Source organism: Triticum aestivum, chromosome 2B (assembly GCF_018294505.1).
Source record: "Triticum aestivum cultivar Chinese Spring chromosome 2B, IWGSC CS RefSeq v2.1, whole genome shotgun sequence".
NCBI classification, from domain to species: domain Eukaryota; kingdom Viridiplantae; phylum Streptophyta; class Magnoliopsida; order Poales; family Poaceae; genus Triticum; species Triticum aestivum.
The window spans coordinates 117,951,654-118,023,742 of NC_057798.1; the positions used below are offsets into that span (position 1 = coordinate 117,951,654).

The window sequence follows — 72,089 nt, forward strand, 5'->3', positions numbered from 1 at the left end:
ATACGGTGTCCACTGCTTTTCTATCCTACGTGGAAAGTGATATTCTCTTTTCATTTGATAGTTAAGTGCTTGTTTTTCTTTTTAATTTCCTATCAACACCAATATTTTGATTATCTGACTAGGTATAGAATAGTTGCATTACTTTTTCCCATAAGTGATCATGTCTTCGCTTTCACATCGCTAGAAAGTTTAAGCCTTCACAACAAATTGCCTTAAAAGAAACATAGTAGTACAATACCCACCAGTGCCAAACATTGAGATAAGATGCGCTGAAGATTCGCTCACCGTTCGTCCTGTTTGGTGGTCTGCCGCCGTCTCTCCAGTCCTCTCCTCCTCATAATTTAACGCAAGTACTACTACTCTGCTCACGACCGTACTGAACTGATTGGCTTGCTGCTATAGCTGGCTAGCTCTGTTGGAATAGACGTATAGGAGACGTATAGGGATAGGGGTTTGTTTAAATTCTGTACTTCATCTCTATCTCTTCTTCTCTCTCGATCTCTTTGTAATGACTGTCCTGGTCGATCTCTCGATCTCCTGTGTAACATGTATGCTAAGGCTAACGCCCAATATATACATACGGCCCAAGACAAAGGGTTCTACGCTTCCCACAAGGTTTTACATGGTAACAGAGCCTCTTCCTCATTAGATCGAAAGAGATTGCATCTAGCTACCTCCGCGAGCGATATCATGTCCACCACCGCCGCTGCCATAACCCCAAGCACCATGGGTGCACTCTCCACCACCTCATCTTCCACCTTTGCCTCATGGTCCACCTCCACCAACGCCACCTCCCTCGGATCGCCACCACAAGAGAAGCTTATGAGGGGCAACTTCCTGCTTTGGAAGGCCATCGTGCTCCCGTAGATCAGAGGCGCACAGATGGAGCACCACCTCGATGAGAAGAGCCCGCCACCGCCGGCCACTCTCACCATCACCAAGGACGGCAAAGAAGAACAAGTCGTCAACTTTGCGAGATCCCTTTGGTATGCACAGCAGCAACAACTTCAAGGATACTTGATGGGTTCGTTTTCCCGTGAGATTCTTGCCCAGGTCGCCACGCTCCAGACGCCGGCCGAGGTGTGGCGCACCATCCACGCCATGTTCGTTGCTCAAAGTCAAGCCCAAGCGATCAACACTCGCATCGAGCTTATACCAACCTAAAAAAAGGTAACATGTCCATGGCTGACTACCTTGGTAAGATCGAAAGTCTCACCGACGTGGTTGCAAGCTCTGCTGCGACACTCTCTGATTCAGAGATCGTCTCCAAAATTCTCGCCGGCCTGGACATGGAGTACAACCCGGTGGTCTCTGCGCTTGTCGCCAGGGTGGAGCCCATCACCGTCCAGGAGCTCTATAGCCAGCTACTCAGTTTTGATGCCCGCCTCACCCTCCTCCATGGCGCCGACCTTCGGCAATCCTCCGTCAACTCTGCCTCCCGTGGCCGCGGCCGTGGGCACGGTCACTAGGGGCAACGTGGCGGTGGGCGTGGACGCGGCGCTCCTCAGGGCGATGGTGCCCGCTCTAGTGGGGGGGGGGGGTCTGGCTCCAACGGCAGGGGCGGCTACAACACCAGCGGCAATGGCGGCTTCAATAACAACAACGGCCGCCGCCCTCCTTCCCGTGGTCGCCCTTGCTGCCAGCTTTGCCAAAAGCCTGGCCACGAGGTGATTGACTGCTGGCATCGGTTCGACGAGGACTTTGTACTCGACTCCCTCCATGTTGCTGTTGCAATACGTGAACAAGGCGGTGACAGCGTCTGGTACATTGACTCTGGCGCTACGGACCACGTGACCAACGAGCTCGAGCAACTAGCCCTTCGTGAGCACTACCATGGCAACGATCAGATTCACACCACCAGCGGTGGAGGTATGGAATTTTGTCACATCGGTCAAGGCTCTATTAATTCCCCTACACTTAAACCGTGATCTTGTTCTTAGAGATGTGCTTCACGTTCCACAAGCTGACAAGAACCTTGCATCCATGTCTCATTTAGCCACCGATAATAATATCTTCTTTGAAACTCACCCTCGTTATTTTTTCATCAATGATCGGGCAACGAGGGAACTTCTTCATCACGGTAGATGCGTTGGAGGGCTCTACCCCATTCCATCCGGAGCACTAGGTCGCAAGCATCTTCATGTTTACTCCGTCATCAAGCCCTCTTTGGCATGGTGGCATCAACGATTAGGGCATCCATCTTTGAACATTGTCAAACAAATAGTCAATAAAGACAATCTTTCTTTGTCTCATAGTCGAATTTGTGAGTCTGTCTGTGAAGCTTGTCAATGTGCCAAGAGCCATCAGCTTCCCTATCCCAAGTCAACTAGTGTGTCACATGCTCGGTTAGAAATTATTTTCAGTGATGTATGGGGCCATGCCCGAGATTCTTTTGGTAGGAAAAAAATATTATGTCAGTTTTATCGATGATTATAGCAAGTTTACTTGGATATATTTGCTTCGCTATAAATCTGAGGTTTTCTCTACTTTCCAAGAATTTCAGAAACTTGTTGAGCGCCAATTTGATAGAAAAATCCTTGTAGTCTAAAGTGACTGGGGAGGGGAGTATGAGAAACTCAACTCTTTTTTCCGTAGCATCGGGATAGTTCATCATGTATCTTGTCCTCATGCTCATCAACAGAATGGCTCTGCTGAGCGCAAACATCGCCACATTGTTGAAGTTTGCCTTTCTCTCTTAGCTCATTCTTCCATGCCTCTCAAGTACTGGGATGAAGCATTTATCACCGCCACTTACCTCATCAATAGGCTTCCTAGCAAAGTTATTGGCAACACTACTCTGTTAGAGGGTCTCTATCATCAAAAACCTGATTACAACTATCTTAAAATATTTGGGTGTGCTTGTTATCCAAATTTGCATCCATACAATCATCATAAACTTGAGTTTAGATCCACTCAATGTGTCTTTCTTGGCTATAGTAATCTTCATAAAGGTTATAAATGCCTTGAAATTTCTACTGGATGCATCTATATTTCTCGCTATGTTGTTTTTGATGAGACACTCTTTCCTTTTGCCAAACTACACCCCAATGCGGGAGCCTTGCTTCGTGCAGAAATTGCACTCCTTTTCGACTCTGCCACACTACCTGATCACGGGGGTGAACTAAATGAACTTGATCATGTACAAAAATCCCAAGGAAATTCTGATTCTGTTGATATTTGTGCTAATTCACGCTGTCATTTTATGTGTGAGGAAACAAACAAGGTGGGCACGGAACCTGCTGCTGATCCGGCTAACAGTGCATGATCCCGGGCAGATTCGCCCGCCCAGCCTGCTGTCTCTGGCAACGCGCGATCCCACGAGGATCCCCCCGTGTGCCCGGACTCACGTGGCCTGGTGGCCGACCGCACCGACCGGGTGGCGCCCACCGCGCCTGCAGCATCGCCTCGCATCGGTCCCGCCGCGCCTTCACCTACCACGTCTCCATGCGTCGAGCCGCCTGCCAGCCCATGTGCGGAGGGGGACGAATCGCCTGTCGCCACGACTGCGCGGGCCTTCACAGCACTCGACCGTGGGTGCGGGCCTGACCCCACAGCGGCTGGTCGCGGGTGCGCGCCCGGTCCCTCGACTGATTCGCTGCATGGATCCGCCTCGGTTCAGGAGCCGGCTGGGCTGTCACGTGCATTGGATCGGGAGCCGGCTGGATCCTCTCTGGTAGCGATTGCTCCTGTGCTCCCTACATCTTCTCTTCGGCAAACATGGTCTCGGTCAGGTATTGTCAAGGAAAAACAGTATAATGATGGTACGATAAGGTATGACAAAATCAAACGTGCCTTTCTTACCACTACTGGTGAACCAATTCACTTGCATGACGCTCTTGCTAATAAGGATTGGAAGGAAGCTATGGATAATGAATATAATGCACTTATGAAAAATAAGACTTGGCACTTGGTTCCACCAAAGTATGGAGACAATGTTATTGATTGCAAATGGGTGTATAATATAAAAAGGAAGTCTGATGGAAGCATAGACAGATATAAGGCCAGATTAGTTGCTAAAGGATTTAAACAAAGGTTTGGAATTGATTATGAAGATACCTTTAGTCCTGTTGTTAAGTCAACTACTATTCGTCTTGTCTTGTCTATTGTTGTTTCTAGATGGAGTCTAAGACAGCTAGATGTTCAAAACGCGTTTCTTCATGGTATTCTTGAGGAAGAAGTGTTCATGCGGCAACCACCAGGTTATGAGAATCCCATCACACCACAACATGTCTGTAAGTTGGATAAAGCTTTGTATGGTTTGAAGCAGGCCTCAAGAGCCTGGTATTCCAGATTGAGTATGCAGTTGCAATGCCTTGGGTTCATACCATCCAAGGCAGATACCTCACTGTTCTTCTTTAATAAAAGCAATGTCACTATCTTTGTGCTTGTTTATGTTGATGATATAATTGTTGCTAGTTCCAGTTCAGATGCCACTACTTGCTTGCTTAAGGATCTCAAGTTGGAATTTGCTCTCAAGGACTTGGGTGATCTTCATCATTTTCTTGGTATAGAGGTAAAGCAAGTTAAAGATGGCATACTTCTCTCATAGGAAAAGTATACAACAGATATTCTCAGGAGAGTAGGATTGGAGAATTGTAAGCCAGTCAATACACCGATTTCTACCTTAGAAAAACTTTCAGTGGAAAGTGGAGAAGTTCTTGGACTAGAGGATGCAACAAATTATAGGAGTGTTGTAGGTGCTTTGCAATATTTAACACTCACTCGTCCTGATATATCTTATTCAGTAAACAAGGTATGCCAGTATTTACATGCACCTAGAACTACTCATTGGACTGCAGTCAAAAGAATTCTAAGGTATCTCAAGTTCTCAGAAGGTCTTGGACTTGAAATTACCAAGTCTTCTTCTATGCTTGTTACTGCATACTCTGATGCTGACTGGGCAGGATGTGCTAATGATAGAAGGTCTACAGGTGATTTTGCTGTGTTTTTGGGAACTAATCTTGTGTCATGGAGCGCAAGAAAACAGGCCACTGTTTCTAGGTCAAGCACAGAGGCTGGATATAAGGCATTGGCTAAAGCTACAGCTGAAATGATGTGGATATAGACATTACTCTATGAGCTTGGAATTAAGGCTCCACAGGCTGCAAGATTATGGTGTGACAATATTGGTGCAACTTATCTCTCAGCAAATCCTGTTTTTCATGCACGGACAAAACACATTGAAGTTGATTTTCATTTTGTCAGAGAGAGAGTAGCCCGAAAGCTTCTTGAGATTGGTTTATTCCCGCAGGAGATCAACTCGCGGATGGGTTTACGAAGCCTCTTACCGTGAGAAGGTTGAATGAATTTAAGTACAATCTTAACCTTAGCAAAGCTCCTTGAGGTTCAGATTGAGGGGGGGTGTTGGAATAGACGTATAGGAGATGTATAGGGATAGGAGTTTGTTTAAATTCTGTACTTCATCTCTATCTCTTCTTCTCTCCCGATCTTTTTATAACGACCGTCCTGGTCGATCTCTCGATCTCCTCTGTAACTTGTATGCCAAGGCTAACGCCTAATATATACATGCGGCCCAAGACAAAAGGTTCTACGCTTCCCACAAGGTTTTACAAGCTCATCACAAGCAAATAAGCAGATCTAGCTAGAATAATCTACTCAAGATGTTTAGAGCAATGGCGCACGATGTTGGCGCAGCCCGAGGAGGAAGAAGCACACACAGGTCTGAAGGTAGAAGAAGAGCACACAGGGAGGTTTGCGGCACCGCACACACTTGTGCCTTTTTTCTGTTTCTTCTCGACGGAAATGAACTGAGTACATGGGTTTAAGTACCAGACCCACACAACACACACGCACACACTAACCCACTACGTTACATGCAAACGCGACGGCCAAGCCAGCTGCTTGATCCGATTATTCTTGCATGTACAGGCTTGAGTCAGATCCAAGTTTTCAACAGACTTGAGCTTGCCCACAACGGCACACTTAACGCATGTCTCAACTGAATGCGTCCGCTTCTAACTCCACGCTGATCTGCCGCCGGACTCAGCCGCTCTTACTCCACGGAGCTATACGCACATGTTGCTAACAACCATATCCATGCAAACTACACGACGTGCATGCTACTGATCAGCTGATGCTAACTCAACTAACTATCTAGGCAATATCAGCTTGCATGCGTACTCGTCTCCACACTTTTACGAGCACGCTCACTGCCGCAGCCTCAAGCCTTCAACTTAACTACATGCATGAACGAACTAATGCGACGAAATAAATATTGATGGATACCTAGACAACAAGGTAAACTCTTTCAATCACCCCCTTAACCTTGTTGTCGTTTATTCGAACACCTCCATGTCGATCTTCAAAGCAGCCCCGGCTCGTCGTCAGCCGTCGCGGCATCAAGAAGCGCCCGCTGCTTCCTTGGCTCGGTGCAGTCCTTGGAGTAATGCCCGTACTCTTGACAGTTGTAGCAACGCACCTTGCATAAGTCAAAGTTGCCCTTCTTCTTGCCGGCGCCGCTGCGGTGGTGAGCAAGCCACTCCTCCTCCGTGAGGAGCAGGCGACTCCCACCACTCTGGTCGTAGTTGCTGGCGCCCTCGTCCAAGTCGCTCCGGTCCTCCGCCGTTTTGAGCCTTCCCACAAGCTCTTCCATGGACATGGTTTTAAGATCAAGAAGCTGTTCAATGGCAATGGCTATCTGGGTATACTTGGACGGCACGATGCGGAGAAGCTTCTTCACGACCTTCACCTCGTCGAGGTTCTCGCCGAGCGTGCGCAGCTTGTTGGCGATCCCGTTCATGCGCATGGCGAGCTCATCGAGGGTCTCGCTGCTCCTCATGCGGACGGCATCAAACTCCTTGAGGAGAGTCTGCGCCTTGGCCTCACGGACGCGGGCATCTCCGACCCGCATGATCTTGATGGCATCCCATGCCTCCTTTGTCGTCGCCTTCACGGCAAGCGTGGAGTGCATCTCCTCTGGCACGGCTCGCAGAATTGCCGCAAACGCCGCCCCGTCCTGGCTGAATGTCCCGCCTCCCTCGATGGCGTCCCACACGCGTTGGGCCTCCATGTTCACCTTCATGATCAGCGACCACTCGAAGTAGTTCGTCGCCGTCAGCGACAGGTAGACGACGGTGCTGCTGGCCTGGTGGACGACCTCCTGCTGCACCACCACCTCACGGCAGCCACGCCGCGTCAGGCTCCGGCCTCGGCACACCACCGGCGAGGCCGAGACACGGCGAGGCCGAGACACGGCGGCGACCCGGCGACGGAGTGCGCGAACCTTCAGTCACCATGGCTCTGAATACCAAATGTTGGCGCAGCCCGGGGAGGAAGAAGCACACACAGGTCTGAAGGTAGAAGAAGAGCACACAGGGAGGTTTGCGGCACCGCACACACTTGTGCCTTTTTTCTGTTTCTTCTCGACGGAAATGAACTGAGTACATGGGTTTAAGTACCAGATCCACACAACACACACGCACCCACTAACCCACTACGTTGCATGCAAACGCGACGGCCAAGCCAGCTGCTTGATCCGATTATTCTTGCATGTACAGGCTTGAGTCAGATCCAAGTTTTCAACAGACTTGAGCTTGTCCACAACAGCACACTTGACGCACGTCTCAACTGAATGCGTCCGCTTCTAGCTCCACGCTGATCTACCGCCGGACTCGGCCGCTCTGACTCCACGGAGCTGTACGCGCATGTTGCTAACAACCATATCCATGCAAACTACACGACGTGCATGCTACTGATCAGCCGATGCTAACTCAACTAACTATCTAGGCAATATCAGCTTGCATGCGTACTCGTCTCCACACTTCTACGAGCTCACTGCCGCAGCCTCAAGCCTTCAACTTAACTACATGCATGAACGAACTAATGCGACGAAATAAACATTATGGATACCTAGACAACAAGGTAAACTCTATCACACGAGACACGACCTTCCTCTGAGGTACTAGCATTTGCAAATAAACTGCATACTGAATCTTTGCTTCTCTTGGAAGAACACCGGAGCTTTCGTGCCTCCCAAACTGATGTGGTTGGGAATGTAGGGGTAAGATGGGCGCTGCCGCGGTGGCCATCTCGTCGGGCGTCGGCCTCGCTCGCTTCTCCAGGGCCCCGAGTTCCCAGAGGTGCATGCCATGCCATGGAATCTTTGTTTCCTCTTCTTGGTTCTAGTTTGGGTTATGTCGTGGCGTCGCCAATGGCTAGCTAGAGGCCGCACTTAACTGTGTTTGCTGCGGGGAGAACGATGCAGGCTGGCCGGGAAGGTGGCCGTCATCACCGGCGCCGCCAGCGGCATGGGCAAGGCGACCGCCGCGGAGTTCGTCAGGAACGGCGCCAAGGTCATCCTCACCGACATCCAGGACGACCTCGGCCGCGCAGTCGCCGCCGAGCTTGGCCCCGACGCCTCCTACGCGGCTACGCCCGCTGCGACGTGACCGACGAGGCGCAGATCGCCGCGGCCGTCGACCTCGCGGTGGCGCGCCACGGCCGGCTCTATGTCCTGCCTGCACAACCACGCCGGGATCGCCGGGAGGATGACCATGGATTCCGTGGCGTCCCTCGACCTCGCCGACTTCGACCGCACCATGGCGGCCAACGCCCGGTCCGCCGTCGCCGGGATCAAGCACGCGGCACGCGTGATGGTGCCGCGCCGGAGCGGGTGCATCATCTGCACGGCGGGTGCTCGGCGGCGTGAACCCCGCGTACTGCATCTCCAAGGCCGCCGTGATCGGCGCCGTCCGGGCGTTGGCCGGGGAGCTGGGGAGGCAGGGCGTGCGCGTGAACGCCATCTCGCCGCATGGCATCGCGACGCCGTTTGGGCTGCGTGGGCTGGCGGAGCTGCTCCCGGAGGCGAGCGAGGAGGAGCTGAGGCGGATGGTGGAGTCGGGCATGAACGAGATGGGCGGGGCGGTTCTGGAGGTGGAGGACATCGCGCGGGCGGCCGTGTACCTGGCGTCCGAGGAGGCCAGGTATGTCAACGGGCACAACCTCGTCGTCGACGGCGGGTTTACTGTGGGGAAGCCCGATCCGGTGAGGAGTGAGTGACAGGCATGGCCGTAAGATCTTGTGCGTTGTCCCGCCTGCGCCTAGTACACAATGTGCTTTATTTTTACTACTATGGGAGTGTCTAAGGCTTATCGAGATTTGATATGGTTATACTTCCTACGTTCTCAAATATTTGTCTTTCTAAGCGTTTCAAATGGACACAACATATAATGTACGTATGTTGACATATTTTAAAGTGTAGATTCATTCATTTTGTTTCGTATGTAATCACTTGTTAAAATCTTTAAAAGACAAATATTTGGAAATGGAGGGAGTATGTCACATGTAAGAAGATGTCATCGTACATCGTTAGATTGTGATCATGTCCTTCACATCTATCTATCCACACCTTTATGCGTTGTTTTCTGTTTGCACTGACATCTTTTTTCTTTTGCGTTGACATCTTGTATTTTTTTAACACAGTACAACGTACATACAGACATGCAAACTTACCTTATGAATGCATCCGCATACACTCTATCCTTTTGAGCATATTCGAGATACTGAGCTGGCGTTGTTGTTGCTGTTGCTGTTTTTTCCTTTTTAGGGGTTGTTTTTTTTGTTGATTTTAGGGGTTGTTGTTTAATTGTCTCACAATTGATTGGGCTGGGTCAGCCTGCTTTGTTATTTTGATTGTTTCTAAGAAAAATCACACGCTTTTTTATGTGTGTTCTGGGCCAGTTTGCGGCTGGTTTTGCCCTCCTCTAAGTCCAGAAGGTGTTCTCGATGATGAGTCATGCGGGAAGCGCTGGTGCCACTCTGCCATGGCGTACTCGGCTGCCTCGACGATGAGGAGGCAACGCTCCCGCCTACGGTGTTCGCGGAGGCCCTCATCGGTTATTGGCCGCGGCGGAGGCGCGAGGTCCTGCGCCTGTTGGCACGTCCGCAAGTCGTCGAAGTTCATCTACGAACGTGGCCTCCAAAGGCGCCACGCCGTCGCGTCGTACGCGCGAGCGGCCTCATGGGCGGTCTCGAACATCCCGAGACCGAGACGCACGCCACCAAGCGGATCTCGGCGTAAAGCATGCTGGAGGGGAGGGCACGGACGCCGCGGTAGCCGGAGATGCTCCGGGCGCGCGGCGGCATGTCGACTGTGGGGGAAAAGGCGCGGCGGCGTCAAGAGAAGGACGCGGCGGCAGTGGCGGGGCGCTGGATGCGAGGAAGAAGGGGGTGGCAGGCAGTGGCGGAGCCGGGGGGCGAGCAGGGGCCTGGATCGATAGTTTCGTAAGAGGCTACGAGTTGCCCCCCCTTAACGCAAAAGGAATATAGGTACTTGGCCCATAAAAAAGCCCATCAGTGGCCAGAGACTCTAGTGCTTGGCCCCTGGCCTTACCCTAAATCAAGCCAACCCCAGCGTAATTAACTTCTGACCTGTGGCGATTACCGTTGCCGGCGGCCGCTGCCCTCGTGCCCTCACTACTGTGCTTTTTTTTTTTTACCAATCCCGGTTCAGGGGGAATGACATGCTTTGAAATTACAAGATATTCTACACTGATAGTAATGTTCCAATACAAATGTAACTATATTTTAATCAATTTAGCTAATACGCATCTAGATGTGCCTAAGTCTTGTACATCCAGGTCCATTGATATTGATTATTTCTTATGCAAAGATTTGTGTTTTTTTGTCTTTGTATGTTTGATCGAATCACTTACATGTGCAATAACTAAGACATATATAGATATGCCCTAGATAGACCCTATTTTAATTGTATTGAAGCGACACATTATTACAATATTATGGTACTTATTTTTTCACGGTGCACACTTTTTTTAATCAACTTGGCTTGGCCCCCTCTATACTCAAATTCTGGCTCCGCCCCTGGTGGCAGGGACGAAGAAAGACGCTGGAGTGGCGGTTGGCGGGCTCGGGCGTGTGCGTTTTATAGAGCGCACGCGGCCGCTTTTTCACGCGCGCGATTTTTTCCCGGCGCACCGGAGTCTACCGCGCTTGCTGGAGCGCGTGAAACCGCTCCTCGCGCGATATATATCGCCGCTGTTGGAGATGCTCTAAGGCTTTATTTCCCAGGTTTTTTCCTACTCAACAACCAAATGTGAGCCCAAAGTGTTGGTGGATTTTACTTGCCGGTATTATCAGCACTGCATTCGGTTGATGCTGCCGCATCTTTACTGTTACTGTACGTCTAAGAACGAGTTGGAAATATGCACCTAGTTTGACCATGGTCTTTATGTCAAACAACGGCCGGCTCGTCGCCAAAATCTAAATGATGGTCATCTCCTTCTACTACTACTCCCTCCGTCAAAAAATACTTGTCCGCAGAATGGATGTATCTAGATGTATTTCAATTCTAGATACATCCTTTATATTCATTTTTACGACAAGTTTTTTCGGACGAAGGGAGTAGTATATAACATCTGGATTTGCACGGCACTAAAGCCACCTATATAAGGATCAACATTTGTCATCGTAGAAACGACATGGTTGCATGGCAAACTCCTGAGACGCACCAGTCTAAAACACTGAAACGAGGAGCATTCATATCCGTTACAGGAACAAAGCAAAAAATGTACTTGAGCGGTTGAGCCTAGACCTACTACTGGTTTGAAAAATTTAAAGTCTCAAATCATCATACGGGGAAGAAGATTCCAATGATTGATGGCCATAACCATCAGCCATGCATGTTACAAAAAAAAGAGGGCGTCGAGAATTTCAGCGCAGCTTTGAGAGCACGATCAGAGCTTCGTGGAGACCATGGTACAGGATTTCTTATCTGAAAGCAAATGAGGCTGCTGGATGTTACATCCCCCAAAACTCCAGTTCACGCCTGGCGAATTCTTTCATCTGCTTCTGGCTACGGAGATCTGGTAGAATTATCAAGGAGATGATAAATGTGTAGTTTAGAATCATGCACAGAAGAAACATATTTAAGTTCACAAATATACTTTCAATTTAACAGAATGGTGACAAGACATCAAGCAGATTATATGCACATAAAAACATGTAGCTTTTCGGGGAAGGTGGAACAAGACAATATGCAGCTTACATCCGTCAGCAAATAGCACAGAAACACACAAGCAAGTAATAACACCGATAACACAAGACGACAATGAGGACGCTGATGACCACGAAGGCACCGCGACCTCTCTTGAGCTGGGAGTGCAACGCCGCAGCCCCCATCTCGCCCTCCTCGAGCCCACCACCTTTGTCAGCATTGAGGAGAGGGCGGTGAAGCGTAAGGCGCTGAAAGAGGCCCTCCTCGGCTGCTCTCCTCGGCTCCGGGAAAAGCCATCTGTAACCAGGTGGTCGAGGCCGTGGTCCGCCCCCTTGGGAAAAAGGCGGTGGCGGAGCTCCGTTCTGCTGCGGCCATTCCGGCTGCCCCGGTGCGACGTCCTGACGATGTGTAGTCTCCCCCGGCTTGCTTGTATCGCCCCGAGCACCGTCGCTGTTGTTGTTATTTCGCCCCGCCTGTTTGGGAGGCTTGTATCGGTCCTTACTTCTGCTTGTGCTCGGGTGCAGCCGTTGTGTCTCCATGGCTAGCCCCCCCCCCCTTTGTCAAACTTTCCCTTCTCTCCTGGAATGTGCAAGGTTTAGGCGATCCTGACAAATGCGCCCATGTCCGGGCGGCCGTCGAATCAACCAACCCTTGTATCGCTTGTTTTCAGGAGACGAAGCTCGCTCACCTCGACCCTTTCAAACTGGCCTCTTTTCTCCCGGGGCGCCTCTCGGCTTTTGCCGTCAAGGATGCCGACGGGAGCCGCGGGGGGATTGTTATGGCCTGGGATCCCCGCCTTTTTGACCTTCTCTCCTCCGCCCCCTCCAATTACTCTCTTACCACGGTCCTGGCTCGGTCTCCACGGACCTCTCTTTCGCTCTTACGAACGTTTACGCTCCCGCTGATCACTCCTACACGCAGGCCTTGGTCGAGGATCTTGAGGTGGTGGCCGCCTCTATCTCGCGCCCCTGGCTTGCTCTAGGTGACTTCAACCTCATTCGGAGACCAAGCGAGAAAAATAACGATCGTTTCGACGACGCCCGGGCGGCGACCTTTAACGCCATGATCAATGGCCTTGGGTGGCTTGAGCTGCCGCTCTCCAACCATCTCTTCACCTGGACCAACAAACGATCTCCCCCCACTCTCGCTCGCCTCGATAGGGTTTTTTTCGACCCCGGGTGGGACGCCCTTTTCCCGGACTCCTCTCTCTGCTCTCGCCCCCGCACGGCCAGTGACCACGTCCCTCTGGTCGTCTCGGCCACGTCAAAAATCCCAGCCTCCACCAGCTTCTTCTTCGAGACTACCTGGTTAACTAACCCTCTCTTCCTCCCTTCCACTCTCCCTGCCTGGACGGGGTGCTCTAGCGGCCGGGACGCGGCCGGGGCGCTGGCCACGCGAAAAAAGGCTTTCAGGTCGGCGGCCAAAGCTTGGAAAAAGCAACACCGCTACGTCCCTACCTTTCAAAACGACTGTTCCTTTGTTATTGATCTCATGGATTTCTTGGAGGAATTCTGTTGTCTCTCTTCAGATGAGGCTGCTCTCCTCTCGGATGCCCGTATGGCGTTGGACGCTGCCATTCTCAGGCAGGCAGCCTACCAGAAGCAGCGGGGGAAGTGCCGCGGCGTGTGGGAGGGGGATGAAAACACCCGCTTCTTCCACGCGCAGGCCTCCCATCGCCGGCGCAGGAACTGCATCCGCGTCCTCGACGTCGACGGCAACCATGTCATGGGGCATGCAGCCAAGGCCGACGCGCTGTTGGGCTTCTACTCCAGCCTCCTGGGCCGGGCGACGACGCCAGTCTGGCGTTTCAACGTGGCGGGCCTCCTCGCTGCGGCCCCCCGCGTTCATGGGCCCTCGCTGGTGGCCCCTTTCTCCTCCGACGAGATCAGGCATGCGGCTCTCTGCCTCGACCGTTCGAGCGCACCGGGGCCTGACGGGCTGGGCCCGACGTTCTACCAGGCCGCCTGGGGTGCGGTCGGGCGAGACATCGAGCATCTATTAGCCGCCGTCCACGACGGGACGGCGCGGCTCGACGGGATCAATAGAGCGTTTATCGCCCTACTCCCGAAGAGTGAAGGGGTCCCGATGCCGGGCGGCTTCCGCCCCGTCTCCCTGCAAAACGCCGACATTAAGATCATGTGCCGTGGGCTCACCACTAGGCTGCAGCGACAGATCGGGCTTCTGATCGACGAGGACCAATCCGGGTTCATCCCCGGGCGGAGCATTGCCGAGAATTTCGTCTACGCTGCGAAGATGGTGCAATGTTGCCACAAGCGTGCCGCCACCACCATCGTCTTCAAGCTGGACTTCTCCAAAGCCTTCGACTGCATCAACTGGGAGAGCCTGCATGTGATCGCACTGGCTAGGGGTTTCCCTGAGCTGTGGTGCGATTGGATGGACCGGATCCTCCGCTCCTCCCGCTCCGCGGTCCTGCTCAACGGCGTCCCGGGGAAGTGGTTCCCCCTTCGCTACAGGCTGCAGCAGGGGGATCCCATCTCCCCGTACCTCTTCCTCCTCGTCGCCGACGTGCTCCAGAGGCTGATCCGCCGTGACGATCTTCTACGCCACCCGCTGCTGGAGGGGGGCCTCCCCTTGTGTTACAGTATGCGGACGACACGCTCATCATCATGCGTGCGTGTGCGTCCGCGGCGGCCCGGCTGCGCTCTATCCTTGACGACTTCGCTGCGGCTACCGGCCTCGTCATCAACTACTCGAAGAGCACGTTGGTCCCGATGAACGTGGATGTGGACACACTGGCCGCGATCGTGGCAGCCATGGGGTGCCGGGTGGAGGGGCTCCCGCAGACCTACCTCGGGCTCCCGCTGTCTTGCCATAAACTCTCCCTGGCGGATTTCCACTTCATCATCGCCAAGGTCGACCGGTACCTGGCCGGCTGGCGTGCCCGCCTCCTCTCCCCGATGGGGCGGCTGCTCCTCATCAACGCCGTGCTGGACGCCATTCCGATCTATGCCATGGGCGCGCTTAGGCTGCCTCCCAAGGTGGTTCGAGCGCTGGACTCCCTCCGCCGCTCATTCCTCTGGAACGCGGCCGAGCGTGCCTCCGGTGCATAGTGTCTCGTTGCCTGGGAGCGGGTGTGCCACAGCAAGGAGGAGGGGGGCCTGGGGGTCCGTGACCTCGCCACATAGAATGACGCCCTCCTTCTGAAGATCCTGCACCGACTTCACTCCATCCCCTTGTCCCGCTGGGCGACCTGGGTATGGAGCACCTTGGGGAAGCGCCTTCTCCTGGACCCCCGTAGCTCGGGGCTTGCTGGCGAGCACTGGTCCGCTCTCCGCGGGCTTATGCCTGTCTACCGCGCTCTCACCCGCATCTCGTTGGGGGACGGCAGGATGACGGCCTTCTGGGAAGATCATTGGCTGCCCTGCGGGCCCTTGAGGTGTGCTTTCCCGGCTCTGGCCTCGCATGCGACCTGCTCGGAGGTCTCGGTCTGGGCCGTTCACAACCTCGGGCTGGACGCGGTGCTCGTGCCCCGGCTATCCACTGCTGCCGCCAGGGAACGCTCCTCCTGCTCCCACGCATTGGGGGCGCGGGGGAGGGCGACGGTGAGGCCAACCACCGAAGCTTAGTCGTTTGTGATCAGATGGGCGGGCGGCTGGCGTCAAGCGCAGCCTATGGACTCTTCCGCCTGGGCGGGGAGGTTGTGGAGAATGCTGCCTTTCTCTGGAGTACGCCGGCGCCCTCCCGGGTCCGGTTCTTCGCCTGGCTGCTGACGCTCGGTCGTATCCACACTAGGGACAACCTGCTGAAGAAACACGTCGTCGAGCTTGGAGACGCCGGATGCCCCGAGTGTGGGGCGAGCTTGGAGACGCCTGATAACTTAATCTTCGGCTGCCCCTTCGCATGTGCGTTCTGGTGCTCGTTGCGCCTTCCCACCTTAGGGGCCTGTGTGCGTGACCTACACCTATTCGACGCCTCCATGGCGGTTGGCGCTGCCCCGCCGCATGCGTTCGTGCAGCTATGCTGCTGGCACCTCTGGAAGAGGCGGAACGCGGTGGTGTTCAGGCGGGAAACGCCGTCCCTGGCCACCACTTTGAAGGCCTGCCGTGACGACGCCATCCTCTGGCGCGGCCGGTTTCGCTCTACGGATCGTGGTCATGTTGATGCATGGCTGCTGGCCCTGCGCGGATAGAACACAAAAACTGCATGTAACATAGTGGGGTTGGGGGTTCGTCCCCCCCCCCCTCTCTGCTGCCTTCCCGGCATTTCTACCAATGTACTCGGTGTCGGGTTTGAGAAATATATTCAGGTGGGGGAGTTCTCCCCCCCCCCGGTGAAAATTCAAAAAAAAATACGAAAAGTTATCTGAAGAGAAGGTATGACTCACAAGCACTCCCACTGCGGCGGACATAAATTTTCTCGAGGGGTATTCCATTTGCCCTAAACAAATTTGCCAACTCATGGACTCTCCCATCATCCTTTGAGCATGTAATGTTCACCATTCGAAGGTCTTTGCAAGTAAATGATCTTCCCTGTAGTTTGATACCTGTTTCTGATGCCCTTCTGGTATTGAAGTTCTTTTGCAGATCAAGAAAGTTGTTGCTAAGCATGTGTTCAGGTACTCAAAACTAAAAGATAATCAAGTAAGCATAAGCCCCAAATATGTAATTACACATACAATTTTAAGTTGGAGAAAGAGCTTCTGTATATTAGGTGAGTACTGCAGCAAGAAAATTAATGCATCAAAGTCTGCAGTCATACACCATTCGCCAAGGGATAGGGTCTTCAGGTTGCCAAAATTTGGACATGTATTCAGTTCCCTACTCAGAACCACCTACACATTGCACATAAAATGAGTGTTCAGCAAATAAACATAGTAATTTGAATCAATTTTATATTTCATATACTGAATACAAGAGGTTTATTTAATATGCAGAGAAGAAAACAAACATACCCACCACGAAGCGGACGACGTCGAGCGCCTGCTTGGTCAAGGGCCCACAACCAGGTGTAGGGAAGGAGACGGCGTGGTGAGTTCAGAGATGCAGGGTGGGGGTGAGAGGAAGGGAGCTAGGAGGCGACTGCTTACGGGGGTTGGGTGCGGTGGCGCTGACGAGATGGAAGGAGACGCCATCGTCCTTGGCCCTCGAGGATCTTGTGGACGCCGTCGAGGACGGATGAGTTGAAGTCGCCGAGATCGAGCACGCCGCTCTTGACCAGCACCGCCGTGCCGCGGATCTTGCACTCCTTCCACGCCTGCTTGTTCTTCCCCGTCAGCCCGTGCAGCAGCAGCATCTCCGCCTCCTCTCCCCTCCTCTCCTGTTGTGGGGGCGCTGAAGTCGCCCTGGCCTGCTGCCTGCGTTTTGGTCTTGGAGGAGAGAGGTCCTGAGCTCGGTCGACATGGCTGCGGGCGCGAGGAGGGAGGGAGGGACGAAGAGCTGTGGAGGCGGAGGGCGGCCAAGTGGGGTGGAAGGAGTAGGACGCGGTGGCGGTGGTTGCCGCGGCCTGTGGATCTGAGGCCTCGCTCCCTCCTAGGAAGAGACAGAAAGGGGAGAGGGTGAGGGCGCCGGCGACGGGATGCAGGGCGGAGCGGGAGGTCGACGGTGAGGCTAGAGGAGACGAGAACGCCGATGGGGATGGGGATAGGAGGTCCGCGGCGGTGGCGGCGGGTTTGGAGGGGATCGATTCGAGGGGAGAGGAGGACGAAGCGTTGTGTTGCTTTGGTTGGATTGGATTCTCTCGAATCAGGGCCGGTCGGTGCAGCACATACTAATGGCGCACGGTGGAACAGTGCGCCATTAGTAGTTTTGCAAAAAAAGAATAAAAAGTATAATAAAAAAACAACATTAGTGGCGCCGCACTTTCCAAAACTAGTAATGGCGCACTGAGTCTGGATGCGCCATTAGTATGTTTGGACAGGCGCACTAGTTTAAAAAAATATTTTTTTGATACTAATGGCGCACCTTGGGCCAGGTGTGCCATTAGTAGTTTCAACTCTAATGGCGTATCAGAAGGTGGTGCGCCATTAGTATATACTAATGGCGCACCGCTTGTCTGATGCGCCATTAGTGTCAATCCCATCTATAGTCCTTTTTCTAGTACTCATTTGACTGCACCATGTTTGGTGATTTGGTCAAGCCAAACCCACTCTATGCGTCCACAAGCGGTGGGGCAAAGATGAACAAAGGGCGACAAGCGACCACTAGAATTAGATTTGCCATGGGCCAGGTTTTGCCAATTAGGCGAACGAGGACGCGGGTCCAATTTGGTGGGTAGGGAGGATACTTCCATCTGGTTTACGCTTCCGAGTTGGAATACTGGCCATCACACATATTATCTTGAGAAGTGGATCCAACAGGTTAAAATCATGGCAAATTGTTAAATTGGGTTAAATTAGATACGACAAAACAATATTGGAGGTATAATGTGGTGGAAAATTTAAATGGGGCAAATACTATCACAAATACACAAACAATGGGTAAAAAGTGAAATTAACTCTCTTATTAACTACTCCCTCCGTTCCTAAATATAAGTCTTTCTAGAGATTTCAATGTGGCTACATACATATGTATATAGACATAGTTTAGAGTGTAGATTCACTCATTTTGCTCCATATGTAGTCCATATTGAAATCTCTAAAAAGACTTATATTTAGGAACGGAGGGAGTATATCCCTTTCCAACAAAAATATTTGGTGTATTTTTTTAGGTGTGTTAGTACTCCCTCCATTTTTTGTATACAAGGCCACAAAATCGGATTACAGGTACCAATGTAAAATTTAATGCCTGCTTTACAAGTCAACTTTTTCTTTTGTTTACTGCGATCATTAATACTCTTCATGCATGCAAAGAAATTGAGTGGAGAAAGTAGCTGACTGTCATTATGACGACCGTATGCATGCAAGTGGGCGTGCGCGTACCTCTAGGTCGTCAATTTAGCCGACCTAATACAAGTCATATAATACAAAAAATATACCAATATAAACTTCAGATGTTCTATTTTCAAAAGATATAACTTTTGTGTTATATAGTTTATATTAGGGTGGTCAAATTGGCAACCTAGATATACGCATAGGACTTGTAAAGTGAGACGGAGGGAGTATATTAAACAGTTTGTTAGTACGAGAAAATATCATTAACTTTACCTCGATTATTGTTGGTGGCCTTATATAGATGCAAAATGTATATTCCATAGTGGCCTTGTATATAAAAATGGAGGGAGTATTTGTTATTCAGAGAGAAAATACCTCTCTGCTCATAGTTGTAGGCACACATGATTGCAGAGCATGAAGCTTACTTCAATATTCTATCTATTTTATATGAAGTTTATTTCCTTTTTACTGCGGATAAAACGTATTTCAGTATACTACTAAACTTACGAAGATAAAAAAAACTGACAAGTAAAATAACAAAGCATATGTCAGCTGCACCACAATTCAGGCAAGGAGCATCCATAATTTCGTTTCTGTTACGGTAAGAAAGCAAAGTTACTACAGAACACACATATGAACTCATCCCACGAGGATTCTAGGAAGAACATCCCAACGATTAATACCGATAAATAGTTCCATCATCCATGCTGCTAAAAAAAGACGTCAAAAGATCCGGTGAAGCTTTGAAAGCATCATCAGTGCTTCATGGAGACCAAGGGTTCTTGCTAACTACATAAGGGATGGTTCGATCACGGCAGGATTTAATATCTAGAAGACCCCTCGTAAACTTCTGGATGTCGTGTTACATCCAGTCGTCCCCGCATTCATCCAGTTCTTGCTTGGCGAGTTCCCTTATAAACTTTTGGCCCCGGAGATCTAGTAGAAATATCCGAAAGTAGATGACTATAGATTAGGACCATGTATGAAAGAACATCTTCTAATTTAATAGAATACACTTCTCATGTAATAGAATATCAATGATACACTAAGCAGATCATATGCCACCTAAAACATAATTCGCTTTTCAGGAACATGGCAATGTGTGTCATTACATCTCAGTAAATAGCACATGAATATATAAACCAACAAACCAATAAGGAAATACTGATATTGGAAGTAAATACAAAATGGTATATGAAGAGAAGGTATGACTCACGAGCATTCCCGCTCCGACGCACATAAATATACTGAAGGGGTATACCATTTGCACTGAACATATGTGCCAAGGTATGGACTCTCCCATCATCCTTTGAGCATTTGATCTTAACAATTCTAAGGTCTTTGCAAGTAAATGATCTCCTCTCAAGCTTGATACCTGTTTCCAATGCCTTCCTCATGCCGAAGTTCTTTAGCACAACAACCAAATTGTTAATAAGCATGCGATCAGAAAAATAATGTAAATGATCAGGTAGCATACACCAAATATGTAAGCACACATACCAATTTAAGTTGGAGAAAAAGCCTCTTTATATTAGGTGAATGCTGTAGCAGGAAAATTAATGCATCGAAATCAGCGGCCATACACCATTCACCAAGGGACAGGGTCTTCAGGTTGCTAAATGTTGGACACCTTTTCAATTCCCTACTCAGAACCACCTTCATATTGCAGCCAAAAGAGTATTTAGCAAAGAGCAGTAGTAAGTCGAACCAACTTCTCAGTTCTCACAATACAAACTGCATACGAGTGGTTTCACTGGTAGAAAAAGAGGCTTCCGTCCAGCCCCATTAGTCGCGAAACTGTAGGAACCGCGACTAATGAAGTCTTTAGTCGCGGTTCGGCAGACGAACCGCGACCAAATGCCTGGGCCCAGGGCGCTCGCGGGCTTTAGTCGCGGTTGGCCAGGCCAACCGCGACTAAAGCTCCTCCCTTTTAGTCGCGGTTTGTGGCACGAACCGGAACTAATGGGGTTGAGACCTTTAGTCCCGGTTCGTGCCACGAACCGGTACTAAAGGTCCCATTTTCAAACTCTACCCCCCCCCCCTGGGATCGCCTTTTCAGTTTTAAAAAAAATAAAAGAAAATAATGGAAATGTCAAAAAAATAAAAGAAAATAAGTTTCTCATGTGATATGTGGTCTAGTTGTTGGGAAAATTTGCAAATGTGAATTTTGACTTTATTTGCAAAATCTCTCTGAAATTTGTAAAAATGGGCATAACTTTTGCATACTAACTCGGATGAAAAAGTTTTTTATATGAAAAATCATCTACTCGAAAAGTTACATCCAAATTTAACGGGGGGAACCCCGTTAAACATTTTCAAAATCCTCAAAAACCTAATAGAAAAAAAGTTACGGGGCTTGTAAGATCTAGAGTGGAAAAAATTGAAAAATATTCAAACAGTGGGCAAACTATGGTCAAACAATGGTCAAACTAATTATTCTAGAATATTAGTGTTACTAAATAATTATTTTAATTATTTCAATTTTGGTCAAATCTGGTCAAACTGTGGTCAACTGTGGTCAAACTGTGGTCAAACTAATTATTCAAGAAATATTAGTGTTACTAAATAATTATTGTTTTTTAAAACAATAGTTTCAAACTCAAACAGTGAAATGTGTCACTTCATGCTCAAGCAAAATTCCTGAAGGTTAATAGGATTGACATCTTATTATTGTCAGGAAAACAACAAGTGCAGACTTGGAGCGTGGGAGAATAGAACCCGGAAGTTAAGCGTGCTTGGGCTGGAGTAGTGAGAGGGATGGGTGACCGGTTGGGAAGTTAGATGATTTGGAATGATGAGGGGTGATAAAAGAATAAATTGAGAAGTGATGAGGGGTGGTGATTAGAGACTAGAGGTTAAAATAATTCAGAAATTTGAAAAAAAAAATTCAATTTTTTTTTTCAAAAACCTGTGGCGGCCTTTAGTCGCGGTTAGCCACAAGAACCGCGACTAAAGGTCCTCCGCCCCGAAGGCCACCTGGCGCCCACGTGGACGGGCCTTTAGTCGCGGTTCTTAAGCAACCGCGACTAAAGGGGGGGGGCCTTTAGTCGCGCCCGTTCGGTCGCGGTTGCGCAACCGCGACTAATGGCAGTTGCGAACCGCGACCAAAGGCCCTTTTTCCACCAGTGTTTATTCAACAGAAAGAATAAAACAAAGATACCCATCTCAAAAAAGAAGGGAAAACAAATATACCCATCTCAAAAAAGAAGGGAAAACAAAGATACCCTCCTTTGGTTCATAGGATAGGAAAATCATAAGAATAGGAAAGTCATTGGAAGTGAGATGACATGCATCTCAGTTCCTACAGGAAAAGAGATGTCACTTGGTTCATAGGATAGGAATTTTTCCATTAGGTATGAGCTAATGTTTTCCCTCCTTTGAAATGTGAAAGATAGGAACAGGTCCTACATGGGAATAGGAATTCATTCCTATATACCAAATGGCTCTATAGGAAATATTTCATTTAGAAATCCTATCCTATATAATTCCTACAAAAACCCTTAATCAGTTTTCTAGTAACTGAAGGAACATCAGCCTTAGACTCTCTTATAATGATTGGATAATTAATCAGTTTTTTCCATTATATATAGTTAATCTGTTGAAAAGATATACTGTTGCAACAAAGAGAAAAACGACAAACAATCCTATGAGAACGTAAATGGTAAACAATGCTCCCTCGAAGCTACAGTCCCCTACTACATTTGATGGTTAAGCAAACTAGTACTACTTTATTCATTTAAACTCTGTACCCAGGTATTGAAACCAGAGCAGAAGGTCAGAAATGTGTTCATTCGACATATGTGTTCTGTTCAAGGGAACATGACGTTTCTTTGTGAAACGTCCGGAAAAAAATGTCCGATGATAACTGCAGAAAATATAAATAGAAAATAAGAGATGAAAGAGACAGATCATTAAAAGATGGTGATAGCTATACCTCTCCAGCATCACTTAACAACTCCAAACTCATAGCAGTAGAAAGGCTCTCAAGCATATTTTGGCCACCTAGAATCTTACTATAATTTCGACCACTGTTTCCACCATACTTACCATCTTCACTAGAAAGCTTGGCCCCTTTGTAGCCATACTTTGCATCATTTGCAATCTCACTATATTCATAGGTATTGTCATCACTATCAATATCGCTACCATAATCATAATTATCCTTGTAACGACTGTGTCCATATCTTCCTTTAGGAAAACCATATCCAAATCCAAACTCATCAAAATCGCCATCATCACTGATGTATCCAGGGTTATCATCACTGATGTATCCAAAATTATCATCACTGATGTATCCAAAATCATCATCACTCAAGGAACAGTCATCATGAATCTTATAGTTCTCTCTCTTATCATCGTTGTGGTTATCATCATCACTAGTTTCATCAAAATTATCTTCATCACTGATGTATCCAAAATCATCACACAAGAGAGAATCATCAAGTATGATGGTGCCTGTGACCAGTGACCCAAAGTTGATAAATGACGGAAATCGGACGGAAGGTGTGATGAGGCGCAGCAGCACGAGGTTCGGAGCAGTAATGGAGAAGTCCCAATTGAACGTGCATTTGAGCATGATTAATGTCTTCAAAGAGGTAGACACAATCTTAGGGCCAGTGACCAAGCAATCCTTCAGATCCAGCTCTTCCAAGGATTTGCAACTAGAAGAAAGCTGTCCAAGGATCCTATCGTCGAGCCTGGCATACGACAACTTCAAGATCTTGAGGTGGCAAGAGACGAAGGGCACGTGGTCCAACGACGCGACTCCCTTACGATGTCCAACAAGATGAATAACCCGCGCTTTGCGGCTGACAGCATTCCTGATCCACGAGTTGGCATCTTTCTCGTCGAAGCCCACATAGTCGTCGCTGGACCGCAGGCGGAGCGTGTCCACCGACGCGGACGCATCGCGGTGGAGGAAGAGGCTGTCCACGAAGTCACGGAACTCCTCCGGCGGGTTGGCATCGCGGACGTAGGAGTGGCGCACGCGGAGGTCGACGCAGGGCGCGGACGCCCAGAGGTGGCGCCACCGCCGCGCGAGCACGCAGGTGGGGACCACCTCCTAGGCCTTCAGGAACGACATGATGTGGTGCAGGAGCGCGTCCGGGAGGGCGCTGAGGCGGTCGACCGCGCCGGCGCCGGCGCCGGCGCCGGAGCCTGACGTCTGTCCAGTGCGGCGGTAAGGCCCCCAGTGCTTGGTGGTTATCCGGCGCATTTCATCGAGTAGATGGCCTGCGTACAGGTTCACGGGCACCCCGCGTAAAGATTATGCAGGAAAATCCATGGAGGAATGTGCGTATGGAGATGGGATCGGGGCGAGAGGGGCGTATGCAGGGAGGAAGGGATCGAAATGGCGTGGAGTTCTTTGCCGCTTTCGAAATTCGAAATTTTGGGGATGGAGTTCGATCGCGACTCGCCTTCTCCCCGCACCAGCGGTGGCTGCTTAAGTCAATGGGCTTTGGGCATTCCGCTGCGCGTGTTACCAAGGGGTGGCCCAGTTAGCAATCCATTATATTTCTCCAACTACACTCAGTGCCCGTGGATTAGGAATTTTTTGGAACAATGAAATAAAGCTCGAGGTTGTTGGTTATTCTGAGTATCACATAGATGTGAAGATTGATGAGATGTTTGACACAAAAATCAGAGCTACTTTTGTTTATGGTGAAGCTCAGGTTAATATGCGTTAGATAACATGGGATATGCTCAAGGGGATAGTTGGCTCTAGCAACCTTCCCTGGGTGGTGATGGGTGACTTCAACGAGGTCCTCCAAGCACACGAGCATGACGGCGTTGGCAGCAGAAGTCAAGCCCGGATGGACACCTTTTGTGATGCGTTGGACACATGTGGCCTGACTGATCTCGGTTATATTGGAAGAAGTTGGACCTTCGAGAAAAAAGTTACGGGGGGCACGTTTACTAGAGTACGCCTTGATAGATGCGTGGCTAACATGGAGTGGTGCGTTGCATTCCCGAACGTAATCACCGAGCACAAGGAGGCTGCATCTTCAGATCACGTACCAATTTTCCTAAAGCTAAAAGATATGCATGCATGCAGGCGGGCCCCACGAAGATTTAAATACGAACTGTGATGGGAGCGGGACTCAACGCTGGTGGACGTGGTGCAGGCTGCATGGGCACAAACTCCAAGTGATTCAGTTGCACAGGTGGGGGAGAAACTGAGGAACCTGGCTGGCGACTTGACACATTGGGATCGGGTTAATTTTGGCAATGTCCGACAGCAGATCCGTCAGCTACAGCTGCAGCTACAGGAGATGCGTGATTCCCGAGGAAGATCTGGCCCATCATTGTCTGAATTAAAAATTGTGGACAATCTGGTGGAGCTGTTTCACCGTGAAGAAATATTGTGGCGACAGAGAGCTAGAATTGAATGGCTCATGCATGGGGACAAAAAAACCTATTTTTTTCACCTCCGGGCCAGTCGCCGTAGGAGAAAGAATCAAATAAAATCCCTACAGAAGCCAGGTGGACAGATAACTACAGAGACGGCCGAGATGGAAGAATTGACCTCAGATTTTTACAAAGATCTGTATACCTCCCATGGTGTACAGGGCATGGAGAGGGTTCTCGATACAGTGCCTCAGAAGGTAACGGTAGCGATGAATGATCTACTAAATGCTCCGTACAGTGCCCTAGAGGTTAAGACCGCACTTTTTCAAATGTTTCTCACGAAGGCTCCGGGCCCTGATGGCTTCCCGGCCCATTTCTTCCAGCGGCACTGGGACGTGTGCGGTATTGACGTCACCAAAGCAGTCCTCAAAATTGTGGAGGGAAAGGAGTCGCCAGAAAGTATCAATGAAACTATTTTGGTCCTGATTCCAAAGGTAAAAAGTCCCACACTCTTGTCCCAATTCAGGCTAATCAGTTTATGCAATGTTTTATACAAGATTGCTTCAAAAGTGATTTCGAATCGGCTTAAGGTAATCCTTCCGAAGATAATTTCAGAAGAACAGTCAGCCTTTGTACCGTCAGATTAATCACTAATAACATCATTATGGCCTATGAATGTCTACATTTTATGAAACGGAATAAGGCAAAGAAACATCAGTCCTATGCCCTAAAGCTAGACATGATGAAGGCCTATGACAGAGTTGAGTGGAAATATCTCAAAGCTATAATGCTAAAGTTGGGATTCAAAGAAAATTGGGTAAGTATTGTTATGAGCCTTGTTACAGCAGTCAATTTTTCTGTGTTGTTTAATGGGAAGAAGCTTGAGGGATTTGAACCATCCAGAGGAATTAGACAGGGGGACCCAATCTCCCCATACTTGTTCTTGATAGCAGCAGAGGGCCTGTCGTGCCTGTTAAAATCGAGAAGTGAGTCATCTAACTTGAAGGGGTTACAGGTGGCACCGTTGGCTCCACTAGTTAACCATCTTTTATTCGCTGATGACAGCCTGCTATTCTTTAAGGCAAATATTGCGGGTGCTATTGAGGTGAACCAAGTTCTGGAATACTACTGCCAAGCGTCAGGCCAGAGAATAAACAACACGAAGTCATCAATCTATTTCAGCAAGGGGGGTCCAGACAGTGTCCAGCATGATATTAAGGTTCTTTTAAATGTGCCAAATGAAACCCTTAATGAAAAGTACCTTGGCATGCCTTCTGATATAGGTAACAGCAAGAATGGATCTTTCAAGTACCTCAAAGATAGATTATGGAGCAAAGTTCAAGGATGGATTGAGACCACCATGTCCACAGCGAGCAAGGAAGTACTGGTCAAATCAGTGGCTCAGGCGGTGCCAGTATACTCTATGTCATGCTTTAAACTCCCCCGAGGCTTATGTGAACATCTTAACAAGCTTATCAGGAAGTTCTGGTGGGGAAGTAAAGAAGGGAGGAGAAAGCCTCACTGGGTCTCGTGGAAAGAGATGACACAACCAAAAGGAATGGGGGGATTGGGCTTTAAAGATTTTGAGCTTTTTAACCTCTCAATGCTTGCTAGACAGGCATGGCACATCCTGCAAAACCCTGATAGTATGTGTTTGCGGTTGCTCAAGAGCATATACTACCCCAACGGAACAATTCTAGATGCCCACCTGGGCGGCTCCCCGAGCCAAGTTTGGAGATCAATATTGGAGGGAAGAGATATCTTGAAACAGGGCCTGGTCCGCCGCATCGGCAACGGAGCGACCACGAGGATTTGGGAAGATAACTGGCTTCTTCGAAATGAAATGATGAGGCCTTATGGAAGCTTGCTGAACGACCCTCCGACCTATGTGTCAGAATTGATTGATATGACTTCGGCTACTTGGGATAAACAGAGGGTTCAAACAACTTTTCTGAGCATGGATGCTAAGATTATTCTGGGTATTCCTTTGTGCACAATGAATGTCGAAGATTTTTTGAGCTGGAGTCAGGAGAAGAATGGCATTTTCTCAGTTAAGTCCGCCTATCGCATGCTAGTGAGCACAAGACAGAGACGTGAAGATTGGTTGGAAAACAGGGATGGGTCATCCAACACCACGGTGGAAGAGGCACAATGGAAAAAACTCTGGAAAACTGAAGTTTCGGGGAAGGTTCGCATGTTTCTTTGGAGGCAAACAAAACAATCTATACCAACCAATGACGTCAGGGCTCGCCGACATATGTCAGACTCAAGCGCGTGCAGCTTCTATGGCGCCCATGATTCATGGAGACACTCTCTCTTGGAATGCACAATGTCTAGATGTACATGGGCCCTTGTGGATGCTGATCTGGCACAAACCTTGGCAATGAACACAGAACCAAAGGCAAAACAGTGGCTATTCACCCACATGGGGGTATTATCGCATGAGTCTTTCATGAAGCTCTCGGTTTCTTTGTGGGCTATCTGGGCGGCGTGCAGGAAAGCGATACATGAAGGTATATTTCAAAGCCCCCAAGCCATCAATGGATTCATCAACAGGTATCTCCAGGAGCTTAATATGCTGGCTGCACCAACTCCTAACCCCGCCGAGCGAGCTGCTCGGGCGACCAACGCAAGTACCCGGCCTAAAGCGCCGCCGGCGGGACATGTAAAGATTCACGTCGATGCTGCATGCCGGAAGGGATTAGGAGGCGCAGCAGCAGCTGTTTGCTGGGATGAATCAGGAGCTTATATGGGAAGTTCTGCTCTAGTGATTGCAAGCGTTGATGACCCGGAGGTTATGGAAACAATTGCCTGTAGGGAGGCTTTAGCATTGGCCCAAGATCTTAATATTTAGAACCTGCTTGTAGCTTTAGTCTCAAAGGGAGCAGTCGAAGCGATCAACAACAGAAGTCGTGGATCGAATGTCGCCATCGTCTTGGAGGTTCATAGAATAGCTAGTAATTTGAGCTGTAACTTTACTTTCGAAGGACGTGCAGCTAATGTCGATGCACATAGTTTAGCCAAGCATGCTTTTTCTCTAGGTCCGGGGCACCACATTTGGCTGGGCCAACCCCATGACCAAAGATGTATCCCACTATTTGTGGACTTTGCTGAATAAAAGCTTGGTTTACCGCTAAAAAAACTCAGTGCCCGTATCCCCTCTTGGCGGCGGCGATCGATCGCACCACCGTAGAGTCCCTCGCTCCCCTCTCCTTCCCTCCTCGCCGACGCTAGGGGTTTCTTCGGGCCTCTCGACTGGCGGGGGCAAGGTTGTTAGGGACCATACCGCCCGCGAAAACAAAACCCTCGGGCAAGGGAAGATGGAGAAAGCTGCTTCGGGATCGGGCAGCGGCATGACAGATCTGGAAGCAATGATGGACGAGCTGGGTCTAAAGGAGGAGGAACTCCAGGATGTGGTGATCGAGGACGATGAGATGCCGGTTGAGGCGACCCGTTGGATGGCCATTGCTAGGGTTCATACTAAGAAGACCTACAGCCAATATTGGTTTATAGAAATATGCGGGTGGCCTGGGACATGGCAAAAGGGGTAAAGATCAGGCCGCTTGAAGACAACCTGTACACTATGCAGTTTGAGTGCTTAGGTGACTAGGAACGCGTAATGGAGGATGGTCCATGGAGTTTCAAGGGTAAAGCAGCGGTTCTGGAGGCGTACGACGCGTTCACAAAACCGTCGACTACGAGCTAAACAAGATTGACATGTGGATTCAGATTCATGATTTCCCGAATGGTTTCTTCTCAAAAATCAAGGCCCTGGCGTCAACAGTGGGAGAGTTCATCTATGCTGAACCACGGTCCCAAGATTTCGAGGGCAACTTTGCACGGGTGCGTGTGAAGGTTGATGTTACAAAGCCTCTCAAGAATACTGTTTCATTGGTGGTGAAAAAGAAAGATGCTATGCATAGGGAGATATACAGGGTGAAGTATGAACGTCTCCCTAACTGGTGCGCCGTCTGCGGATACTTGGGTCACCTGTTCAAGGAGTGTGGGGATGGTGTTCATGATCCAAAGGCATTGGTATTTAAAGATCTGAAAGCATCATGGTTTAAAGGCCCCGGAAGTGGCCCTGGAGAAGGAAGAGGCAATGGTGACAACAATGGAAATAGGTCGGGCCGAGGAGGTGGACGGTTTTCTGGCCATGCGGGGAGAGGAAGGGGTCGTGCAACCGACCATAATATGTCAGCCACCAGAGAGAAGGATGGTACGCAGAGGGACAAAGATATGGAGGAGGGAGATAGAAACAGAAAGAGGGGGACTGTAGTGGCGGACCCTTCTGTTCTGCTGCTACCAGCACCCTTGGACAACTCAAACAACCATGCAGCATCGCCATCGACTGACATCCCATCGAGTCCATCGTCCAAGCAAGAGGCAAAGAGGAACAAGACCAAAATCATAACCAGTGAGAAAAACAGTGGAAAGAACACAACTATGAGCAAGAACAATGATGCGCGTTTGGCGGGCCTCCAAGGGGGGTCGCGCCTAGCGCAATGAGTCTACTCTGCTGGAACTGACGTGGAGCTGGCAAACCCACGGCAGTTCAAGAGCTTCATGAACTAACGAAGCAATATGCCCCCTCTGTATTATGCATTCTTGAGACTCAGATAGAGGGATCCAGAGTTGAGAATATGGCTGGTTCTTTAGGTTTCAATAAAAGTTATGCTGTTAGTAGTTCAGGAAGGAGTGGTGGTCTAGGAATTTTCTGGAATGATGAAATAAAGCTTGAAGTTGTTGGCTATTCTGAGTATCACATTGATGCAATTATTGATGAACTTGTTGATGTTAAAACAAGGGTGACTTTTGTCTATGGTGAAGCACAGGTCAGCGAAAGATACAAAATCTGGGATATGCTTAGGGGAATTGTTGGCACAAGCGATATACCCTGGCTAGTCCTAGGCGACTTCAATGAGGTGCTTCACACTCACGAACATGATGGAGTAGGGAGTAGAAGCCAAGCACAGATGGATGCTTTCAGGGATGCCCTGGATACATGTGGCCTGGCGGACATTGGATATATTGGCACGGACTGTACATTTGAGAGAAAGGTTACATGCGGGACGTACACTCGGGTCCATTTGGATAGAGGGGTTGCCAACCCGGCCTGGACGATAGCTTTCCCGTCAGCAACATTGGAGCATGGAACAGCGGCGTCGAGCGACCACACTCCGCTCATTGTGAGCTACGTGCATGGTGCATGCAGCCGGGTCCCGCGCTCGTTTAAATATGAGGTGGCGTGGGAACGGGACCCGACACTGTCCCCTGTGATCCAACACGCATGGCAGAGCAGCACGGGAGATTCGGTGAGGGAGATAAGCGACAAGATGCACTCATTATCACAGGATCTGAGCCAGTGGGACCGAAGCCACTTCGGGAATGTACGCCGTGAGATTCAACGTTTAAAGTCAGAGCTACAGGATTTACGCGTGATCCCAAACAGATTTGGGCCAAATCATTTGGAGATTAAAATAATTGACAGATTGACCGAGCTTTATACGGAGAAGAGATACTTTGGAGGCAACGTGCCCGGTTGAAGTGGTTGATGCACGGCGATAAAAATACATATTTCTTTCATCTCCGGGCCAGTAGAAGAAGGAGAAAAAACCAAATAAAGTCCCTCCAGCGTCTAGATGGCCAGAGTACGGAAAATGTAGCAGAGATGGAGAACATGACCGCAACTTTCTATCAAAATCTCTATACATCAGAAGGGGTACACGATATGGAGCAGGTTTTGAATTCGTTCCCAACAAAAGTAACTGAAGCCATGAACGACATGTTAAATGATCCATACACAAGCAAGGAGGTGAAAGCGGCTCTGTTTCAGATGTACCCAATGAAAGCACCTGGTCCTGACGGATACCCAACGCATTTTTTCCAACACCATTGGGACATTTGTGGGGATGAGGTTACAAAGGCGGTCCTGAGGATAGTGGAGGGTACGGAGTCGGCTGAGTGTATAAATGACACAATTTTGGTACTCATACCAAAGGTAAAAAAACCCAACCCTACTATCTCAGTTTCGCCCAATCAGCTTATGTAATGTCTTGTACAAGATTGCTTCCAAGGTTATATCTAACAGGCTCAAGGTAGTTCTACCTGAAATAATATTAGAGGAGCAATCAGCTTTTGTTCCCGGCAGGCTGATTACAGACAACATCATCATAGCGTATGAATGTTTACATTTTATGAAGAGGAACAAGGCCAAGAAACATCAGTCGTGTGCACTCAAACTTGATATGATGAGAGCTTATGATAGGGTGGAGTGGCCTTATCTTAGGGCCATAATGTTAAATCTTGGTTTCACAAACAGCTGGGTTGATATTGTGATGAGCTTGGTCACCACAGTCAAGTTCTCTGTTTTGTTCAATGGGAAGAAGTTACAACAATTTATTCCATCAAGAGGTATCAGACAAGGGGACTCGATCTCTCCATATTTGTTCTTGCTGGCAGCAGAGGGCCTTTCGTGCCTGTTAAAATCTAAAAGTGAGTCATCCAATTTGGGTGGACTACAGGTAGCTCCTATGGCGCCACCGGTGAGCCATCTTCTATTTGCTGATGACAGCCTGCTATTCTTCAAAGCTAACAATGTGGGGGCGAATGAGGTGCACCATGTTCTGAACACTTATTGCCAAGCGACAGGGCAGCGCATCAACTACTCCAAATCATCAATCTATTTCAGTAAGGGGGTTCCTGATTCGGTCAGACAGGAGATTAAAGATACACTCCACGTTCCCAACGAAACACTAAATGAGAAATACTTGGGAATGCCGTCAGACATAGGAAGTTCAAAGAACGGTGCCTTCAAATATCTCAAGGACCGGCTCTGGAGCAAGGTTCAAGGTTGGATTGAACGTACTATGTCCTCGGCTGGCAGGAAGTTCTTGTTAAATCTGTAGCACAGGCTGTTCCAGTGTTTTCCATGTCATATTTCAAGCTACCTAGAGGTCTATGTGAACATTTGAACATGCTCATTCGAAAGTTTTGGTGGGGTGCAAAGAATGGAAAACGTAAACCACATTGGGTCTCCTGGAAAACGATGACACAACCTAAGGGAATGGGAGGTCTCGGTTTCAAAGATTTCGAACTCTTCAACTTGTCTATGCTCGCTAGGCAGGCGTGGTGCTTGCTGCAAGATCCAGAGTCGCTGAGTGCTTGAGTGTTGAAAAGTGTATACTACCCGTCTTCTGATATACTCCAGGCTGAATTGGGAAGCCATCCGAGCCAGGTATGGCGGGCCATCGTAGAGGAAAGGGATGTCCTTAAGCAAGGATTGGTAAAGAGAATTGGCAATGGAGATGACACAAACATATCGACCGATAACTGTTTACCCAGAGAGGAGATGATGCGTCCATACGGGAGTATCTCTCCAAATCCACCAACATATGTGTCAGAGCTCATAACTTCTATGACCGCATCGTGGAATAGACAACTTGTCCAACAAACTTTTATGCCGATGGATGCTATAGCTATTCTCGGTATGCCAATATGCACTCGAAATATCGCAGATTTTTGGGCTTGGTTTCATGAGAAAAACGGTACTTTCACTGTTAAATCGGCATATAAGATGCTAGTAGCTACCAGAAACAGGAGAGAAGCGTGGTTGGAAGAGGTACCGGGTCCATCCAGCTCTAGGGCCGAAGAAGGTGCCTGGAAAACACTGTGGAAAACGGAAGTGCCGGGCAAGGTACAGATGTTTCTTTGGAGATTATCTAAGCACTCACTTCTGACCAATGACGTCCGTGCTCATTGCCATATGACTGACTCGCCGCAATGCGGGTTATGTGGAGTTCGGGATTCATGGCGTCATTCGCTAATCGAGTGCACCTCCTCTAGGAGCGTGTGGGCTCTTATTGATGAGGAAATCATGCATAAAATAATAGCTGCAGTGGAGCCAAAAGCAAAGCAATGGTTGTTTATGTTGATGGAGTTGTTATCACGTGATGAATTTGCACTAATATGAGTGGCTTTATGGTCCATATGGCACGCGAGGCGCAAGGCAATACACGAAGCTATTTTCCAGTCCCCCAGGCGACCCATGATTTCATCACACGGTATATGTCTGAGCTCGGCATAGTGAAGGAAAAGATGCAACAAACTGTTGTAAGAAGTGTTACCACATCACAGGTACACACTCGACCTCGTAAGCCACCGCCAGGACACTTCAAAATTCATGTGGACGGCGGGGTCCTAGGAACCAGGGGAGGTTCGGCGGCAGCGATTTGCAGAGATGAACATGGGAACTATATGGGTAGCTCAGCACTTGTCGTTCAAGGACTTACCGATCCACCAACTCTGGAAGCAATGACGTGCCGAGAGGCTTTGGCTCTAGCAAAAGACCTGGGGATCCAAAGCTTTGTGGTGGCCTCCGACTGTCAACAAGTGGTCTCGGGCATCAACGTCGGAGCAAGGGGAACTTATGGAGCAATTATCAGAGAGATAAACCTTAGATCATCGTCTTTTCTTTGTAATTTTGTCTTTGAGAGTTGTGCTGTCAATGTAGAAGCACACCGTCTAGCCAAGTTTTCTTTTTCAAGAGGACCGGGACGCCACGTTTGGCTTGGTGCACCCCATGACCCAGATGTATCCCACACCATGTGGTTTTTCGTGAATAAACTTGGCTTTCACCCCTAAAAAAACTCAATGCCCGTATCCTGAGGAGTGTTTACTTTCCCACGACGCCCTTGTTGGAAGCTACTCTGGGTAACCACCCTAGCCAAATATGGCGGGCTGTCATAGAAGGTAAAGGAGTCTTGAAGCAGGGGCTGGTGAAATGGATCAGCAATGGAGAATCCACTAACATCTGGAACGACAATTGGCTGCCACGCACCGAGATGATGCGCCTGTATGGAAGCAGGGTTGTGAACCCGCCCGTACAAGTCTCAGAATTGATCGACGCCACTGCTGCTGCATGGGACAGAGAGAGGGTTGCGCAGGTGTTTATGCCAATGGATGTCGACGCAGTGCTGGATATTCCTCTCTGTACAAGGAATGTTGATGATTTCTGGTCCTGGCACTATGAAAAAACAGGAGTCTTTACAGTCTGTTCTGCTTACGCTATGTTAGTCTCGACTAGGCAGCGGAGAGAGGCATGGCTGGAGGAAACATCTGGATCGTCGAGCGCTCACACAGAGGGCACGTCCTGGAAGTTTTTGTGGAAGGTCCAAGTACCGGGCAAAGTCCGGATGTTCTTGTGGAGACTCGCAAGGCAGTCACTACCTACAGAGGATGTTAGATCTCACCGAAATATGTCAACAACAACGTCATGTGGCTTGTATGGTGCACCGGATTCTTGGCGTCACTCATTGTTAGAGTGCACCTCGGCGAGATGTGTCTGGGCCTTAGCAGAGGAATAGTTAGCTAAACAACTCAGTGCTTCGACAGAGCCCAACTCCAAGCTTTGGCTTTTCTCCATGATGGAGTTGTTATCGCATGCATCTTTTGTCAAACTGTCAGTAACTTTATGGGCAATTTAGTGGGCTCGAAGACAAGCTATCCATGAGGAAATCTTCCAAAGCCCTTACTCCACCCATGGTTTTGTTCAGAGATTTGTAAGTGAGCTTCAGAGCTTGGAAACACGCAAGCTGACGGGCAATATGGGAGAATTACAGCAACCCATCGCTGCACCTATCGCCAGGCCGAAGGCGGCCACCGGCAGGCTATGCCAAGATTCATGTGACGCCGGTATGGCGCGGTTTAACAGAGGTGGTTCAGCAGCAGCTATATGCAGAGATGGTGAAGGTAATTACTTGGGCAGCTCAGCCCTGGTGATCCCAGGGGTCGTGGATGCAGCGACACAGGAAGCTATCGCTTGTCGGGAGGCACTGTCTTTGGCTGAAGACTTGCACATCCGGGATTTCTTCATAGCGTCAGATTCTAAGCAGGTGATCAATGATATTAATAAGGGTTATAAGGGCAAGTATGGAGCGATCATCTCAGAAAATAAGCTCACGAGGTTCTGCTTTTAATTGTACTTTCGTGTTTGAAGGCCGGGCATCGAATAGCAATGCTCATAAGATAGCTAGATCATCTCTTTCTCTTCAGCAGGGGCGCCACATGTGGCTTGTTCATCCCCATGCAAGTTGTATCCCACAAACTGTGATTTATGAGTAATAAAGTTTGCCTTACCCCTAAAAAAACAAATGTACTACTACAAGAAATTCTCCATTTTCTCAAAAAAAATCCTGTTTCTTTTGAAAAAAGGAACTCCAAAAATAAAGCTTAATGCATTCTACTGCTTCCAAGCGACGACACAGTTTGCTTTTGCCTATAACATCTGGAGTAAAACGTCCCACTGGTCCATAAACTTGGACCAGATGCACACTTCTGTCCATTAATTCAAAAATTGCGCATCGGAAGGCATAAACCAGTTTAAGTGATACTCCCCTTGTAAAAAAATAATAAGAGCACGGTCTTATGATTTTTTTACGAGGAGTGGGGACTCGTCCGCCCATTCCGTTTTATGTCCTTAGGTTTTGTTTTCTCATCGACATAGGCGGCAGCGGCGGCAATGATGTGTTGGAATAAGGTCTCTTCAGTCTCTCCCTATCTTGACGATGTCCGTTTCGGCGTAAAGGGGCCTATGAGAGTTTGTATCCCCGAATATGTTGGCTCTCTTCAGATCTTGCCTTCTGGTGTGCCATTCAAGCAAAGCAATTGGCCAGCCATTAGTGTGACAACTTTGACATCTTATTTGTATTGTTCTCTGGCATGGTCTGGTTTATCCAACCGTCTGAAACAATGTTGACGGATTGCAAGCCTGTTTTGCATGGGATGATGCTCCAACTGATGTTTCTTCAACAACTTCATTTCAACGGGCGAGTGGTTATTGTGGTCTTTAAAGCATGGTATGACGAAGATGTTTATAGATATCTCTTTCTTTTACTGTTGGTTCGGTGCAATTTCAATCTCTACCGAGTGGCATACAATCAAAGGAAGAAGAACAATACCCCCTTCGTCCCAAAATAAGTGTCATCCATTTAGTATAATTTTGTACTAAATCGGCGGCACTTATTTTGAGATGAAGGGAGTAGTATGTTGGGAAGTGTATTTCTTTTGTACTGTCAGTTGTGTTTCAGTTGTACTGCCTATTATTTTCCTTGCTAAATATCAGATATAATATATACCTTTTTGATGTCTTTTTTGATGTATCCATAAGAGAGAGGAAACATATATAGTGAATTAAACATGCAAACACGCCATAGTACATAAGTATGAACACAAGGACAATGATCGTCTATATAATTACAAGAAAATAAAGATTGGATTAACATGTTTACATGGAAACGATGACAAAGCTTAGCTCACGATCATGACCTTGTGCTTGTCTGACTAGCTTCGACCTCGTCCGCGATGGTGACACCAACAAGCAAATCAAGTGCCTCCACAACAGCCAACATGCTTGGACGTTTCCCGGGGCTTGCGTGAAGGCACCTATACGCGACCATGCAAGCATCATGTGCCGCTGCCACCGGGTAAATGTCTTTCAACACCGGGTCCATGACCCTCCCTAGCTTGAGCGGGTCTCTCAGACGTGGTCGTAGGTTCCGCAGGTTCTGTTCTGAAGCACAGGCCAACCAGGCCAACCTCTGTCCGGTTAGGATCTCCAGTAACACCACTCCGAAGCAGTACACGTCGCTCTTCTTGGTGAAGTCCCCGGACATGACGTACTCCGGCGCAGAGCCGTACCCACTTGTTATGAGTGTGTACACGTTAGGATCATCACCTTTCCCGTATTTTCTGGCGAACCACAGGTCTGATAGCTTGACATTGTTATACTGAAGTGTACACAGAGTAAAAATCATTAGCGAGTGTATGTTGGGTCTAGCCAGGTAATAGTGGCAATCGATGGTCTTTCTAGTGGCCCTGCTGATAAAATGCTTAATTACAATGTCCGTGACTCTTTCAGTGCATAAACGAAAATACGAAGTTCTTGTGAAATGGAAAAGAATCGTGATTGCAAAAGTAAATTAAGAAACCTATCCCTAGAACCACTTCTTTATGATTAAGTATAGTTTTGACTGTGTGCATCTTAATTATGTAGAGGCCGGGTATTGCTAATCATGCTTTGTATCTGCTTGATGTTACATTTGAGTTAATAAAAAGCGCCCTTTATTGAAAAATTATTGCCCGCTCCTCTCGTGTTAGGTGGTTGTTTCTTTCTTTCCAATCGTTGCCTAGTGGGCACGGTCAACCAAACAAAACATGTTTATTGTGTTGTACTATCAATTTTATTTCAATGAAATTAGGGTGCAAAGTTTATTTCATCAAAAAATTGTTATCCTCTCAAAATTCCATGCATATGGACTAAATAAACAATCACTAAAAAAAGAGGAAGAATGATCACCGAGTCTAGTAAGATGTTGGAGGCGTTAAATTTGACGGAGATCAGTGGCTTCTCTTCACCATGGAGGGACAACAACCCTTTCGCGGTAGCTAGAGCAATGCTTAACCGTGTTGACCATGACAACACAACACGAATATCTAAAACATATGATACATGATATTATTTTGCCAATAGATATCACATGAAATTGTTTTGCAGGTACAAATCACTGGAAAATTAACTTGATCCATTTCAATTCTTGCAGAAATCATTAACCATGAATCATGCTCTGCACACATCACAGATCACTTTCAAAAGGAGTAGTACGTAGTTTTGTAAATGTGGGTTAATTAAAGTCAAGGCGTTAATTGGGAGGTTTCGTGCGTACTGACTTACCACTGGAGAGGTAGTTTGCCAAGCTGCCATGGCCCATTAGCTCGTAGACGAGAAGCCTGTGCAGCCCCTCGTAGCAGTAGCCGATCATCTTCACCAGGCTCGGCTGCCGCGGCTGCAGCTCCCCCAGGAATATCGAGTCTTTCTAATCACAGAGAAGGAAGTTGATTAGAGATACTATTCACTAACAGAACACGTACATCGATCTACCTACATACCAGATGTTCCTCGGAGTGGTAGTCGTCAGCACGGACTCTCTTGACGGCGACTGGCTGCGCCGGGAGCCCCGGCCGGAAGCCGTCCTCGAGGGATCCCCTGTACACCGTCCCGAAACTGCCGCTGCCGATTTTGTTTCCTGAGGCGAACCCTCCGGTTGCGGCGCTCAGCTCCGCAAAGGTGAACCTGTGCATGTTGGAGTTGGGCGACACGGGCGCCGGCACCGGCAACTGATCCTCCTTGATGACGGCGTCGGTAAGCAGATCCAGCGCCTTCACGACGTCCGACATGTCTGGCCTCTCCTCGGGTTTGACATGGAGACACTTGTATGTGACCAGGGCAGCCTTGTGTGCGGCTGCCACTGGGTAGATGGCCTTCAATGCTCTATCCATGATCCCTGCCAGTTTAACCGGGTCTTCGAGATTCGGCCGCGCGTACTCCAACAGGTTCCGCTCCTCCTTGACGGGTCTTTTCATGTCTACCCACTTCATCCCTGTGATCAGAATCTCCAACAACACCACCCCGAAGCTGTACACGTCCCATTTCGGGGTGAGACTGCCGGACATGACGTACTCCGGTGCGCTGCCGCGCGGTGTTCCAAGGCGCGAGCGCGTGGTGGTGACCGAGCCGTCGCTCGCTCTCGTGTCAAGCCTCAGGCCCGAGAGCGAGATCTTGGCATTGTTATCCTGGAGAAGGAGCATAAACTATTAGCCGGTTGTGTCCTCCCAAGTTGCGTAGTTAACATTTAACAAGGGCGAGAGATGCAGAATGGTCTCCTACCGAGTCCAGTAGGATGTCGGAGGCATTGAATTCGCCGCAGATCAATGGCTTCTCCGCGCCGTGGAGGGACACCAGCCCTTTCGCCGTAGCTAAGACGATGCTTAGTCTGGTTGACCATGGCAGCACGGGACGATAAAAAGCTGAAATTTGCATCACATGAAATGAATTCATTTCGATGTCATTTTCTGATTTGCACATATGGGGAATTGGGGATAGAGTCAACGCTAGGAGGGCTCCTTGTGTGCGTACGTACGCTTGAAGAAGTAGTCGTCCAAGCTGCCATGGTCCATGAGCTCGTAGACGAGGAGCCTGTGCTCCTCCTCGCAGCAGTAGCCGATCATCCTCACCAGGCAGGGATGCCGCAGCTGCAGCTCCCCGAGGAACATCGCCTCCTTCTGATCACACGGTAGCCGAGAGATGGAGATGGAGTACATCTGATCAATGTGAAATTGGGGGCTGACATCGAGGAGTAGGTACGTACCACCATTCCCTCGACGCAGTTGTCGACCCGCCACCGTGTCCGCTTGACGGCGACGGGCTGCGCCGGGAGCCCCGGCCGGACACCGTCCTCGATGAATCCCCTGTAGGCCGTCCCGAACTCGCCGCTGCCGATTTGGTTGCAGCAGGCGAACCCCTCGGTCGCCTCGCACAGCTCCGCGAACGTGAAGGCGTGCAGGTTGGAGTTGGACGCCGCCAGCGGCAGGTCGTTGTTCGTGACGATTGGCGGTGGCTGCTGCGCCAACCCGCCGCTTGCTGGGACGTTCTCCCCCGCCGCCATGGCCCCGCCGAGGCAGCCGTGGACGAGTGTTCTCCACGAGGACGACGACGACGACGCCGTCGACTTCCTTGAAGCAGCCTTGGAACTGGACCCCATAGCTAGCCCGCGCGGCACCCACGCAGCTGGCTTGCAAGTTGCAAGCGATGCCGGACATATATTATTGCCTCCCCACGTCAAATTAGGTTTTTATATTCTTTTTTTGCGAGGAAATTAGGCTTTTATATTGGAAGACAACGAATTGGTCTACATGTATTGTGTCAAAGTCAAAGATTAGTTTTAAATTCAAATATTCTTTTTGGTCTCTCGACTGCCGGAGCCACCATTTTGTATATTTCTCTTCCAATGGACGGTATCATGCTGACGGGCAGCCCAGACATGACACTCAATTTTTCTAGATGAGTAGGATACTAAAGGAACTAGGGGAAAACATAAGGAGGAACACTTTATATCACACGTCTGATCACTACCAGAAACTGAAATATCTCTGTGAGTCTCTTATTTTTCTGTCGGGCCCGCGATAGCGCACAGGAAAATGGGCTTCTACTGTCGGGCCGCAGCTGCATGCCAGGAATAGATTATACTTTTTCTGTGCGCTCGTCCATCGACTCACATGAATAATAATATACATGTCGGTCGCTTCTCGGCCCACAGGAATAGCCCATTTAGTGCCACAGATTCATTTAATTCGCGCCAAAAGTAGCCCATGTCCCGCCGCTTTGCCAATTTGAGCGCTGTTTTTCTCAAAAAAAAAGAACATAGGGTGTGCTTGGTTTCCTGCATGAGGTCCAACCAAACCCGCACGGAAAGAAAATTGGCTGTTTGGTTGCCTGCATACACTGTTGGGCCTGCATGGCACGATGTGTAAAGCAGTCCTGGGCCTGGAACCCTGGGAACGTTCAAATTGACAGTTTCTCCAGAGCCAGGCCCGAGCGGTGCACGTGCGCGGCGGCAGCTGCACGCGCGCGGCCACGCTCGAGAAGCCGCGTTGCTTCCCAAAGCGCCGGCGATTATTAGCCTCACCGCCCCTCGCCGCTCCCTCTCCCCACTTTCCCAACTTCACCGGCGGCGGCGGCTCGGAGGAGAGCAAGAAGGCCACCGGACTCCATCCCCGACGAGCGGATCATCACCTGGCCCGCGACAATGGCGGTAAGCACTTTTCTGTTCGGCATGCACTACTTTTTCGCGTTCGATCCGGCAATAGACTCAATCCACGACGGAGAGGGGAATGAAGAATAGAGGTAGATAAGTATGGCAGTTCATACTAGTTCATACGAGTTCATACTAGTTCATGCAAGATCGGAATAGAGGTAGATGCGGATGGAGTAGAAGGGGGATTGGGGGATTGGGGGTACACAACAAACACTGGCTAACCGTGGCGGCCGTTGAGGCGTGCGGAGCGGCGGGTCGAGTGGCTGGCCTTCATCTTCTTGTCTATTGTCGTGCGAGGCGGCGGGTCGTCGTCGTCCTCGGCGGAGTCGAGGTCGATCTTCCAGGTATGACGGACTGACTCCGGCGCCCTCACAGGCATCTGCACCGATTCTTCCTCCTGCTTAGGCTCCCCACCGATGACCGCCGGCGGCACGATTGTCGTCTCCCAATACACTGCAGAACGGTAGGATCCCAGTAGTTCTTGTACTTGGACCACCTCTTCCTATGTATAGCGTAGTCGGAGACAGCCTGATTCATGGCCTAGCGAATGATGTCGGCTGCCATTGTGCCCTTCGCTGGGTTAGGAATCATCGTCTTCAACTCTTGTGCAGTGGCCCTCATGAGCACTGCATCAGATTCCTTCTGTATGTCAGACATGGAGCCGAAGTTCGAGCACACCTCCATGGTGTTCTCAAATTTGGAGCGGTCACCAGCCGACCACCCGAGGAAGAAGGCCCTCCAGCCAATACCCCAAGGGAAGGGGTTGGCGTTGGAGCTGGAGCTAGAGCTCATGGCTATGGAGAGGAGGAAAGTTGATAGTGAGAGAAGAGAGGGAGTGGGTAAGTAGTGGTGGTCAGGGTGAGTAAATATAGGCGTGATGATGAGGAGGAAGAGTGACAGTCATGCCGTTTTAACTACATGCTCTTCAATAAGCCATGAACTATGTGATGTGACTGACTCCATGAATTGTGTGCAGATCGAGGAGAGCAATGAGATGGGCATGGAGGTGCTCCCGGCCGTTGACAAGAAGGGCAAGGTGGCGGTTCATATGGTTGGCGACGACGAGCGCATGGAGGAGCCCCCTAGCAGCAAGCGCCGCAACTATGGCCACTACCATGAATGGATGGAAAGGGTTGAGAAGAGAAGATGGATGGAAAGGGTTGGCGGGAAATAATGGCGGAAAAGAGTTGGTGGGAAAGAACGGCGGAAAAGGGTTGGCAGGAACATATGGAGGGAAAGGGTTGGCGGGAAAGTTTATTCTTTCAATGTCTAAGACAGGGATGGTTGTACAAGATTCCTAGGTCAAATTGCAAAAAACAAATTTACACTTTGGCCTAAGAAAAGCCGAAGACACGTGTCATGCAACTTCGGCTTACAATTAACGTGAAGAGGTGGGCCCCCGAGGACCCTTGGCCTATGTTTGACCAAAGAGTACTCTTCGTCCTAGTGGAGGCGTGTTTTTTTACACCTCGCTGCTACTAAGTAGATAGTAGTAGCGCGGGGTTTTAACCCTCGCTACTACTAAGAAGTCTCTACCGTGCCCCCCCCCTCGGGACATGCCATAATAGTAGCGAGGGGTATGAACCTGCGGTACTACTAAGTTAATAGTAGTAGTGCGGGTTTATACCCCTCGCTACTACTAAGTACAAGGTAGGCGAACTCTCCATATCCTCAGCCGAATCCCTCCTCTCTCCCTCACTCTCCCCCCTCTGTCCATAGGCTCCCCCATTCCACTTCTCCCTCCCACCCGCGATTCCCTTCCTCATCCACAACCACCGTCGGCCTCGCACCTCATGCCTCCCCCAAATCCGGCGATGTCCACTCCCGCCGCAGCCCCCTCCCCCTCCTTCCTCCTCCTTCTCTGATGTTGGAAGGATAGGGAGTCCAGCAGAGCGCCATCCATGGCGGCAGCCAGATCCGCCATGGACAAAACCACATGTGGGTTATTCTTCCTACTCCTCTCAATCTCTCTCTTCGGGGCGCCATGATCATCATCGTCACCGGTATGACACCATGATCTCCATCATCGTGTCTCCATGAAGTTGTCTCGCCAACTATTACTTCTACTACTATGGCTAACGGTTTAGCAAAGAAGTAAAGTAATTACATGGCGTTATTCAGTGACATGCAGGTCATACAATAAATAAAGACAACTCCTATGGCTCCTGCCGGTTGTCATACTCATCGACATGCAAGTCGTGATTCCTATTACAAGAACATGATCAATCTCATACATCACATATATTTCATTCATCACATCCTTTTTGGCCATATCACATCACAAGGCATATGCTGCAAAAACAAGTTAGACGTCCTCTAATTGTTGTTGCATGTTTTTACGTGGCTGCTATAGGGTTCTAGCAAGAACGTTTCTTACCTACGCCAAAACCACAATGTGATATGCCAATTTCTATTTACCCTTCATAAGGACCCTTTTCATCGAATCCGATCTGACTAAGGTGGGAGAGATAGACACCCGCTAGCCACCTTATGCAACTAGTGCATGTCAGTCGGTGGAACCTGTCTCATGTAAGTGTACGTGTAAGGTCGGTCCGGGCCGCTTCATCCCACGATATGGGTCGAAACAAGATAAGACTAGTAGTAGCAAGTAAATTAACAAAATCTACGCCCACAACAAAATTGTGTTCTACTCGTGCATAGAAACTACGCATAGACCTAGCTCATTATGCCACTATTGGAGATCGTTGCAGAAAATAAAAAATTTCTACGCATCACCAAGATCAATCTATGGAGCAACTAGCAACGAGAGAGAGAGGACTGCATCTTCATACCCTTGAAGACCGTGAGACGGAAGCGTTACAAGAACACGGATGAGGGAGTCGTACTCGAAGCGATTCAGATCGCGGTGGATTCCGATCTTAGCACCGAACAACGGCACCTCCGCGTTCAACACACGTGCAGCCTGGTGACGTCTCCCGCGCCTTGATCCAGCAAGGAGGAGTGTCGGTGTCAAAACCGGCGGATCTCGGGTAGGGGGTCCCAAACTGTGCGTCTAGGCGGATGGTAACAGTAGACAAGGGACACGATGTTTTACCCAGGTTCGGGCCCTCTTGATGGAGGTAAAACCCTACGTCATGCTTGATTAATATTGATGATGTGTGTTACAAGAGTAGATCTACCACGAGATCAAGGAGGCTAAACCCTAGAAGCTAGCCTATGGTATGATTGTTGTTCGTCCTACGGACTAAAGCCATCCGGTTTATATAGACACCGGAGAGGGCTAGGGTTACACAGAGTCGGTTACAATGGTAGGAGATCTACATATCCGTATCGCCAAGCTTGCCTTCCACGCCAAGGAAAGTCCCATCCGGACACGGGACGAAGTCTTCAATCTTGTATCTTCATAATCTTGGAGTCCGACCGATGATGATAGTTCGGCTATCCGGACACCCCCTAGTCTAGGACTCCCTCAGTAGCCCCTGAACCAGGCTTGAATGATGACGAGTCCGGCGCGCATATTGTCTTCGGCATTGCAAGGCGGGTTCCTCCTCTGAATAATTTATAGAAGATTGCGAACACCAGGATAGTGTCCGGCTCTGCAAAAATAATTTCCACATACCACCGTAGAGAGAATAATATTCACACAAGTTCAATCTGCTGACGTATTTGATGGTGTGGCGTCACACCACTACCAATCCTTTACTTAAATCGTTTTTATTGTACCACCTCAGTGCGTTTAGCGAAGCGGTTTCCTTGGCACGTCTTGTCGAAGCAGAGATCGTGTTCCCCTTATTCCGGGATCCCCATCAATACGGACGTGGGTAACCCAACCGCGCCATTGATTGTGGCGCTTGGGGGATAAGCGAGTTTTATCAGGCTGGTGGGGACGCATGTTTTCGTCCGCCCATATAAGGGGATAAAGATCCAACCCTATCACATGTGCCTTCTTCCTCCTTGGCTTATCCATCTCCGTGAACCCGAGCTCCAGCGCCCAAGTCCGCACATCTCACCTCAACCTTCTCCAACCATGTCCGGAGCAGGAGGCAAGTGGATGGCCTCCTCCGTCACGGAGGGGCAGATCCAGAAGCTGCGCAGTGCCGGATACCTGTCCAGCGACATCGCGCACCGGCTCCCCATCGAGGGAGAGCTCGTTCCCACCCCCAAGCCCCATGAGAGGGTAGTATTCCTTCCCCATTTCCTCCGCGGACTGGGCTTCCCACTCCATCCCTTTGTCTGGGGGCTCATATTCTACTACGGCCTGGATTTCCATGATTTGGCCCCGAATTTCATCCTCAACATCTCGGCGTTTATCGTCGTGTGCGAGGCCTTCCTCTGCATCCAGCCCCACTTCGGCTTATGGCTCAAGACCTTCAGTGTCAAGCCGAAGGTTGTGAAGGGCAGTCAAGCGGAGTGCGGAGGCGCCATGGTGGGCAGGATGTCTCACGTTACCTGGCTCGAGGGCACTTTCGTGGAAACCATCAAGGGGTGGTAATTGGGGTGGTTCTATATCACCGAGCCGCGTGATCCCGAATGGGCAGCGGCCCCCGAATTCAGATCCGGCATCCCCACACGGCTCACCTCCTGGAAAGAGAGCGGCCGGACATGGGGTGATTCGGAGGAGCTGACCGGACTCCAAGCTTGCATCCAAAAGCTAGTGGATAAGAAGCTCAAGCTTGTCAACGTAGTCCAGGTCATGCTCATCCGCCAGATTCTCCCGTGCCAACGATGGGGCTTCAACATGTGGGAGTTCAATCTGGCGCAGCACCAGACTTTGAATGGGCTCTTCGACACTACGTACGAAGATGTCTGGAAGGTGCTGTTCAAAGGCGCCGAGGCTCCCGCATCCGCTACCGAAGATCGCGGATTCAGCTCGGAGTGTCCAGCTGATGAGGTAAGTGATTTTGCCCTTTAAGGGACGCTTGTTTTCCATAGTTTGACTCTATGCGGGATCTAAACTCCCTTTCCTTTGACAGGACTGGCTGAAGAAGGCCAAACAGGCTATCTGTCCGGCCCCATTGCCAGAGGACCCAGCGGACGCCCGTTTGACAGGGCTGCTGGCTCCAGCACCCCATGTGGTGCCGAAGAAGAAGGCCAAGAAGAAGGCCACGGGGACTCGGAAGAGTTCCCATTTTCAGGTGCTATCGGATGATGAATCCGAGGCCGACTCCTCTCACCAAGGTGAGAAGGAGAAGAAGAAAGCCTCTTCCCCAGCGGGGGGAGAGAAGAAAAGGAAGGCCTCCCCAACGAGGGAGGCTGAAGGGTCCAAGAAGGGAAAAACTCTTCCCCCGGACTGTTCTGCCAACGCCAGTGATGACAACGAGGACTGGCCTCCAAGGGCCAAGCCCCTGGCAAGATTGTGAGTATCCGGATTCCCGAATAACTTCATGGTTTATCTTTTTTGCCATGCAATGTCTTTCTAATGCCGCATACAACCCTGCAGTCCACCCAAGGACGATCTCCCCGCTTCGTCGAGCGGGTCCTTAGGTGTGTCGGATATGGATTCTCTTCCGACCGCCTCCACCCCCCGTGACACGGACAACGCCGAGGTGGGATCCCGGGAAGGGACCCGCCAGGAGGAGGAGGCCCCAGAGGTGTCGCAGGACAACCTCCCGGACTTTGCACCGGACTCGGCTCCGGATCCCATAGTGGCTCCGGAGTCCGGCGGGCGGCCCCTTCGTAAGAAGGGCAAGACCATGACACCGGCAGCCTCCGTCCAACCGGAGGCGCCGGATAGCTTGCTGGAGGCGCTCAATAGCGCCTCCATCGAAGAGGAACACCGCACTGTTATGAGTGCGGTGATTCAGAAGGTGCAGCTCGCCAAGAGCGGGCTGACCGAAGCCTGCAGCAGCCTTCTAACAGGCTTTGAGGTAAGAATTTTGATATGTGTAAAATAGTATGCATAGACAGTAGCCCCTGATGCTCGGTTCGGTGTTCGGAAATAAAAGCCGGACTGAGGATCTAAGAAGATATACGCAGGAGTCATAAAAAATATGTCGATATGGGATTGCAGGCTGCGCTGCTGACCTTTGCCGCACTGACTGCGGAGGTCAATACTTTGAAGGAAGGCCTCGAGCGGTCCGAGAACGAGCTCGGCCGTGCCAAGAAGCAGCTCGAGGAAAAGGAAGGTGAGTAACACCTTATTAAAATTGTACCTTACAGAAAAGGATTTTGGTTGCAAAATGAAAGACAAGGATAACATGGGTATTGCAGGGGTCACTAACGAGGTGGCGACCCTGAAGGAGGCGGTGGCTACGGCCGAGCGCAATGCGGCCACGGAGTGCACCGAGCGAGAGAAGCAGGAGCCGCGGGTGGCGGAGGTACAGCAAGAGCTCCAGGATCTCGTGAAAAAGCATGAGAGCCTGGAGCGTGACTCGAAGACTCGGGAGTCTGAGCTTGCAACGGCTCTTGAGAGTGCCAAAGCCGCTAAGGCCGAAGCCTACAAGGCCCTCCAGGAAATCGAGGCGTTGAAGAAAATAGCAGTGGGTAAGGCATTTTTCATGCAAAGTAAGCATGTGAGTGTTAATTACCTGTTGCTTACCCGGATTCGGAGCTCTCCAGGAGCGTTTGCAGATCTTCCTTGCAGCGTGTCCGATGCTTCCGCATTCTACCGGGCCGAGGAGGGTAGCTCGACGGAGAAGGTCTTCTGGTCTCAGTATGCTGAGGCCGGACATCCGGTGCCCCTTAGCGACCAGCTAAAGCAGCTGGTCGAGCTCCACAAGGCGGCCGAATAGGCCATGAAGGGCCTTATAGTTTGGTTGTGGCCTAAGGAGGCCATGCCTGGGAGCTACTTCGGCCTGGTGCGGCGGCTGGTGGATGCGTGCTCGTGGGTTGAAGTCATCAAGCACTCCGCCTATATTGAATGTGGAAGTCGGGCCCTTGCCCGCGCAAAGGTGCACTGGGGCAAGATGGATGCCCAGAAGCTTGTGACGGACCCACCACCGGAAGGCAAGGAGCATCACACGCCCGAGATGTATTATAAGAGTGTGCTGAAGGGCGCCCGCACTATTGCGGGTGAGTGCTCCAAAGATGTAATATTTGAGTAGACTCGCATTTTGTTATCCTGTGCGCTGAAAACTTAGTTCATTTGCGCTAAGCAACGCTTATTAATTTAAAATATTACCTTATGTGCGGCTGTTTATCAAATCTGAGAGATGGCAAGTCGTCGGCTTCAGCCCCCATGCCACGAGTGCTGGGGTGTTCGGGATAAATTTGAGCACTCTTGTTCCCATATTTGGGTCCATCTAGGGAGGCGCTCAACACAACGAACAAGGCAACCGGACTTATAATGCTTGAACACTCTCACTTAGCCATAGAATTCTATAATTTTAAATTTCGGCGAAGCCCCTAGTCTTCGGAAGGCCGAATTTGGGGCGCTATCCATGCCTGGGCCGGATAAAAACCGGCTCCTCGCTCTAAGCGGCATAAGTCTTTAGGGACTCGCAAAAAACCTCTCAAACAGCGACCAGCTCTCGCCTCATCATGAGGGTCAGTTTTAGCTTTCTCCACTGAGGCGTTAACCCAGCTCAACTGGGGCGCAATCGCAGTGGTTCTCCCAGTGCTACCTTAGCCGATACAACGGAACGTAAGGTACCAAAACATGGGAGCCGGGCAAACCCAACTATTGACCCAAGACATGATTCGGAGCTGATGCATATAATGCTATAAGTTCGGGGTGCCGCACTTGTGAAAGTGTTCGGACTTATCACACCCTGATGCGGGAAACATAAGTCCCTGGTGTATTTAGCCGTACCAAGACGTACGGATGCGTAATGTCACAAATGAACGTATGTATAAAAAAGAAGTCCAATTGCAGGCAAAAAGGTGCTGCATTACTTATTCAAGAAAAACTGCTATAAGTGCAGGACGATACAAATGGTGCGATAGGCAAGGGATGGGACTGTGAAACACGTCCCCCTCCAGGGGTAGGCTGCGGAATGGTGCATAAAACAGATCTAATGCTCGTAATGGAGACCACCTGGATATTCGTTGTAGCCTTTCTTCTTCCCTGGCTGTTGCATCGTGAGTTCGGCAAGTCTACTGCCGGACAGGGCCTCTGACGAACGGAGTCCTGTGGGTAAAAATAGAAAGGAAAAAAGAAAAAAAAGAACGACACACTTGAGAGCCCTTGGTGTGGTTGAGCCACAGTCTGGGCCTATCGTGGTCGTGCCCCTCTCCCCATGCCCATGGTATCTTCAGAGCGTAATGGTGTACGCGAAGAACCTGTCTTGACGTTTTTCAGGGGTTGGGGTTGGGGCCGCACTGCTACGCATGCTCGGCATGTGCCAGGTGGTCTTGTTGTAGGTTACTCCGGGCGCGCTTAGCTGTGTCCGGCTGCTTAACGGCCGGACTCAAGAATTGCCTTAAGAGGCTGCATTGTACTTCTGCCGCGAGAGCCGCTGTATGTTCCTCCGTGCGGAGAGAACGTTCAGTGTTTCCGTTGACCGTGATGATTCCTCGAGGGCCTGGCATCTTGATCTTGAGGTACGCGTAGTGCGGCACCGCGTTGAACTTTGCGAACGCGGTACGTCCGAGCAGAGCATGATAGCCGCTGCGGAACGGAACTATGTCGAAGATTAACTCCTCGCTCCGGAAGTTATCCGGGGATCCGAAGACCACTTCCAGTGTAACTGAGCTTGTACAATTTGCTTCTACACCTGGTATGACGCCTTTAAAGGTCGTCTTGGTAGGTTTAATCCTTGAGGGGTCTATGCCCATTTTGCGCACTATGTCCTGATAAAGCAGGTTCAGGCTGCTGCCGCCGTCCATCAGGACTCTGGTGAGGTGAAATCCATCGATGATTGGGTCTAGAACCAATGCAGCGAATCCGCCATGGCGGATGCTGGTGGGGTGGTCCCTCGGTCAAAAGTGATCGGCAGGAGGACCATAGATTAAACTTCGGGGCAACTGGCTCCATCGCGTATACATCCCTGAGTGCACGCTTCCGCTCCCTTTTGGGTATGTGCGTTGCGTATATCATGTTGACCGTCCGCACCTGTGGGGGGAAACCCTTCTGTCCTCTATTGTTCGGCGGCCGGGTCTCTTCCTCGTCATCGCTATGCAGCCCCTTGTCATTGTTTTCGGCAATTAACTTGCCTGCCTATTTGAATACCCAACAGTCCCTGTTGGTGTGGTTGGCTGGCTTTTCGGGGGTGCCATGTATCTGGCACAAGCGGTCGAGTATTCGGTCCAAATTGGACGGACCCGGAGTAGTTCTTTTGAATGGATTTTTTTACTAACCGGGTTTAGAGCCTCTGAATCCGGCATTGACTGTCGTATCCTCGCTGTTGTCGCCATTAATGCGGCGTTTGTTTTTGTTACGACGCGACCTGCCATTACGGTCCTTGATATCCGGACTGCCAGAATTTTTGCTGAGGTTGTTGCTGCGCGCTAGCCAGCTGTCCTCACGTGCGCAGAAGCGGGTCATGAGTGATGTGAGGGCTGCCATGGATTTTGGCTTTTCTTGTCCCAGGTGCCGGGCAAGCCACTCGTTGCGGATATTGTGCTTGAAGGCCGCCAGGGCCTCCGCATCCGAACAGCCAACGATTTGGTTTTTCTTGGTTAAGAACCGTGTCCAGAATTGTCTGGCCGATTCGTCTGGCTGCTGAATTATGTGGCTGAGGTCATCAGTGTCTGGTGGTCGCACGTACGTCCCTTGGAAGTTATCGAGGAATGCGGCTTCCAGGTCTTCCCAACTCCCAATTGACTCTGCTGCCAAGCTGTTAAGCCAATGTCGGGCTGGTCCTTTAAGCTTGAGGGGGAGATATTTGATGGCATGAAGATCGTCACCGCGGGCCATGTGGATGTGAAGGAGATAGTCTTCGATCCAAACCGCGGGGTCTGTTGTGCCATCGTACGATTCAATATTCACGGGTTTAAACCCTTCGGGGATTTGATGATCCATTACTTCATCTGTGAAGCATAGTGGGTGTGCGGCACCTCTGTACTGAGCGATATCACGATAGAGCTCAAAAGAGCTTTGTCTGTTTTGTTCGGCCCGGCCGGACTTACTGTGTCCGGTGCGACGGTTGTCCTCACGTATCATGGGGCGCCCACGCGATCCATAGATCGATCTTGATTGTCTTGCCCTATCCTCCAATATATCTCGCAAGTCCGGAGCGTTCCCCTGTGGCCTTGTGCTTTTCGAGTGATGCCGGGGTACGGGTCTAGTGAAGGGCCTAGAGGCCTCTCTGTCGCGACCACGGGGTGGTCGATCAGCCGTATTGTCTCCTGGTGATGCGGGTTCATATGCCTCCTCCTCTAATCGGGGGGAGCAGCTTACGTTTAGGGTAGCTTTTGGAGGGGTGTTCGAGCTCATGCTCTTCGGCCGCGAGGATTTCTGTCCACCTGTCGGCTAGCAGATCTTGATCAGCTCTAAGTTGTTGGTGCTTTTTCTTGAGGCTGTTCGCCGTGGCCATAAGCCTGCGTTTGAAACGCTCCTGTTCGACGGGATCCTCAGGCACGACGAATTCGTCGTCGTCGAGGCTTGCCTCGTCTCCGGAGGGAGGCATATAATCCTCTTCTTCTGCCGCTCTCTCATGAGGGCTGGCGTCTCCGTCCTCCTGCGCTGGATCTTGCCGGAGTGGGTTGTCTTCGGCACTGTCCGGTGTATTATTATCTCCGGTGCCGGAATCTTCATTCTTGCTTTGGCGGGATTTAGAGTGGCGCCGCTGACGCCGGCGCTTGGGCTGTTTCTTGGAGGGGTCATCCTCCGCTGTTCCTTCGCCATTCCCATCCTTTCGGATATCCACCATGTATATGTCATATGATGAGGTGGCTTTCCAGTGCCCGGTGGGTGCTGGTTCTTGGTCGTCTCCGGCGTCGTCGTCCATACCGTCGATGTCCTCGGAGTCGTAGTCGAGCATGTCGGTTAGATCGTCAACAATGGCTACCAAGTGGGTGGTGGATGGGTTTTGAATTTCTTTGTTGTCCGCATCCCAACCGTCCTGGCCGCAGTCCGGCCAGGGCTCTCCTGATAATGAGAGATACCTTAGCGAACTCAGCATGTCACCAAAAGGTGAGTGTTGAAATATGTCCGAGGCAGTAAACTCCATGATCGGCGCCCAACCGGATTCGATTGGTGGGGGCGCGGGAGGTTCGGAGTCCGGCAAGGAGTCCGGCACCTCGGAGCTTCGTGAGGGACAAGATCAGTGTTTGGCTCTATCGCCGTATAGATTGCAGCCCCCGAGGTGGTGTCTAGCCATCCGTCCTCGATCTGCGCAGCCGGCTCCGAATTGAAGATCGGAGCGGGCTCGAGTGCGGCCTCCAGGGTACTGTCCAGCTGCAGAGCTAAATCATGCCCGTCGTGACAGTGCGGCGCGCTTGGTTGTGGCTCGAATCTATCGAAGATCAAGTCCCCGCGGATGTCAGCCGTGAAGTTCAAACTTCCAAATCTGACTTGACGGCCCGGGGCGTAACTTTCGATCTGCTCTAGATGGCCAAGCGAATTGGCCCGCAGTGCAAAGCTGCCGAATACGAAGATCTGTCCGGGGAGGAAGGTCTCACCTTGGAATGCATCGTTGATGATGATCGAAGAAGCCATCGAGCCTATCGGCGACGACACAGAGGAACTCTCAATGAAAGCACCAATGTCGGTGTCAAAACCGGTGGATCTCGGGTAGGGGGTCCCGAACTGTGCGTCTAGGCGGATGGTAACAGGAGACAAGGGACACGATGTTTTACCCAGGTTCGGGCCCTCTTGATGGAGGTAAAACCCTACGTCCTGCTTGATTAATATTGATGATGTGTGTTACAAGAGTAGATCTACCACGAGATGAAGGAGGCTAAACCCTAGAAGCTAGCCTATGGTATGATTGTTCTTCATCCTACGGACTAAAGCCATCCGGTTTATATAGACACCGGAGAGGGCTAGGGTTACACAGAGTCAGTTACAATGGTAGGAGATCTACATATCCGTATCGCCAAGCTTGCCTTCCACGCCAAGGAAAGTCCCATCCGGACACGGGACGAAGTCTTCAATCTTGTATCTTCATAATCTTGGAGTCCGGTCGATGATGATAGTTCGGCTATCCGGACACCCCCTAGTCCAGGACTCCCTCAAGGAGGGAGAGGTTGAGGAAGAGGGACTCCATTAGCAGCACGACGGCGTGGTGGTGATGAAGCGGCAGTACTCCGGCAGGGCTTCACCAAGCTCTTGCGGAGGAGGAGAGGTGTTGGGGAGGCGAGGGGTGGTGCCTTTGATGTGTTGCGGCAGCCCTCCCCTTGCCCCTCTATTTATAGGAGGAGGGGGAAGGGGGCCGGCCCCCTCTAGATGAGATCTAGAGGGGGGCGGCGGCCAAGGGGGAGGACTTGCCCCCCAAGCAAGGGGGGGGGGCTTTAAGGTTCCCCCCAACCCTAGGCGCATGGGCCCAAGGGGGGCTAGCACACAGCCCACTAAGGGCTGGTTCCCTTCCCTCTACAACCCACGAGGCCCTCTGGGAGAGGTGGCCCCTCCCGATGGACCCCCAGAACCCTTCCGGTGGCCCCGATACAATACCGGTATGCCCTCGAACTTTTCCGATGACCGTATGACAACTTCCCATATATAAATCTTCACCTCCGGACCATTCTGGAACTCCTCGTGACGTCCGGGATCTCATCCGGGACTCCGAACAACATTCGGTAATCACATACAAGTCTTCCTAATAACCCTAGCATCATCGAACCTTAAGTGTGTAGACCCTACGGGTTCGGGATTCACGTAGACATGACCGAGACAGCTCTCCGACCAATAACCAACAGCGGGATCTGGATACCCATGTTGGCTCCCACATGTTCCACGATGATCTCATCGGATGAACCACGATGTCGAGGATTCAAGTAATCCCGTATACAATTCCCTTTATCAATCGGTACGTTACTTGCCCGAGATTCGATCGTCGGTATCCCAATACCTCGTTCAATCTCGTTACCGGCAAGTCACTTTACTCGTTACATAATGCATGATCCCGTGACTAACCACTTAGTCACATTGAGCTCATTGAGATGATGCATTACCGAGTGGGCCCAGAGATACCTCTCCGTCATACACAGTGAGAAATCCCAGTCTCGATTCGTGCCAACCCAACAGACACTTTCGAAGATACCTGTAGTGCACCTTTATGGTCACTCAGTTACGTTGTGACGTTTAGTACACCGAAAGCACTCCTACGGTATCCGGGAGTTACACAATCTCATGGTCTAAGGAACTGATACTTGACATTAGAAAAGCTTTAGCAAACGAACTACACAATCTTGTGCTATGCTTAGGATTGGGTCTTGTCCATCACATCATTCTCCTAATGATGTGATCCCGTTATCAATGACATCCAATGTCCATAGTCAGGAAACCATGACCATCTGTTGATCAACGAGCTAGTCAACTAGAGGCTCACTAGGGACATGTTGTGGTCTATGTATTCACACATGTATCATGATTTCCGGTCAATACAATTATATCATGAATAATAGACAATTATCATGAACAAGGAAATATAATAATAATCATTTTATTATTGCCTCTAGGGCATATTTCTAACAGTGGCAGCAAAGGAGAGGTGCGAGGATGAGTTGGGCGGGGAAGCACCATCACCATGGACGACTTCATCCCCTCCAGGACCAGCATCAGCACTGGATGGAGAAGACGTTGACGCCCAGCAGTAGCAGCATTGGATGAATTTATTTTTTAATTCCTAATTAGTTAGTAGTAGCGCGGGAACCTTACCCGCGCTACAGCTAAGTAGTAGTAGTGTGGGTGGCAACCGCACTACTACTAGTAGAAGTAGTAGTAGCGTGGGTTGGACCTGTGCTACTGCTAAAAGTTAGCTATGGCACCGTATTAGTAGCGCGGCCCCCCGGGGCTACTAATATGTCATTACCCTGCGCTACTACTAGGGTTTTCCCTAGTAGTGAAAAGGCTCTCTTCAGCCAACGGATGGCCGATAGGTTCATAGTTTTGATTTTTATGCGTTGAGTCATACAGTTTTCGAATATGCTATAAAAACATGAAAATTTAAAACAAAATCTTTGTTCTATCTATTTGTACCAGAGAAAAAAAAGGAAAGATGCATTCAGTGCAATTCCATTCCTACCAACAGGTGAAAAGAAAGAGAAATGGCAGTGTCATATAGTTATAATATATGTTCTCAACACGAACACGAGGCAAAAGAAATCTTCTCTCTTCCATGGATATGCAAAAATATAGTTTATAGGAGACGGGAAATTTTACTCTAAAGCTTTCGTACCTACGACCGGCAACAAAAATAACAATGAATAGTACCATAGAGAGGGCGTGTTCTTAAATTTCTATGGCATTTGCACATAACAACAGGCAAGAAAATGGAAGTGTTAATTTAATGAGCTTTGGTCAGTTTGCCATCACAAAATTCTGAGGCAAGTATAGAGGCAGAGACGGTGCAGGATCCACGGGAGGGCATTGCATCTAGCCGCATCATATGCCATGTGAACCACTTGATATATGCCATAAACTGAAACACATAGATGATCTTACACAAAAACTACTTGCTAAAATTGACATTCGAAGTTTCAAAGGATCAGAATAATTAACTCATGACCCAATTAAGTTAACTGGATGGTTCTGTTCATCCGCTTTATCTCCAAGGATTGAACATGAATTTACCGGTTTCCTTCCCCCCCCTCTCTCCCAGGTCGCATCAAGCACATATATTATTTTTTGGGGGGGAGGGCGCATCGATCGGCCTTTCTCACCTAATGCTCGTGGACCTAATTTTATTTCACTATGAAATGTGAGCCATTGGGAGTGGATCAATGATTGAGCATAATGGTCTAGTGATAGCTTTCTTTAATATTGATATTTTGAAAGAATAGTTGCTTGTTGATATGATTGAGTATTGATGTCTTCATGTAAAATATAGACTATTGCTTTGAATCATCTAAAAGTCCAAATGTCCATGCTACAAAAGAAAAAGATTATGAGATGAACATGTTAGGCATCATTCCACATCAAAAATTCTATTTTTATCATTAACCTACTCGAGGACAAGCATGAATTAAGCTTGGGAATGCTGATACGTCTTCAACGTATCTATAAGTTTAGATTGTTCCATGCTGTTATATTATCAATCTTGGATGTTTTATATTCATCTTATAGCAACTTTCTATCATTTTTTTGGACTAACCTATTGACATAGTGCCTAGTCCTAGTTACCGTTTTTTCCTTGTTTTTTACTTCACAGAATATCAGTACCAAACTAAGTCCAAATGTCACAAAACTTTTTGGAGATCTTTTTCTGCCCAAAAGGCAACTTGGGAGCCAAGGAAGTACTGGTGGGGATGCCAGTGGAGCCCACAAGGCACCAGGGCACGCCAGAGGCCCCTGGCATGCCCTGGTGGATAGTGGGGCCCATAGGGCCCCCTCTCCACCGCCTCTCATCTCTATAAATGCCCAAATATTCCAGAAACCCTAGGGGAGTCGAGAGATCAGAGTTTCCACCACCGCAAGTTCCAGAACCACGAGATACAATTTAGAGCACTTTTCCGGCACCTTGCTGGAGGGGTTTATCATCCTCATTGGTGCTCCTCCGATGATGCATGAGTAGTTTACCACGGACCTACAGGTCCGTAGGCAGTAGCTAGATGACTTCTTCTCTCTTTTTGATTCTCCAAGAACATTGAGGAGAACATTGTATTGAGGATCAAGAAGAGAGAAGAAGCCATCTAGCTACTACCTATGGACCCATAGGTCTATGGTAAACTAATCACGCATCATCGAAGGGGCAAGGGTGATGATGAAGAACCCATCCGTGATTGCTGACCCCTCCGGCAGTGTGCCGAAAAAGGTCTCTAGATTGGTCTCGTGGTTCTAAAACTTATGGCAGATGGAATTGTGTTTCGTCGACTCCCCTAGAGTTTTTGGGATTTTAGAGTATTTAAGAGGTAGAGGTCGGTGGAGGGGGTGCCTGTGGGCTCCACTACCCACCAGGGCGCACCTAGGGCTGTAGCGCGCCCTGGTGCCTAGCGGACCCCATAGGCCCCCTCTGGTGCACTTCTTGGGCCTTCTGGGTGTTTCCTGGGCAGACAAAATTCTCCAAAAAGTTTCATGGCATTTAGTCTCTGTTTGGTATTGATATTCTGCGAAGTAAAAACAAGCAAAAAACAGCAACTGGCACTGGGCACTATGTCAATAGGTTAGTCCCAAAAAATGATATAAAGTTGCTAGTAAATGAATATAAAACATCCAAGATTGATAATATAACAAAATGAAACAAGTAAAAATTATAAAAACGTTGGAGACGTATCAGTGTTCAATCATACTGCTTGATTTATTTTGTCTATATTTTGTCATCATACTTCATGCATTACTCTATTTGTCATAAACTTAATGTGCAGAGAGGCAAGCGTATAAGTGCTCTCGAATTGGAGTAATAGTAGTAGATGTAGACATGAGTCGGTCTACTTATCACGGACGTAATGCCTATATACATGATCATGCAATGACTCAGGTCATAACCATGTGTTTTCTATCAATTACGTCCCAACAATAATTTGTCTACCCATTGTATACTATTTTTATGAAAAAGACGCCTCTAGTGAACCTATGGCCTCCGAGTCTATTTTAAGCATATTACTAAAACCCTAAATATGTTTCTGCAATTTATTTACTTTTATTTTACTTAGCAATTTATCTATCTAGTACTATCAGATTTGATCCTTGCAATTAACGAGTACAGGGGGATTGACAACCATTTTGCTCGTGTTGGGTGCAAGTATTTGATCTTGTGTGTGTAGGTACTGGCGACGGTTGTTTGCGTGGATCTTTTATTGGCCGATAACCTTGGTTCTCTACTGAGGGAAATATTATTCGCTACTATATTGCTACACCCTTCCTCTTTGGGGAAAATCTCAACGTAGCTCACAAGTAGCAAGGACACGTGGGTAGGCAGGTAACTCGCTCCTTCAATGTGCCTTATTCTATTTGACTAGATCGTTGATGGCTTGCGTGCGTCGCCGCACCCGTCTATAGAAAGCTATATAAATGTTTGTGAAAGTCAAGATGGTACAATATGAGATTTATTCTAGAATCACAATGCCTGAATATAGACCGGACACGTTTGATCAAAATTCTAGTCCCGGTCGAAGGTTATATGTCATTCCATACTTTGACATGTAAGTATTCCCGGAGAAATAAATATGATTAACATCAAGAATTAAAATAGCATACGCATATCTAGAGATGGCATGCCATGACATACTTGTGTCACTCAATAGTGTCATGCAACCCCCGTGCGGGGGTGTGGGTGGGTCTTGGTTACAGCATGGTTGAAGGCTTGGAGCAACATGATTACCTGACAAATATAGATGACACCGATCACGTAAAATCAATGTGTAACTGATCAGAAGTTAAATGTTTCACTAAAAACAGAGATTAAGCTCAATTGAAGAGAAAGTCCGTTTAACAGTGTGGTATTGGTAGGCTATAGGATTTAGAAACGAAGTACAAATGATTGTATCTTGTTAGTATCGCAACCCTGTTCATCCAAGTAGGCATAACTATGAGGCTATTATGACTTGCCACCTACAAAGCTTGTGTATTGATCAAGGGAAGCAAATATATACTCTACCGAAGGCTAGCTATGATACTTTGTGCAATCAATAATCAACGTTTGCTTTTGTCCACCAGGTCTAAAGCTTAAATATATTTTTGAAACGTTTTCATTAATGAATTTAACTCACTTAGTATATTTAAAGACATTATAACTGAGCACTTTTCCCGTCATCTCAGGCCATTAACATTCACTACCATTGGATCTTCAGTTTTAGATAGTTTTGGCCGTCCGATTTCTCCTAATCTAATCTAGCGTCTGCTCACTTCATTCGCTACGGTCGAGCCGTATGTATGCTAGGCCGCTCCTCCGGTAACATTTTTGAGCGTCTATGTGAAATTGGGCCTAATGGGCTTCTACCATTATCAATCTATGCATCCAGGAAAAAAAGAACAAAGAGTACAATTGCCTCAAAAAAAAGTACAAGCCTCTATGCGTGCCTCCTTCCGTTCGGACGGACGCAGCTATCGGCGTGGCGGCCGACGCGAGCCGACGCTGGGCGGGAGTGATCCCCATGGCAACCGCGCTTGGGTTCTGACCGACACGACCGATGGCAACGCATGCCGACTGCTCTTTGTGTACGACTGAGACGGGTCGGGGTAGCCAATCGTCACCTGTCGATTCAGCATCATCGCCACCGTTCCTATACGTATTTAATGGCAGTTGATGCGCACCACTGGTCGTCGGAGGTTACGTCAGTTACCATGGCGCTCCTTCTTCCTATGCTCCACGCCATGTCCTTATATTCCCTTGTTCCTAGCTCGCATCTGGCTAGGTGGCGACGGAGGCTGTGGCCAACGGCTGTTCCTTTCCTCCTCGATCCCTCACTCTCCGCCCACGGCACAGCGATCAGGTGGTCGGGAGCGAACTGGTAGCCAGGAAAACCGGGGCAGGAGCGACTCCGTTGGGTCAAGCAAAGGCAGCGCAAAGAGCTGCCTATCCACATCGCGGAGGAGTTTATCCAATTCCTAGTCGTGGAAACATGATAAAATTAATTAGCTAGATCTTCAATCTCTACAGTCATCATAGATGAGTAGATAGCCAGGCCTTGAATCTGTCCAAATATTTTCCTTTGATCCTGTGTTGTAGAAGATCCAAATCTTCCTTAACCCAAAACTTCTAGCAGTTAATACTTGGCACCTCTTTTCTAAAAATGTTTCCATTTCTCAGGGTCCAAAGTCTCCAACAACCCTGGATAACGATGTCCAGTGCAAATTCTTTTGGTAGATGTGAGTGTATAATCAGAATGTCATCAAAACTTGAAATGCCCAACTTTCTATCTAGTACAATGCATTTCCAGCATTCTTGAGCAAAGTTGCAGTCCCAAAAAAGGTGTCTTAAAGTTTCTTCAGCATTGTCTCTGCATTGTATTCAATTATAGTCTTCCAACTACATGTTTTTCTTCTTCAGCAGATTCCTGATGTTGATCCTATCATGAAGTAGAAGCCAGAAAAATATTTGATGCCGTAATCTATTTGAAGTCTTACAGATCCATTTAAACAGCATATTCTTTTCAGTCTTTGGCCAAATGGTTTTATACATTCTGATAGAAGAATATTTTGATCCTTTCCCAGTTCCTTTCCAGTTATCTCCTCTATGCTCATTCCAGTTCACAATCACTAAATCTTGAATTTCATTCAGTTGGGCATAAGTTAATTCTGAAAGTGGAGCGTGGAGTAACACATAAGGGTTTGGTTCTGCTACCCAATTTGCTGCAGAAATGGAATCTTTTTTTTGCATATGAGTACAGTTCTGGGAATTTGATGGATAATGGCTCATCAAGCCATTTGTCATGCCAAAACATGAGGGATTGCCCATTTCCCGTAGTGCACTGATAATACTCTTTGAAGACTGGTAAGAGCTTTAGGTGATTCTTCCACCAACTGGCAAGCAGTAATTTCCCATCATATGACAACATGCTGGAGCATCCACTCGGTCTTCTTTCAATCTTTTAACAAATGGGATTGTAATCTTCCCATCTTAGTCTGTGATCACTCAAAGGTAACCCCAAGTATGTAAATGGGTAACTTCCTTGTTTGTAGCCCAATTCAGTAAGAATAATGCTCAGGGTTTGTGGATTTATGTTAATAGGGATGATCATGGACTTCCCATAATTTATTTTCAACCTAGTTTGAGCAGTATAGTGTTTCAGCAGATTATTACTTACCCAATCTGACTAGGCACTGTAGGAAAAACCATCACTGTATCATCAACATATTGTATAACAGGGAAGTCAGGGTTAGCTGCACTTGCCAAAGAATGTTGAATGATATTGGCATGCATGGCATTGTTCATCACAGTTTGAAGGAGATCAGCTGCTAGAACAAACAACAAGAATGAGACTGGATCCCCTTGTCTTACTCCTTTTTTACAGAAAAATTGCTTTCCAGGAATGCCATTTAACAGTACTGCTGAAGTTCCTGATTCTAGAAGCATTTTAATCCACATTATCCATCTATTACCAAATCCTCTAGCTTTTAATATTTGAATCAAATGCCTTCCCAAAGTCCATCTTAAGGACTATAAGTTCCTTCTTTGAGTGTGCATTGATGAATGAATTCAAAAGCCCATGCAAGACTATCTTGGATTGATCTAGATTTGAGAAAGCCATATTGATTTGTATGAACAATTCTGAGAATCACTTTTTGTCAGTTGGCTAGAAGCTTGGTGATGATTTTTATAGTGCAGTTCAGGAGAGAAATAGGCCTAAAATCTACAGGGGACATAGGATTATCTCTTTTTGGAATGAGGGTGATGAAGGAGATCTTGATTGAATGCAGACTGATTCTTCCATGATAGAAGTCCTCAATCAGATCATAAAAGTCCCCAGCTATAATGTCCCAACAAGATTTGATGAACTATCCATTGAAACCATCAGGCCCACGTGCTTTGTCTATGGGCATTTCCCTTATGACTGCAACAATTTCTTCTTTGCTAAATGGGGCCTCTAACTCTGTCAGGTCAACATTTGTGAAAAGGATGCTGGGAAGGTCAAAAAATCCACTCTCTCATTTGAAGTTCCAAGTCTCTCTTTAAAGGACCTCCATAAAAAAGCAGCCTTTTCCTGGTGTTGGAAGTGTTCTTGCATGTGATCATCTCTTAGTATGGTAATGTGATTGTTTCTGTACTTGATTGTGGCTTTAGCTTTGAACAGCTTAGTGATCTCATCCCCAAGCTTCACCCATCTAATGGTGGCCCTCTGCCTCCAATAAGTGTTCTGAAATTCCAGTAATTTTCCCAAGTGCTCTTTGATAATGTCTCTACCATTTGATTCCTCTAATGAGGGAGTTGTATGATCTTCCAGAGTGTCAAACAACAAAATTAGCTCATTAGCATTTCTAAGATTCATGGTCAAGTTGGAAATGTTTTTTGCCCAGATCTTTAATCCTTTTCTCAGTCTTTTAAACTTTGCAGTGATCCTATGAGCAGAGGATTTAGCAGTCAGTGGTAGCTTCCATAAGCTCTTGACTGTGTCTTTGAATCCATCCATCTTAATCCAATAATTCTCAAACCTGAAAATCTTTGATTTGGGAATGTCTGTACCAATTTGAATGAGAAAATGGGTGTGATCAGATATAGGTTTTGCCAGGCATCTAGCCAAACTGTTGGGATAATTCAGTGTCCAAGCTTCAGAAGAAAAACACTAATCTAATGTTTCCAGCAAAGGGGCTTCTTGCATGTCACTCTACATAAATTATCTCCCTTTAAGTGGGATTTCCACCAGTCCCAAAACACTTATTGCTTCATTAAACTTCATCATGTCCTGATAATTCCCCCTGGCAAATTTCTGTTAGAAGGGTATCTCATGTAGTTGAAATCACCTATGATTATCCAATCTATATCCTCTGGCATCTGAATGTTTTTAAGCCAATGCACAAAATCATCTCTTTCAGTTCCTTGACATGGTCCATATACATTTGTTAGATACCAGGAATTATTATTTTGACAGGCAGTAAACTTCAGAGACAGAGCAAAAGAGCTTGCAAAGACCACCTCTCCTTTAAATTGATTATCATTCCACGCAACTAAAATTCCTCCAGAGGCCCCATTTGATGGCACAAATTCAAACTTATTTTTTCATTTCGGGCAAAACTTTCTAAGGAACCTCATATCAATCTCTTCTTTTTTTGTTTCTTGTAAACAAAGGATGTCACATTGGGATTCTTCAATTTTTTCTACAAATCCAACCATTTGGCTTTCTCCCCTAATCCCCTAATATTCCAATTTAACATATTCCACTGCTTATTCATTTCAAATGTTTGAATAATGTCTGTGGCAAAAACAACTTGTGGAAAGGTATTGCTTCCAAGGGAACAAGCACATAACAAAGGGAAATGAAGAAATGCTTCCCAAACATCCAATAGAAACCATTCCAGATGAAATCCAAATACCACTTGTACTTAAGTACAAAATAGAAATTCCACTCCACTTTAACATAGCAGTGTCATTCAACATTAGATTTCAGATACATTAAGTTCTCATCTCTAAAAACAGAAGCAGCCACATTTCTTAAAGTTATTATGGATCTTCTTTGTGACCTTCTATAGTGGGCCTTTTCCATCATCTTCATTCTTCTCCTTTCTTCTGCCCCCCTGGAGCTTCTTTGTTGCCCTTCTTCTTCTTCTTTTTTGTCTTCAAAATCTCCAGAGTCGTGTCCTTTTCAGGTACCTTATAGAAAGAGGTATTCAAATTTTTAATAATTTTTCCATCTAAAACTGGAGGATCAACATGGCAGACCATACAATTCTTGTTGGAACAGACTTTTCTCTTAAACCCTTTTTGCAAATCATGAATTCTCATGCTTCTTATTACCTCAGTGACCACTAAAGGTGCCTTTTCCATCCTCTTCCTCTTAATATGCATGGCACTAGTGGTAGAGGATTGAACTCTTTCCTTCCCCTTTTCCAATTCAGTCCCATGTTCCACAAGAGCAGAAGCTTTACTTGGAGGAGTGTTAAAACTGCCAACATTAATAGAGCTTCCTCCAGAATCAGAGAAAAAATGACATTTAGGAACAATGCTTGCTATGCATTTATCAGGGATCACAAAGGGAATATGATGCATTTTGCTAGCATTTGCAATAATCTTCCACATTTTAGAGTTCAAAAAACCTTTTACCCAACAAATTTCTCAGGATTTAAAAGGGCCATGATCACAAAATTTACCCAATCAATAGGAACTTGGGTTACCTTCTCAGAAATCTCCTTTGGAGCAAAGTTTTCCTTCCACGGCTCTAACCCCTCAACTCCAAGAGCCTCCATGTCAACTGGATCCAGCTTAAGGATATCTCCTGTAACCATAAGTTGCATTACAGGTTCAGATACATCATTAATTCCAATTCCTTCAGAGATAAGATATTTCCCTTTTCCCTCAAAACCAGGGGGTGGAAAGAAACTCTCAGAGGAAGAGTTGACGTTATTAGTAGGGGAATTTTCACCTTCTACAAGTCTAGAATGAAAATTAACATCAGCACAATTCATCAACTCCTCTTCCATGGAAGAGAGAGGAGGTTGATTTCAAGCTTTGCCTGAATGTTGCTCCACCACTTCCGCAGATGCAACCAGCTTCTCTCTATGTGCACTTTGCTGTATCAAATCAATCTTGGGGTCTAGAACAGCCAAATCTTTGATTCCCTCATTTACATTTGCAATGAGATTCTCCTGATCAATAGAGTGAGCATTAAAAACTATGTTTACATCAATTTGATTCAGAGTCTCTTTGCCCTCCTTATGTTTAACTTCTTTAGAACTAAAAACCTCAAGAGTACTCATATTTTTGTGTTGATGCTTGGAGTTTAGCTCATCAGTCATTAGATGAAGCAAAAAATTCTTCTCTCTCAGCAACAATATGTGAAGTGTTGCTGACAAAACCCACAGGGTCAAGAGCCATGTCTTGCATCTGGATGTTCTGCAGCTGAGGAGCCCCATCCTGAAGAATTTGCATGGGCTCTATTTCAGGTTGCACTGGCAGCCCAATTCCCAAATAAAGAGGGGGCAACTCTGGCCCATCTTGAAAAATAGGCCCAGCAGGAATATTTAAATCAAATGGGCCAACAACCATCTGCTAAGGCCCACCAACAGATCCAATGATGCTTACACCACTGTTTTCAGCCACTTCCACTGCAACTGGCACAAGTGGGGGGAGCACATCAACTTCCAAAGGCCCCATGAGATCATGCAGCTCCAAAAGCTCTCCATCTTCAATTTCCATATCAACAAGTTCATTCTCAGGTGCAGGGAGAGCCCAGTGACCATCCCCAAAGTCTTCTACATCTTTAGGCAACTCATGTAAGTCATTGTTAATATTGTTAGGAAGATGAATTGCAATAGGACCCACTATCAAAATTTGATTGGGGTGATGATGCTCCTCATTTGGAAGGGGACGAGGTCTTTCCTCAGGAGCCAATGGCACTTCATCTGGGGAGCCACCACCAAGAATCTCTTCTTGGAGAATAACTATAGGCACAACCTAGGACTCCCCCATGAAACCATCAGCTTTAGATTGTATGATGCTTTCAGGTATATTCCTGAGGTCTTCCACCCGAACTTTCACCATAATGGCAGCTCTAGTGCTCTTCAACTTATCCCAAGTGATCAGTTTACCAAAGCTTTTGACTGCATTCGCTATCTCAGTGAAATTCCTTAGGTCTTGGTGGAATCCTACTAGCATGAGCCAAATATTTCTGTTGATATGAAAATGGCACCAGTTTAACCACTCATCGTGGTGCTGAAACACTATGGATATATCATCAAATCTATGCGGTCCTCTCCTAACCAGAGTATCTGAATCCATAACTGAATCCATCTTCACGAAAGCTTGACCAGACGGGTACCGAGAGATTTCAGAAAAAACCCATGCCCATCGACTGAAGAAACTCTTGCAAGATCTCTCTGACATTGTTGAAATGAACTTCACCTTCCGACATCGACACAAAAGTCACAATCCCTAAGTTTTCATTCTCATCGTGGAAGTGACTGTTGATGACACGCACCTGCTTTGGACGTCCATCAACCTGAAGAGCTTGATGCTTAGCTGGGAGGAATGGCGCTGGACCAAAAGGGAAGGTCGCCATCTCTTCAACAGACGACAATGGTGGCAAAGGCGATGATGGAGTAGCAGAGGATGGGGGACAGAGGAGGGAGACCCTGCTGCTCACATAAGTGCAATTGAAGCCGTAGAAGTTGAAGGGGCGACCTGATGCGCTTCCTTGTCTCTCCTCGCCACAAGTAGACGAGAATCTGGTCCATCCACGTGCACAATCTCCTCAATCCTAGCCTTTCGCTGTCAAACCGACTTAATAGGCATCTGCTCCTGTGATTGAATATTTGGGATTCCCGTCAGCTGATTAGCCTTGATTGACCGCTGATTGGTTTAACCATAATTATTCGAATTCGAGCAGTTAGCAGCAATACGGGCCCAGCCCATACACTTCCTGCATCTAATCTTGTTCTCACAATTGGGCCGCCCATGCCCAGAGCACAAACACCTAGAGCAAAAGGGCTCTCTGGCCCGGTTAGAATTTTGTCCATTCAACTTACCATTCAAACCCTTAATTAGATCCCGCCTTAGAGAAATCCATTGAATGCTCATTATCACAAACATTATTGGGGATTTCAAGCCTCTGGAAAACTGAATTCTTGGGACGATCAGTAACTTCCTGAACATTTGAATTCAATTTTTTTATTTGATCTGCAAAAAACCTTGGAGATCTAATGGCATCAGCAGAATATTTTTGCGGAGATTCCTGACGTGAAACCATGGTCCATTCATTGTCTTGTTCTTCACAATAAAGATCAAATTCCCTTCTGAAGTTTGGCCCACCATTTCACTAGAGAAAAAAAATGAACATTGAACGACTCATTGGCAACATTTCCTCCATAATAAATCGAGAAACTAATATCTTTGGAGGCCACGGAAAATTTGAAACACCAATGCCAAAGAAATAAAACTTTGAAGCGTGCAGCATTGCCAGCAAAGCATGACTGGAGGATCAGCCCCATAGAGTCCTCATTGAGACGAATTTTTGAGCGAGAGAATTGAGCCACCAGAAAGAGTTCTCTAGATGAGCCCTCCCCAATGAAGTTTACCTGGGATCCAAAGCGTCTCCTCATCTTGTCCTTGAAATCTAAGCCTGGTTGGAAATGAAGGTCCGACAGTGCCACAGGAGAGAAATTAGCGGTTGCCTGGAAAAAGTTATGTGGCTGTCACCTCCAGAGTGGAGTGTGACGGGATGAAGGTTGCTGAGATCGCCGGAGAGGTAGACCTCAGACGGCTAGTGGCTGCTGCCGGCCAAGCCGACGGCGGAGGCTCGGGGCTAGGGGTGAGGGGGTCTATCCTCTACAATGGGAATGCTACCTGGCGGACTTGACGAGCCAAAGTTCACCTCTATTGCTCCACTGATTGTAATAGAGATGCACTAAAACGTATTGATAGAATTGCTTCAAAGTATCACATTTACTAATTTTATTAACAGAAAGTAGGTTTGATGTTTTTCGAGGGATATTTGGGTTGACGCCACCAAAAGTTCTGACACATAGTACACATATTGTTAATTACATTCATCAAGATTTGGGTCTCCAATTTTGCAGCTTGCTAATGCTTTTGATAGAATTTACTGAAAAGGTAGGAATTTTCCAAATATTTTCTTTGCCAGTAACTAACATTAAAATAATACCGCTCCAAATAGTTGTATCAAATAAAAACATTAAAGTGCCAAAATTGATGGGTGCGGCAACGCGCGTCTTCAGTGATCTAGTGGTGTTCTAGATACACACATATCTTCTCTAATCTACAACCAGATGGGTTTTTTAGAATCTTAAGTGTACAATATATCTTATTGGAACATTGGATTTTACATTAACTATAGAGTTTTTAAAGGAAAAGGATTGGTACAGTAACAAAGATTATAATTTTAAATAGAAAATAAAGGGATAAGAGTACATGAGCATTCTAGCAGAAGTTAACAGTTAGCATCATACCTTTTTGAGCCCAAACCGCACAAATCCCTGAGCTGTTATTCTCCATTGGAGCAACAAATCAATTCTCCCACCCTAAGGAGCAAAAACAAAGAAAATATAATTGTTATAAGTTTTTCATATGGGGTGGATTGCTACACTGATTTAGTAATTGTATGGATAGCTATACATGTTGTTAGCCTTATGGCAGAAATATGCTTTGTTTACACATGGCACAGAGCTAGATAGTTCCCACCTTTGCTTGGTGAGCTTTGTATGTCAAAAAGATACAACCTAGAACAACATGTGCACATGCACAACCATAGTTGTTTCATCATTGACAAAATAAATCTGAGACAACGTTGAGAAGTTTGTATTTCAACTGACCTCATAATTCATTTTATTTGTCATCATTTGGGCCATCACTTGAAAAGGGCCCCAACAGAAAATATACAAAAACCAAAATTAAGCATCTGTTCTCACCAGCAGGAAGGAAGAGGCGAAAACAAGGACTGAACTGATGCACTCAGTGCAAGTCCATTCCTACCAACAGGACAAAAGAGAGAGAAATGGCAGTGTCTAGTTATATATATGTTCTCAGCACGAACAAGAGGTAAAAGAAATGGTTCTCTGTTCCATGGATATGCAAAAATATAGTTTATAGGAGACGGGGAAATTTTACTCTGAAGCTTTGTGTACCTACTACCAGCAACAAAAAGAACAATGAACAGTATCATAGAGAGGTCATGTTCTTAAATTTCCATGGCATTTGCACATAACAGCAGGAAGAGAATGGAAATGTTAATTTAATGAACTGCGGTCAATTTGGCATCACAAAATTCTAAGGAAAGTATCGAGGCAGAGACGGTGTAGGCTCCACGGGAGGTCATTCCATCTATCCACATCATATGCGTGAACTACAAAGCATGGGATCCTGAACACCACGAAAGAAAGCGTACTACTTTTCAATAAGGTCCGACTTCAGAGAGGAGAGACATGAACTTGTTTTAGGCATAGAAAAGGCATATGGTATGAAAGATTGATTGAAAAGAGGTAGGGACTGGTCTCGCTACTAAGGGAGAAGGAGACCTCTGTCGGAGCAAGCTAAAGAGCCCACTTTATATCGTCGATTTCAGGTAAGGCATTCGATCAAGCTTATACATTCGGGAATTTAGCTCCAAACCAAAGACGACTTGCTTATGTGAACCACTTGATATACGCCATAAACTAAAACACATAGATGATCTTACACAAAAACTACTTGGTAAAATTGACATTCGAAGTGTCAAAGAATCAGAATAATTACCTCATGACCCAATTAAATTAACCAGAGGGTTCTGTTCATCTCCGTTATCTCCGAGGATTGAACATGAACTGACTGGTTTCCTCCCCCCTCCTCTCTTGCAGGTTGCAGCAAGTGCATAGATTATTTTTTGGGGGAGGGGCGCATCGATCGGCCTCTCTCACGTAATGCTTGTGGAGTGGAAGAGGTGAGAAAGGCCTTGTTCACTATAGGAGATCTAAAAGCGTCGGGACCCGACGGTCTTCATGCAATCATTTATTAGAAATTTGGGCCCCTACAGGGTGGTGATCTTTTGAAGGAGGTTCTGGCGGCTATCAACACAGGTGTGATCCCGGAAGGCTGGAATTCTCTACTACAATTGTTTTGATCCCCAAGGTGGACAGCCCGGAGAAGATCACTCAATTCAGGCCTATTAGTTTATGCAGCGTGGTTTATAAGGTGATCTCGAAGATGCTTGCAGCACGGCCAAAGGTGTTCCTTCTAGATATCATTAGCGAGACACATAGTGCTTTTGTCCCAGGGCGCATTATCACTGACAATGTCATAGTTGCTTATGAGTGCCTACACATGAAGAAAAAATAGAAAGAGGGGGAAGTTTGGTACGTGTGCGGTCCAACTGGATATGCACAAAGCGTATGACCATGTGGAGTGGGTTTTCTTGGAGGCCATGTTATGCAAGTTGGGATTTGAGGCTAGTTGGATTTAGCTGGTCATGTCATGTGTTACATCCGTTGAGTATAGGGTCCGATTCAATTCAAATGAGACGCTGCCATTTGCGCCGACTAGAGGTTTGAGATAGGGAGATCCCCTCTCCCCATACCTCTTTCTTTTATGTGCAGAAGGACCGTCGGCTCTTATTAACCATGAGGAGGAGGCCGACAGCCTTGTGGGTGTGCAGGTGTGTAGAGACTCACCAAAAATTTATCATTTCCTTTTTGTTGGCGATTCTCTTATTTTCATGAGAGCAGATGTCGCAAATGCAACCGGCCTACGTGGAATTCTGGATGAGTATTGCTCGGCCTCGAGTGAAGCAAAGTGCTCTATATTTTTCAGTACAAATATGAACGTTGATATGAAGGCAGAAGTGTGTCTAGTTCTAAACATTATGACTGAATCCCTCTCAGACAAATATATGGGACTACCCTCCATGATACGGATGTACCGGGTTGATTGTTTCAAACATATTATAGAGGGGATCCAAGCAATGGTTAATGGATGGAAAGAGAGAACTCTCTCATATGGAGGTAAGGAGGCCTTATTGAAAGCGGTGTCCAAAGCCATCCCAACATACGCGATGAGTGTATTTAAATTCCAAAAGAAAATATGCAAGGGGATCACTGATACAATGTCGCAATATTGGTGGGGTGATGAGGAGAACTAGCGTAGGATGCATTGGTTTGCTTGGTGGAACATGTGTATTCCGAAAGAGAGAGGAGGCATGGGATTCAGTGATATCCAGAGTTTCAACTTGGCAATGTTGGCCAAGCAATGTTGGAGACTTATTGATAACTATGGTTCTTTGTGTGCATGAGTGTTAAGAGTAAGGTATTACCCTATAGGAGACATCTTAAACTGTCAACTGAAGAAGGGGTCATCTTATGTATGGCAGAGTATTTGGGCCGGCACCCAAACGTTCAAGATGGGATGTATTTGGAGAGTAGGTCATGAACAAAAGATTAATATTTGGACAAATTGCTGGATTCCTAACAGTGCTTCAAAGAAAATCATTACAGTTCGAGGAAACCAAATACTCACGAAAGTTGGAGAGCTAATTGATCCAATAAAGGGAGATGAGATGCTAGTTTGGGAAAATTTCTGGCCAATTGATGCGGATCGCATACTACATATTCCATTACTTCATGAGGAGATGGAGGATTATGCCGCATGGCATCTCACGAAGAGTGGAGTTTTTTCGGTACATTCGGCCTATTACAAGCAATGGGAAGTGAACTTTGATCCAAAGGAGAGTGTGTTGGCTCGCTACTCCACGGCACCCCATCCAGTTTGGAACAATTTATGGAATATGAAAGTACCAGCCAAAGTGAAAAATTTCAAATGGAGGTGTCTGCACAATGCCATCCCGTGCTACAGTGTTCTTATGAATCGCCACATCAAGGGTTTCTCAATGCCCTTTCTGTCAAGATGGGGCGGAAGACATTTTCCATATGTTGTTTTATTGTACTAGATCAAAAGTAGTTTGGGATGCTCTCGAGATCGCACCTGATATCAATTTCACTAGCATGATCGATCGGTCAGGAGCAGAGGTCATGGAGTTGATCCTATGCGACTTATCCTATCAGAGATTGTATTATAGACCGTTGGAGTTGCCGAAGCTCATATCTACGGTGTGTTGGTACCTTTGGTGGCAACGACGGCAATTTGTTCGGGGAGAAGACATTTTGTCTCAAGAAAGAACTGCGCCGGCGGCCCTTGCTTTAGCTCTGAATTTTGCTCATGCATCGGAGATCAAAAACACGCCTAAAATCAACAAATGGCCGGTGTTTCTCTTTGGACAACAAATTTGAAATGATGATGCATCATTTACTGAGGGACTACGCAGGCTCATGTGGAGCTGTGATCCATGATCATCTGGCAAGTTTTACAACGACATCTACGGCAAGACTGGAACATGTAGCCGACGTGTTCACAACAGAAGCAGCTGCCTTGCTTGAGGGGCCGAAGCTAGCAAAAAATATGGGATGCTCTAATCTGGTGGTGAGATCGGACAACAGCACGATGGTGGATGCTATAAACTGTAAAGAAGGGTATTCTATGGTGGCAGTGCAGGTTCTTGATGATTGTCATAGTATTTTACTAGATTTTGGGAGGGTTAATATTGAGCAATGTAGTAGAGAGACAAATTATGTAGCTCATGAGTTGGCTAGATGGGGGCGTGCAAATAACCCTTCTCTTTGGGTTGATGCCCCGCCTGAGTTCACAATAAAACTGTTAGCAGACAATGTAACTATTATTTGATTAATAAAGTAAGCCTTCTCGTCAAAAACGCTCTTGGAGCTAATTTTATTTCACTGTGAAATGTGAGCCATTGGGACTGGAATTGTTTGTTATTTTGTACCTTTTTTCATGGGCTTTCCTTGTAATTGGTGAGTCGTCTTCTCCTAGATGTGCCCGATGTTTTCCCCGTCTCTAAGAGCATCTCTAGCAGACCCCGTATAACGTCGATCCGCATAAGGCATTTACAGTTCGCGGAAAAGGGGCTATGCGGGCTGGCGCGAGCGAGGTCAGAGTCAGACCCCGCAAAATGGACCCGTAAAAAAGGATATTCGCAGAAGTTGCTCTTTACGGGTCGGCTACGCGGAGTTTGCTCGGGCGCCGCCGCGTCGACCCGCAAACTGAAGACTCCCAATAAGCGAATTTGACAGAGATTCCGACAAATGAGTTCAAATTCAAACAATAAAACATAGTTCGCATGCAAATAAAAGCTTAGTTTTGTACGACAAACACAAAAGGAGTTCATGCAAAAGCGACGACCACGTCCGGCATCATCTTGGTCG

General features: G+C 48.0%; 1 protein-coding gene and 2 pseudogenes across 1 annotated transcript; 1 reads left to right on the forward strand and 2 right to left on the reverse strand.

Moving 5' to 3' along the window:
• The first annotated feature begins 7,271 nt into the window (after positions 1 to 7,271).
• Positions 7,272 to 9,172, forward strand: LOC123039078 (momilactone A synthase-like; annotated as a pseudogene).
• Positions 9,173 to 19,662: 10,490 nt separating this feature from the next.
• On the reverse strand, positions 19,663 to 24,161 carry LOC123040742 (uncharacterized; annotated as a pseudogene).
• Positions 24,162 to 36,466: 12,305 nt separating this feature from the next.
• On the reverse strand, positions 36,467 to 39,745 carry LOC123039079 (receptor-like serine/threonine-protein kinase NCRK). The gene is made up of 7 exons (XM_044462378.1): positions 39,436 to 39,745; positions 39,125 to 39,361; positions 38,872 to 39,011; positions 38,094 to 38,777; positions 37,879 to 38,020; positions 37,504 to 37,640; positions 36,467 to 36,934 (listed from the first exon to the last, which is right to left on the reverse strand). Exons 1-7 carry the CDS (start codon positions 39,743 to 39,745, stop codon positions 36,467 to 36,469), a joined length of 2,118 nt encoding a protein of 705 aa, XP_044318313.1.
• Between the last annotated feature and the right edge of the window lie 32,344 nt (positions 39,746 to 72,089).

Coding starts and splice junctions, on each gene's coding strand:
- LOC123039079 (XM_044462378.1), bottom strand. CDS start 39,745: ATGGGGTCCAGTTCCAAGGCTGCTTCAAGGAAGTCGACGGCGTCGTCG. Junction 39,012..39,124: donor GGACGACTACTTCTTCAAGC/GTACGTACGCAC, acceptor TGCAAATTTCAG/CTTTTTATCGTCCCGTGCTG. Junction 36,935..37,503: donor CCAACATCTTACTAGACTCG/GTGATCATTCTT, acceptor TGTACACTTCAG/TATAACAATGTCAAGCTATC.